This window comes from Lathyrus oleraceus, chromosome 3, assembly GCF_024323335.1.
Source record: "Lathyrus oleraceus cultivar Zhongwan6 chromosome 3, CAAS_Psat_ZW6_1.0, whole genome shotgun sequence".
In the NCBI taxonomy this organism is placed as follows: Eukaryota; Viridiplantae; Streptophyta; class Magnoliopsida; order Fabales; family Fabaceae; genus Lathyrus; species Lathyrus oleraceus.
Genome location: NC_066581.1, coordinates 499,439,192 through 499,511,280, shown reverse-complemented (window position 1 = coordinate 499,511,280; position 72,089 = coordinate 499,439,192).

Below are 72,089 nucleotides of genomic sequence, written 5' to 3'. Positions count from 1 at the left end.
CATGATCCTCAAAATTCAACTCCATGTATCTTTTCATATACTTGGAATTGGACAAAATTGAGGCCAAATTCGAGCTCCTGAGCATTTTTTCTTTAAATCCATGTCTTGCTTTTTCATTTTGTTGATGGTTGAAGGTGGACCGCTCCAGTGAGGTCCACCAGAGAGAAGACCGGAGCTCTGGCTCCGACGATGTGTTGGAAGCATATTAACCATAAGATCCATTTAACTTGTTTTAATCTTGAGCGTTGCTTCTAATTGCCATGCGTGCATCTCAGTTGACTCAGACCTTTGTGGAACGCGCGCTCTGGTCCAACTGATCTTCCACCTCAATTAATGAGGGAGATCAGATGGTCCACGTATTTTTGAATTTTTGAAAATCCTTTTAATTGCTTTATTTCTAATTAATTCATATTAATTTCATTATCAATCCAAAAAATATGGGACTTTCACCAAAAAAATTCAAATATTTTTATCTTTCATTTTCTGAATTAAAATTATTTTTTGGATTAATATAGATATTTTTCATGATTTAATTATTTTTGTGCATATTTTTAATTGTTTAAAAATACTTCTGACTATTCAAAAATAGTGAATTTTTTTCTCCAAGGTCCTTTGACCTTGTTCGACATATGATAAATCTCTTGGCCATTTATTTGGTGTTTTGAAGAGGTTTTAGATTTTTGATAAAACATAATTTAATTTAATGCATTTTAATTTGATTTTTAATTTGTTTTATTGTGAATAAATTGTGTTGAGCCATTTTTATTGACTTGTGAAGTTTTACTATGTCGTTGGGCCTTGGTCAAGGTTGATTTGACTTTTGTTAGATTAGAATCATTGGATTTAGGGGATTGATGAAATGTATATTTCATCTCCCAAAATGAATGAATGATTTTAATTTGATAAAACTCCTCCCATGACCAATTTGTGTTTGTCTCATTCGCCCCCCCCCCCCCCCCCCCCCCCTCTTCATCTTCAATCCATTTCTATCCCATTCCTCTCATTGGCCAATGAAGTCTCCATATCCTAAGGCTAATTGGTTCATCAATAACTTTGTGTTAGATGAACCAATACAAGTATGGATGAGATTAGGTCCACCCTTTTGTCATTTTCTTTTTGTGTGTGGTATGTTTTAGGAGTATGGTTCATTATACCATATCTCTAACATGCATTTACACCAAAAAATTTATTGCCCGACCTCAGATAGTTGTGACTTCTACATAAGTCCAATTACGATTGCTTAACATAGCGCTGACTTTTGACCCAAGGGCATAGCATTCTAGTAAGCGAGATTGTAATTCTCCCTCCTTTCATGGTATTGTATGGAAACTTGACCTTTTTTCCTTCCTTTGGAAGATGTATTGGTTCAAGGATCCATGCTTGTGAATAGAGGGTTGAGTGTTCTCCAAAGAATGACTTAAATAATTGAAAAGCAAAACTCCACTAACTTCTAATCAACTAACATTTGACTAACTTTTAATTTCAAAGTCATTTACTTTTATGCACTTTAAATTCAAGCCATTTATCATTTGTCATTATACATATGATTTAACTTATTTCTTTTAATGCCATTTTCATTTTTCTCACTTGAACCATATATTGTGATTGTATATATTTGTTTGTGTACCTTGTTTGTGTTTGTGGTCTTAGGACCTTAAAATACTTAATAAACAACAAAAACTATCAAAAAATGTTTGTGTGGACTGTTGGATTTGATCTGAGTTTTGGACTTAGAATTAGGCAACATTCCCTATGCAAAAGGACTTCGCCAATGTCAACATTTCTGAAACCTAGTCATTGTGATGTGATCCTTCATCTGATGCAAATATTGGGATCCACTTCAGTTCATCTGCTACATAGTCTTGATGCAAATGTTACTTTGAACCTGTGTCTAATGCCTTATTTTGAGCCATTCAAGGAGTATGTCATCTGATACATGGAAGATGGAAGAAGACTATGAAGTTGCTAGCTTGGATGTGACTATCTTTATTTTATGCCTTACTATTCATCTTGCTTATTTATTGGTATTTTCTTGATCCTAAAGTCAAAAGGAAAAATGGGTTTCTATATGACATTCTTGTCTATTGGATTGCATCCCATTGGTCAGATCTTTTCAACTCTTAACTTTTAATTTTTGCTTAGGATTAGTCTCTTAATCTCCTCCGACTTCTTATATTTAAAATCTCCTCATCTTTTTAAAACCTTCTTTGCTTGTGATTTCTAAACTTAGACTTTATTACAAATTATAAACTTTGGCCTTATGCCATTGCATTTTGAACTCTCTTCTTAAATCAAACTTGTAAATGAACTTAACAGTATTGACTTAAAATTTCAAAAGACAAAAAGAACTAACACTCATTCAAACTATTTTGGGACCTTTTGTGCGTCTTTTAAAATTTAAATTTTTGTTAAAAGTAATTCACTCACTTTGAAATTGATACCACGAACTACGAGGTTTTGATCCCTCATTTTTATGTTGGTACGTAGGCACAAGTCTGGAGGTCTTGTCAAACACAAAAATATAATCAATGAATTCTTTTCTCATCCCCACACTCTATTTATTGCAAACATATTTTATACCAAAACACATACACACATAAAAAGGGATCCCTAGGAGTACCTAAGACACTTTGGATGCTAACACCTTCCCTCTGTGTAACCAACCCCCTTACCTGTAATCTCTGGCATTTTATTAGTTTTGATTTGAAAACTTCTTATCTTTGGGTTTTATTCGTACTTTTCCCTTTTCCTTTGGAAAAAATAAAAGTACGGCGGCGACTCTGGTTGTATTGACGTTAAGTTTATAAATAGCTTAATAGTCATGAATTTACCGCTACATATTGCATCATTGGTTAGGCCTAATTCAATTTCCATGCACCCATGCACAACATTACTATTTTTGGTCAATTTTCAAATGGTGCAAAATGAAATTCCATAGCCTTTAAATTCAAGTTCATTGCTTCAGAAATGACACACACACATTGCCCAAGCCTTGCCAAGCCAACTCAGATCCCTACTCCATAGAATTCCTTGAAGATTTCTTTGAAATCTAGTTTGAATTCCTGCTTCTATTTTGGGAATCAAACTCCAAGGATTTATTGCCATTTTCATCTCAATTGATCTCTGCAAGCAAGAGGAGGAAGAACCAAGTCGGTTGACATTGAGATCCTGCCAAACCACTGCTACCCGAAAGTGATTTTTCCAAAACATCAAGCCTTCGATTCTCTCACAATTCTCCATTATTCTCTTTGTTTATTGGTTGTCTGAAGACCTACCAATGTAGGTAACAAGATTGAGTTGCTTCGAGGTCAAATCAAAGCAACTTAGATTGTGTACCTTAAAATTCAGTCCCTCATATCACTCAATATATTTGGAATTGGACAAAATTGAGGCCAGATTCGAGCTCCTAAGCTTTTTCTCTTTAAAATAGTGTCCTTAATTTTCATTTTCTTGATGGTTGAGGGAGGACCAATCCGGTGAGGTCCACTAGAGAAGACAACCGAAGTTAGGGCTCTGGTGATGTGTTGGCGTGTCTCTAACCATCTAATCATCTTAGAACGTTTTAATCTCAGCCTTTGTTTTGTTTGACCCTACATGCGGCGCATTGACTCAGGCACAGGGTGGAAAGCACGTGCTTGGCCATCAAATTTACCACCTCAATTAATGAGGGAGATCTGATGGCCCTCGTTTTTTCTATTTTCTTTTTTAATTCTGATTTTACTTTTAATCCATTTATTTTGTTTAATTCATATTAATTTCATTTTTAATCCAAAAAATATGTGACTTTGGATATTTTTCATGAATTAAATGATTTTTGACTTGTTTTAAATATTTTAAAAATACTTCTGACTTTCCAAAAATTGTGAAATCTTTTGTCTAAGGTCCTTTGACCTTGTTTAACCTAGGATAAATCCCTTGGCCATTTATTTGGTTTTTGAAGGGATTTAAGGTTTTGTCCATTTAAAAATACATTTTAATTCATTTTTAATTTGATTTTTAATTGATTAAATGTTTAAAAATTATGTTGAGCCATTTTTTATGGTTGTGATGTTTGACTTTCTTGTTGGGCCTTGGTCATGGTTGATTTGACTTTTGTTGGATCAATACCATTGGATTTAGGGGATTGATGAAATGTACATTTCATCTCCCAAAATGAATGAATGATATTGATTAGATGAAATTCCTCTCATGCTTAATTTGGGTCTCTATTTGCCTTTCCCTCTTCATCTTCATCCTTATTCTTCCCCAATCCATCATGGACCAATGATTTCTCTAATGTCTAAATGCTAGTTGATTCATCAATGACCTTGTGTCAGATGAATCAACATAAGTATGACGAAGATAGGTCTTTCCCATTTCTTTTAGTGTGTGGTATGTGTAAGACCCCAATTTTGTCCCTAAGATCCCTCATAGCATCATATCATTTCATTGCATTGCCTCAAGGATCATTGAACACCTTGCTTCCTTCCCTGTGGGTGGGGATCCCTTTGAGAGTGGTTCTTGATCACCAAGCATTGCTTGCATTTGTATGTCATTGCTTTTCTTTTTATCACTAACCAAAATGTACAAAAATATGTCATTAACCTTTGTTATTTGCAGCTTAAGCAATCAACAGTCAAGGCAATTCAAGTGAATCTTGGGTACAAGAGATAAAGTTTCCATTGAGATGTGGATCATGTGATCATTTTATTGAGCTTATTTGAACTATGGGTTCATTTTGGAGCAAGTTCCCAAGTGGCAAAGGCCCCAAATTCATCAGAACAATTTCAGGTCATCTAAGGGCCAATGCAGTCAACTGAAAAGTCAACTGTGGATTTTGAGTGTGGAAATTGAGTGTCTTCATTCCATTCATGTCCAAATCATGCTTATTCATCATTTCAAAGATCAAGGTTGAATAATTTGAAGTCAAGTCAAAAGTTTCCAAAAATGGAAAGTGACCTATAATTTCAACTTTCCAAAAATGGCAAGTTTTTGATCCAACTTCAACTCAACTTTCCATTATCAAAGAAGCTTCAAATGAAATTTTGTCCAACATGAAAGTTGAAGATCTCTCTCTCCTATTTCCAAAAAGTCCAATATCATGAGCATCTGATGAATGGTTGAGGAGATATGATCCAATCATTGCCAAGTGTGCATGGAACTTCAAATGAGCATATCTTTTGATCCAAGGCTCCAAATTGAGTGGTTCTTTTTGCAATATTCTTCTCTTGACCTCTATTTTCCAAATCATGCATCACATTACATAAAATCTCATCACATGATCATTTGTTAATCCATGCCTTTTTTGGAGGGAAATTGCAAAATTCAAAAATGGTGCATTGTATGGACTTTCTACCATTGCCATTGAGTTTAAAAGATAATTTTAAGTGAAAATGATCAGGCCAAGGGTACTGTTCACGTGTAATTAGCCCATGCACCATGCATTTTTTGAATTTGCAAAAACACCTTATTTCACTTAACCAAACTAAACATGGATTAGCAAGGTGATTAGGAAAGGATATAAATACTCTAATCATAACAGAATTGAAGGAGGTTAATCACAATTCACATTTCTAGATCCAAAATTCTCTCTCCCTCCAAAATTTTCTTCCATTCATAATACAAATTTTCTTCAAATAGCATTGCAATTTTACTTCATATTCTTGTTCCCTAGCTTTGATTTAGTGCAGATCAAGTGTTGGTTTGTTGGATTCGTGCAGGAATCAAGCGGTTGAAGCTCATAAAGTTGAAAATGGAAATTCAAGATTGAGCTAGATCTACACGTGTTCAAGCTTCCTTTTCTTCATCAGACATCATTGCAAGCATTGTGGAGTGAATTTGGATCATTACAAGCTGTGGAACGTGCAAAACAAGAACCTGCTCTTCAAGAGGTATGATTTTCGACCTGCATAATTCTTCAATTCATGAGTATATTCGTGTAGATCTTTGTTTGTTGAGAATTCTGAGCCAAAAATCGTGTGAAATGGAGCATTATTGACTGAGTTATGTGCATTTGAAGTTTTGCATCCAAAAATGTTCATGCTCGATTCACACTTGTTATGATGTTTTAGAATGAATTGTTAGTTGATCTATGATGTACATGGAATAAGGATTTGAATGATGTGCTTTTTGTGGATTTCTGGAAGTTTCTGGAATTTCTGGAAATTTGAGGATGAACATTCATCATCTTCATCATGAAGAAGATAAAGATGCATGCATTGTGACGGTTTCTGGAAAAATTGCGTCGGTTTTGGCAAATAGCGTCGGTTTGAACCGTCCAAATCTACGCAGGCTTAGGGTTTTAGGGAATGATGTCGTTTTGTGTATTGGCGCGCACTCACTTTTGAATTTGGACATGCTTCGATTCCTGCCGAGTGCAATTTTCAAATATTCATCATATTTTCATGTTTTCCCTCCATATTCCATGTACATGTTCATGTTTGATTTCATTTTTTTATGCTAACTTGTAAAATCCATATCTAATTGAAAAATGCATCAATTCACTCCCAATTTTTTGCAAAATGATCCTTAGAATGTCTAGTTTTTTATGATCATGATTTCAAAAGTTGTGCATGGCTGGAATTTTATTGGCTCTAGGTTGATTGATCATGTGTGCATTTATGACCTTGCCTTACTCTTTCTATTGTGAAATGCTTGATTTTAATCCAATGAACATGAAATTTTACATGATGATTCTAGACATGTTAATGGATGTTTTAGGATTGGGTTGGTATTTTTCCCATTTACCATTTCTGTTTTATGCATGTGTTTGCATTGGTGTGACTATTTGTGTCACACATTTGGTTGTTCAACTTGTACCATTTAATTTCCATGCCAAATGATCTTGGATGCTTCTGATTTTTTGTATGATGATCATGTTGGAGGTGTTGAGTGCTCATGAATTTTTTCCAGAATTAGTTGAATCATTTCTGTTTTGATTTGGAATTTTCATTCTCAATGTCCAAATATGAGCTTTGAAATTGCCTTTGGCTTCTCTTGCTTGATACATGGCCTTGCTTGATGATTTTGCTTTGATCCTTTTTAGGACATGCTAATATGTGTTTGAAGTTGCATTATGTTGAATTTCAGCTCCTGTTTTGAATTTTTTCTTCACCTTTGACCCTAGGCTTTGACCTAGTGGTTTGTTGCTTACATGTGAGCTTTGATTTCAGGTTTAAGCATGCAAATGCCATGGTTGATGATGCTTCATCATTTTAATGTTGATATTTTCTTTTGATTGCTAACATTTGTTGTTTTATATGTTGATGATAACTCACTTGAGTTTGCCTTATGGCTTATGTTTTGTACATTGGGATTGTCTGTTGGTTATTAACTGTTGTCTGTTTGTCTGAGTTGTACTGATTTGTTTAGTGGTTTACACAGGTACCTAAGTCGCTTTAAGTTCATTTGAACTTTGCTTTGCTTTGCTTGCGGTTGACATACCACTTAGGTATAACCTCTAATCTTCATGTAGTCTGGAAGACCTACTATTATTGGTAGGCACCTGTCTGAAGCCCTCCTTAAGAGGCCATGTTCTTGTTTGTTTATCTTTGTGCTAAGCAGGTTAAGTCCTCTTAAGAGGCAATTGGCTGATAAAAGGGATGTGAAATCCATCCCCTGCTATTCAGATGTGTCATTCACTTTGCTCACACCATGTGTTGATGCATTGTGAATAAGAACCCAAGATCTTATAGAGTCAACCATATGTGGAGAAGAGTTCCCTCATTCTGGAGTCCCACACTTTCTATTGATTAAAGCTCTCCCAGGCCAGGGATAAGAGCTATGAGGCATAACCCTCATCTCCATTTCATCTTCTTCACCCTAACTCTCAATGTTAGGGTTAAGAGCTCAAAACACCCCATTCCAGTTGGCTTGTTTCTAAAGCCTAACCTTGCTTGAGCCTCTTGATTGTGTATAGTGTGTGCTAATTGGTTGATTGTTGTTGTTTGCCCTATGTACATAATTGTTTGTGTGTGCCTCTATGCATTGTTTTCAATCTTTGAGCATTAATTGTATGTCATTTCACGATCATTGTTCATACTTTGTGACATTTTGTTTTGTCCATTGAGGAGTCAATTGTAAGTCCATTTATTGGCAGTTGTTTCCTATGATCTGGTAGGAGTTGGGACTAAGACCGTTGATTGGCATTCCATTTCCTTGGAGTCGAGTGTAAGACCATTTATTGGCAACTTGTTTCCTCTTGCTTATTGCATTTGTTATTTGTTTCTTGTGAGGAGTCAATTGTAAGTCCAGTTATTGGCAGTGGTTTCCTATGATCATTCCTTGGAGACTAGTGTAAGTCCATTGATTGGCATCTGGTATCCATGTTCTCTTTGTTTTATGAGACTAGTGTAAGTCCATTGATTGGCATCTGGTATCCATGTTCTCTTTGTTTTGTGAGATTGGTGTAAGTCCATTGATTGGCATCCGGTATCCATTTTGGTTTTGTGAGATTGGTGTAAGTCCATTGATTGGCATCCGGTATCCATTTTGGTTTTGTGAGATTGGTGTAAGTCCATTGATTGGCATCCGGTATCCATTTTGGTTTTGTGAGATTGGTGTAAGTCCATTGATTGGCATCCGGTATCCATTTATGTTGTTTATTTGTCATCACTTGTTTCCTTTTCCAAAGGAATCACTTGGATCATCTACATATGATCTCAAGAGGTGAACACCTAAGAAGTTTTACATCCCTTAACCTCTCACCTTTTTGTTCTTTAAACCTCCATTTGCATGTTAACTCAAACCAGAAAATTTTGTGCAAACATTTTCATTTCTTTTCAAACTAGAAACCTAGGCCTTAAGCCTTTGATTTTCAAAACTTCATTTTCATAAAACTTCTTTTGAATTGAATTCTAATCATACTTTGACCATCATTTTGTGAATAATCCTAATTGACTAATTCCACTCATTCAATTGTTTTGTGGCTTTAGTCCACTTCTTGATAAGTTTTCATACATTAGCCATAGATCTCAGTTATCTTAGTGGTTGATGTAAATCTCACCTTTGTCCTTAGTGATTGAATTGTAAGACTTCCTTACTTATTATAGGGCATGGTCCCTCACTAGCAAGTTGAAGCTTTTCTCACATGGTGGACTTGTGGTTGTATAGGTTGAGTTTTCTCCCGTGGATAATGAAAGACCTTAGGGCTTTTGTTTAAAATCAATCCATTTATTCTTTTTTGGAAATCTTTTAGCCGAACTACGAGGTTTTGATCCTGTAAAGGTACGTAGGCAATGGTTATCCATCCAAACACAAAAATACTAAAAATTGTATATTCTTTTCTCATCCTCCCAATCAATGTTTGTGCAATAAATATTTTCATAAACAATATCTTTTGCAACAATTTGTGAAAAGGGTTCCCTAGGAGTACCTAGGATGCATTGGGTGCCTAACACCTTCCCTTTGCATAATTACCCCCTTACCTAGATCTCTGACCTTTCATTAGTTTTCTATGCGTAAAACTTCTTAGGCTTTTGTTCGCTTTTTAGCCATTCCTTTGGATAAATAAAAGTGCGGTGGTGACTCTATCTTTGTATGCTTTGCTTTTGATTTAGTCAATAAATCATAAAGTGACGAATACACCGCTACAGTATGTTTTAGGAGTTTGGTTCTTTGTACCAAATCTCTAGCATTCATTAACACCTATATTTTTATTGCCCGACCTCAGATAGTTGAGTTCTACATATATCTAATTACGATTGCTCAACACAGAGATAAATTTTTCCCACAACGCATAACATTCTAGCAAGTGAGATTGTAAGTTTCCCATTCTTCATGGCATTGTGTGAAAACTTGACCATTTTTCCATTCATGAGAGCTAATGTAATACTTATTAATTTATCCAAGTTGGAGCCCTTCTCATGGATGATGTCTTGGTAAGAGTTCATACTTGTGAATTAATGGTTGAGTGTTCTACAAAGAATGACTTAATCAATTAAAACTCTTCATTAACATTTAACTAACCATTTGACTAACTGCTTGATTAATGTTGTTTTACTTTCAAGTCATTTACTTAATGCAATTTAAATTTTAGTGCCTTTATCATTCATTGCCATTTACATTTTCATGCAACTTGGTTATGTTTTAAGTCCTTTTCACTTTTCTCATTTGAGCCATATCTTGTGATTATGTATATATTGTTTGTTTCTCTTTGTTTTGTTTGTGGTCTTATGACCTTAAAACACCTAATAACAACAAAAACCCTAAAAGATATCATGGTGGACTGTTGGATTTGATCTGAACTATTGGACTTAGAATTAGGTAACATTCCCTATGCTAAAGGACCTTGCCAATGCCAATATTTTAGACTGAGCCATCTTTGACAACGTCTTTCATCTAATGCAAGACCTTGGATACCCTTGATTCATCTGTCACTCTATCTCTGTGCTTAATTGTTATATTATTATCATTGTTTATGTATGATGATTATTCTAAGTTGATCAAGGAATATTTCATCTGATATATTGGAAGATATTGAAGACTACCAACTATTGGATTGCTTGCTTGGATGTTATGGCTATCTTTATTTGATGCCTTGGTCTTTATTTTATTTGCTTGGATGTTGTTTATTGCCTATTGCTTGTCAAAGTCCAAAGGAAAATGGGTTTCGATATGACATTCTTGTCTGTTGGATTGTATCCCATTGGTCAGATCTTTTTAACTATTAACTTTTAATTTTTGTCTAGGGTAGTCTCTTCATCTCCTCCCACTTCTTAAATTTCCAAATCTCTCCCTCTTTTCAAAAACTTTATTTGCTTGTGATTTCAAACTTAGACATGTTTTAATGATTAGAAACTCTGGCCTTATGCCACTGAATTTTCAAACCTTTTGTCTATTCAAACTTGTAAATGAACTTAACCATATTGACTTTAATTTCAAAAATACAAAAATAACTAACAACCCCATTCAAATCTTTGGCATTTTGTTCCTTTTCTTGTTAAACTTTTGCTAAAATCAATTCACCAACTTTCTTTGAAATTTTTACCACGAACTACGGGGTATCGATCCCTCATTTTTATGTTGGTACATAGGTATAAGACCGAAGGTCTTGTCAAACACAAAAATATAATCAATGAATTATTTTCTCATCCCCTCACCCTATATTTTATCAAACATCATTTAGACCAAAAACATATGCACAGAAAAAAGGGCTTCCTAGGAGTACCTAGGGCACTTTGGGTGCTAACACCTTCCCTCTGTGTAACCAACCCCCTTACCTATAATCTCTGGCATTTTATTAGTTTTGATTTGAAAACTTCTTATCTTTGGGTTTTGTTCGTACTTTTTCCCTTTTCCCTTGGAAAGAATAAAAGCGTGGTGGCGACTCTGGTTTTATTGATGTCAAGTTTATCCATAGAATGATGGTCATGAACTTACTGCTATAGAAATTAAGTGGCGCCTCTACTGGGGAGTAGTCCATAGTGGGTTTAGCCTACTTTTTATGTGTATATATTTGTATATTTGATGTTTGTTTGTATATATTGTTTGTGTGATATACTCTATCTATTATGCTTTGTGATCTCTGTATGATGAGATAGTTATAACCTGAACTTTAGTGTAATTAAGATAGGAAGATGGTATAGTCATGTTTGACGTTTCTGGAGTAGTCATTAACGAGTTGGCTTGAGACCCATCTACTCAGTGGAGACCCACTTGGAATTATTGATGTCACACGAGTTAATCATGGATATGCTTTACTTTTTCTAACCTGGGAGTCCGAGAAGATGAGGATCATAGAACATTTAACCTAACTTGGACTATTTAGGACGTAGTGCGGATACTGTTCAAGTGTAGACTTGATAACGGTTTTTACGCGATACTACACTCAGATGAGTTTCTCTTGAGAATATTATGGGTTGATGAGTCATTCATCCAAACCTATAATATATGATAGATGGGATCACGACTCTAGGAACTTTCTAGAACATGATCTACAGGTTTTTATTCTTATGTAAGACCCCAATTTTGACCCTAAGATCCCTCATGCAAATTTCCTCATATGCATCAGCATTGGGATCACACCTTAGCATTCACCTTACCCCTCTTTCATTGGGTTTGTTTTGGGAGAGATTACCAAGCACTATGTGATTGTATCATACATGTATATTATCATTTTACTAACCAAAATGCCAAAAATATGTCTTTTCATTTTCCTAACTTTTTTATAGGTAGGGCAATGTCCCCATTGATCTAGCAAGCTCATATCTAGGGTTTAAGACCCTCATGGCTAAAAGTATAATCAAGGATTGATCCAAAATGTCTCAAAGAGTCATATATGAGTCCCAATGATCTCTACATGTTATATTGATCAAGCATTCTTCAAGAGTTTGGAGGTGATTTGCCTTGGAAACCCTAGTTTGACTAGGTATCTTAAGTAACTTCTCCAACAAGCTATCTCACCAATTGATAAAATTTCTAAAGGGACACTTATAAATTCATCATCTTATGCATATATGATCTACCATGGGCCTAAAAAGTCAAGAGAATTAGGAGTTAGCAAGTTGGTTGATGGTGGTTGGCCAGATGAGTTCATCTAAGCAAAATTGGGTCTCCCTAGACCTTATCTCCTACATTTTTCACCATATGAAAATGATTCCAAGCGAAAAGTTACTATAAATGACATTCCAAACAACTTACATGTTGATACCTAGAGCTAGTTTTTCTTGGAAAATCATTTTCTATGTTGAAACATTATAGGTCATTTTGTCTAAACCCTAATTTGAAAGTCAACTTCCCAAGGCCATAACTTGCTCAATTTTTATGAGATGAAAGATTTGTAAGTTACACAATCTAATTCAAGGTGTTTACTTCAACTTTGATGTTTGGAGTGAGAGCTAATTCAACTTTAATGAGCATGTGATATGAGGATACATTATAGGTCATTTTTGACCTATACCATTGAACAAGTGATTTTCCTCAACTTCAAAAATGAATAACTCTATCATTCTAAATCCAAATGACATGAAATTGGTGACCATTTTTATGGTCTTTGAAAGAGATACAACTTTTATGAAGACACTTTTCTCATTTGAAGCTCACATAAAAAGTTAAGCAAGGTGGAATATTGAGATATATGACTGAACACTTAGAAAAAATTTCAACATGTTGAAATTTCCAAAATTCCACCTCAAAATTCCCCATGATCCAAGTTCCAATAGGAAAAGTGTCGAACATCAAAGTTGTTCCCCATGATCTAAGCTTTCCAAAGAACTCTATGTCATGCATTTTGGATGACGTTTGCTAGGGCTGCGCATGGTCTTAACATGTCTGTATCATTGGAGAAAATAAAATGTCCAAAACTCCATTTCACTTTGCCTTGCCATTCAAGCATGATTTGAACTTCAGTACAGTTGCAATTGGATCATAATGGATTGCTTCATGGGCCTGTACACGCCCATGCAAGCTTGTGCATCACATTGCCAAATTTAGCAATTTTTCAAGTGTGCAATTATCAATCCCAAATGCTATAAATACAAGGCCTATGAGCTCATTTCAAAGACACCTTGCGCGCCAGCTTTGCCCCCCAATTGAAACCCTCACCATTCAAAGGAAAACCTGAGAATTTTCAACTTAAAAATTCAGTTTGAATCTCACTATTTGGAGATTCAAAAACTCCAGGATCCAAAGCTTTGTACCATTGCCAAACCACTTCTGCAAACTCCTCGAGTGTGATCAAGTCAAGTTTGAAGCAAGCAAGATCCATTTCTGCACATCATTGAAGGTAATTTTCAAAAATCTTCTTCTCTTCGATTCTCACTCAATTCTCATCAATTCTCTTGGATCTTTGGTTGTTTGAAGTCCTACTAATGTAGGCAAGAAGATTGAGTTGCTTTGAGGTCAAACCGAAGCAACTCAGCTGACACACCTCAAAATTCAACTCCTCATATCTTTCTATATATTTAGAGTTGGTTGAAATTGAGGCCAGATTCGTGCTCTACGCCATTTTTTCTTTCAGATTATGTCCTCTTTTTTCATTTTCTTGATGGTGATGAGTGGACCAGTCCGGTGGACCTCGCCTGAGAAGGTGACCGGAGGTCTAGCGCCGGTGGTGTGTTGGACAGGTTCTGAGCCATTGATCTTGTTTAAATTGTTTTAATCTTGAGCGTTGCTTTTGAATACCAATTGTGTGGCACGCTAACTCGTGTGTTTGGTGGAACGTGCGTTTTAGACCACTTGATCTGCCACCTCAATTAATGAGGGAGATCAAGTTGTCCACGTTTATTTTATTTTCTGATTTTCATTTTATTTCATTTAATTTTCATTAAATCATATTAATTTTAATATTGATCCAAAAAATATGAGAGTTTCACCAAAAAATTTAATTAAATTCTTCTTTCATATTCTGAATTAAAATTATTTTTGGGATCATTATTAATATTTTTCATGATTTAATTGATTTTGTGAATATTTTTAATTGTTTAAAAATACTTTTAAGTCTCCAAAAATTCTAAAAAAATTCTCCAAGGTCCTTTGACCTTGTTTGACCTATGATAAACCTCATGGCCATTTCTTTGGTGTTTTGATGAGACTTTAGGAATTTGACAAACCATATTTAATTTAATGCATTATTTTTAGTATTTTTAAATTGAATAAATGTCAAATAATTGTGTTGACCTATCTTGATGATTTGTATAAGTTTGACTTGTGTTGTTGGGCCATGGTCAAGGTTGATTTGACTTTGCTAGGTTAAGATCATTGGGTTTAGGGGATTGATGGAATGTACATTCCATCTCCCAAAATGAATGAATGATCTTAATTTGGTAAAAGTCCTCCTTTGACCAATTTGAGTTGTGATCTATTCCCCTCCATCTTCATCTGATTCCCCTTCTTTATGCATCCATTTCATTTGGCCTATGATATCTCAAAGTCTTAAGGCTAGTTGATTGAAAATTCAACATAAGTATGGATGAGATTAGGCCACCTCTTTTGCATACTCTTTTTGTGCGTGGTATGTTTCATGAGAATAATCCATTATACTATGTCTCTAACATGCATTAACACCAAAATTCTATTGCTCGACCTCAAATAATTGTGACTTCTACATAAGTCCAATTACGATTGCTTAACATAGAGCTAAATTTTTGACACAAAAGGCATAACATTCTAGTTAGTGAGATTGTAAATCTCCCCTCTTTCATGGTATTGTGTGGAAACTTGGCCTTTTCCCTTCCTTTGGAAGATGTCTTGGTTCAAGGATCCATGCTTGTGATAAGTGGGTTGAGTGTTCTCCAAAGAATGACTTAAAATGAAAAACAAAATAAAAAACAATACTAACTTCTAATTCATTAACGACTAACATTTAATTTCAAGCCATTTACTATTAATGCACTTTAATTTTTAAGCTCTATTCATTTGCCATTATTCATACCATTCTAATTGTTTATATTAATACCTTTTCACTTTGTCCACTTGGACCATATTGTGTGATATATCTTGTTTGTGTATATTTTGTTTGTTTGTATGGTCCTTGACCATTAATGTACATATAAGAAACAAAAAACTTAAAAAAAAAAACTATTGTATGGACTGTTGGTTTGATCTTGGACAATTGGACTTAGAATTTAGGCAACATCCCTATGCAAAAGGACTTTGCCAAGGCCAACTTTTATGTAACCAAGTGTTTGCAATTTGAAACATCATCTGATACATCATTGAAGATACATTTGAGTTCATCTGCAACATGATCATTGTGAAGCTGTTATTTTGAATTTATGACCTATGGAAATCATATGTTACATGGGAAAATTTGAAGAAGATTATAGAGTGGCTGAAGCTTGGATGTGGCTATCTTTATTTGATGCGTTTCTCTTCAAGTTAATATTGTATGCATTATTTGTTGCTTGATTCTAATATCCAAGGGAATTTGGGGTTTCTATATGGCATTCTTACCTATTGGATTACAGCCCATTGGTCAGATCTTTTCAACTCTTAACTTTTAAATTTATGCTTAGGATTAGTCTCTTCATCTCCTACCCATCTCTTTAATTTCAAAATCTCTCCCTCCTTTTAAAAACTCTTTTGTTTATACTTGTTATTTTCTAAACTTAGACCCTTTGTAAATTAGAAACTTTGGCCTTATGCCATTGTATTTTCAAACTTCTTTTCTTAAATCAAACTTGTAAATAAACTTAACTATATTTGACTTAAAACTTTCAATAGCCAAAAAGAACTAACTCATTCAAACCATTTTTTAGGCCCTTGTGCCTTTCAAACTTAAATTTTGATTAAAAGTAATGCATCCACTTTGAAATTTGTATCACGAGCTACGAGGTTTTGATCCCTCATTTTTATGTTGGTACGTAAGCACAAGTCCAAAGGTCTTGTCAAACACAAAAATGCAATCAATGAATTCTTTTCTCATCCCCCCATTTTATTTGTTTGTAAACATCACTTTGTACAAAATACACATGCACACAAGAAAGGGCTCCCTAGGAGTACCTAGGACACTTTGGGTGCTAACACCTTCCCTCTGTGTAAGCAACCCCCTTACCTGTAATCTCTGGAATTTTATTAGTTTTGATTTGAAAACTTCTTACTTTTGGGTTTTGTTCGTACTTTTTCCTTTTCCCTTGGAAACAATAAAAGCACGGTGGAGACTCTTGTTATTTGATGTCTAGCTTATCCATAACTTGATGATCATGAATTTATCGCTACAGAAATTAAGTGGAGACTCTGCTGGGGAGTAGTCTCAGTGGGTTTAGCCTACTTTGTTGTGTGTATATAATTGTATATATGTGATGTATGTATATTTGTGTGATATAATCTGCTTATTGTGCTTGGTGATCTCTGAGTGGTGAGATAAGTTCTAACCCGAACTTGAGTGCAATTAAGATAGGAGGATGGTATAGTCATGTTCGACTTGTGTGGAGTAGTCCTTAACAAGTTGGCTTGAGATCCATTTGCTCAGTGGAGACTCTTTTGGATTTGGAAATGTCACATAAGTATTTATGGTTAGGCATTACTATCTCTAATTTGGGTCAGAGAAGCTGAGGACCGTAGAATATTTACCCCCTTCTTGGCCTATTTAGGACGTAGTGCGGAGACTGTTCAAGTGTAGACTTGATAACAGTTGCTACGCGATACTACACTCAGACGAGTTTCTCTTGAGAATATTATGGGTCGATGAGTCAGTCATCTTAACCTGTAATATCCGATAGATGGAATTAAGAGTCTGGGAACTTTTTAGAACATGATCTATAGGTTTTTATCCTTAGTTCACTCCTTTGGGATGGTTCTTACCCAGACTCCATGCTCGTGACTCACAACAAACCCTTGATTCTTAGTTGATCCAATCAAGTCTTGTCAATATCAATGGAACTTGGCTATTGATAAGGTGTAAACCATAATCCACCAAAATGGATGATTGATCTTGACAATGACTTGATTCATCCCTTGACCGTTGTTTGCTTGCCTTGTCTGTGATCCCTTATTTATGATTGTTACATTCATGCATTCATGAGCATCACAACATTCATCACACGAAAATTTCAAGGAACTAAGGTATTATTTGCGAATATTTTTAGCATGGATTGTGGACGAATGAACACTAAGAAGTACAGTTTCAGATGTCCTGACTTGAAATAGTTAAGGAAGCTAGCATCTTTTGTATTAGATCCCTTGGACTTCAAACAACTCCATGGGAAGCTTCTGTCTATCTTGTCTGCTAATGTGGTTGAAGGACTTCTGAGTGTGTTGGTTCAGTTTTATGATCCTCTCTACCGTTGCTTCACTTTTCCGGATTATCAGCTCACGCCTATGTTGGAGGAGTATTCTCATCTCTTGGGGATACCCATTTCTAGTAGAGTGCCTTTTAGTGGATTGGAGGAGATTCCCAGATCTCATCTTATTGCTGAAGCTCTTCACTTGAAGAAGTCTGAGATAGAGGCTCATTGGGTGAAGAAAGGAGGATTGTTTGGGTTGCCATCTGATTTCCTCATCAAGGAAGCTACCGCTTTTGCTCAAGCAGGTAGTGTGGACGCTTTTGAAGCTATCTTTGTATTTCTCATTTATGGATTAACTTTGTTTCCTAACATTGACGGTTTTGTTGATGTTAACGCCATTAGACTTTTCTTGATTGGGAATACTGTGCCTACATTGTTCGGTGATATTTATTTCTCTTTGCATCTAAGGAACTCTAAAGGTGGTGGAACTATTGTCTATTGCATTCTTCTTCTGTACAAGTGGTTTATTTCGCACTTGCCTCAGACACCTGCTTTTGTGGAGAACAAACAATGTCTACGGTGGTCCCAGAGACTTATGTCTCTCATTAATGATGATATAGTTTGGTATGATCCTTCTTTGAGCAGTTTGGAGATTATTGACTATTGTGGTGAATTCTCTAATGTGCCTCTCATTGGTACACAAGGAGGAATTAACTACAATCCTGCTTTGGCTCGTCATCAACTTGGATTCCCCTTGAGAGACAAACCTAATAACACTTTGTCTAGAGTAAAAATTTTAATTTAAAATTTTAATTTTAAAATAATCATAATAAAATTTAAAACTATTGGCTAGAGTAAAAATAAGAGTAGAAACAATTGGATAAAAGCTCAACTATATTTAATAGGATGGTAGTCTGTAAATGACAAGACTCCATAGATTTTTACAAAGTTGAAAATGGTAATTTACATGGAAAAGGGCTATATTGAATACAAATGATCCTTAATCCTTCTGCCAAATTTTGATATCCATTGTGCTCTTGGCCGCTGTTGGGAATGAATTTAGGTCAACCCTTGTGCTCGAACAAGTCTTCAAAAAGAACTGAATATCAGCAGGATGCAGTTACTTATCATAATCCCTAATTTTTGCATAAGTTTCCCCAAGGTGACGTACTCAACTTATCGGGAAATTTATTTTCTGTTTTTATGTCTCTAATTTTTGCCTGGATCGCCCTTTTGGGTTTTCAATCCACCGAGACGCTCCTTCTTACCTAAGCCGCCCTTTCGGGTTTTCAACTTAGCGAGCTGTTCTTTTATTTTTAGGCGAAGTATTTCTTGACTACATATGCGTTCACAGGACGAGTGAACTCTTCACCATCCATAGTTGTAAGAATTAATGCACCGCCTGAAAAGGCTCTCTTGACAACATATAGGCCTTCATAATTGAGAGCCCATTTTCTTCTGGAATCTGGTTTGAACGATAAAATCTTCTTGAGCACAAGGTCACCTTCTCTAAACACACGAGGTTTAACCTTCTTATCAAAAGCTTTCTTCATTCTTTGCTGATACAACTGACCATGACACATGGCAGTCAACCTCTTCTCTTTAATCAAATTCAATTGATCAAACCTGGTCTGGCACCATTCAACTTTAGTCAACTTGGCTTCCATGAGCACACACAATGAAGGAATCTCAACCTCTACGAGGAGTACTGCTTCCATACCATAAACAAGAGAGAAGGGGTTGCCCCTGTTGAAGTATGGACGGATGTACGATATCCATGTAAAGTAAATGGAAGCATCTCATGCCAATCCTTATACGTGACAACCATCTACTGAATAATCTTCTCGATGTTCTTGTTCACGGCTTCAACAGTCCCATTCATCTTGGATCTGTAGGGAGAAGAATTATGATGTGCAATCTTGAAGTCTTTCCAAAGAGCTTCCACCATATTGTTATTCAAGTTCGATCCATTATCAGTAATGATCTTACTTGGCACATCATAACGGCATATGATCTGATTCTTGATAAACCTTACAATAACTTGCTTGGTCACATTTGCATACGATGCCGCTTCAACCCATTTTGTGAAGTAGTCAATTGCCACCAAAGTGAAACGATGTCCATTCGAAGCCTTGGGTTCAATCATCCCAATCATATTAATTCCCCATATGGAGAAGGGCCATGGGGAAGAGATAACATTCAAAACTGTCGGAGGAAACTGAATCTTATCGGTATAAATTTGACACTTATGGCACTTCTTCGTATATTTGCAACAGTCAAATTCCATTGTCAGCCAATAGTAACCTGCTCGCAACATCTTCTTCGCCATTGCATGTCCATTCGAATGAGTACCAAAGGAACCTTCATGCACTTTGGTCATCAACAAGTCTGCTTCGTGTCTATCCACGCATCTGAGCAAAACCATGTTGAAGTTTCTCTTGTACAATACATCACCATTCAAGTAGAAATTACCGGCTAATCTTCTCAAAGTCTTCTTATCTTTAAAAGATGCCCTAGGCGGGTAAATTTGACTTTAGAGGAAACATTTGATGTCGTAATACCATGGTTTCTCATCTCTGATCTCTTCAACAGCAAACACATGAGCTGGCCTATCAAGACGCATCACAGATAAGTTGGGAACTTCATTCCAATACTTCACTACAATCATTGATGCCAACGTTGCAAAAGCGTCTGCCATCTGATTCTCATCTCGAGGGATATGATGAAACTCAACCTTTGTAAAGAAAGTTGAAATCCTCCTCGCATAATCTCTATATGGTATTAAACCGGGTTGATTTGTCTCTCATTCCCCTTTGATTTGATTCACAACCAAAGCCGAATCACCGAAGACATCCAAATACTTGATTCTGAGATTCATGGCCTCTTCAAGCCCCATGATGCAAGCTTCATATTCTGCCATGTTGTTTGTACACTTGAAAGTCAATCTGGCTATAAATGGTAGATGTGTGCCTTGAGGAGTAATAATCACTACCCCAATGCCATTTCCATATTGATTAACAGCTCCATCAAATACCATGCCCCAACTGTAGCGGGGTATTCGTTACCATTAGAGATATTGACTAAATCCAAGGTAAATCATACAAGTCAAGGCGCCACCACACTTCTATTTATCCAAAGGAATGGTTAGAAAGCGAACAAAAACCTAAAAGTTTTTAACAAAAAAAACTAGTAAAAAGAGTCAGAGATCTGGGTAAGGGGGTTGGTTATGCAATGGGAAGGTGTTAGACACCCAAAACATCCTAGGTACTCCTAGGGAGCCCTTTTCATACTTGTTATAAGGTTGTTGTTTTATGAAAAATTTGTTGTGCAAACATGATTGAAGAGATGAGAAGAGAATATACAAGTTTATTTACATTTTGTGTTTGGATGGATAAACCCATTGCCTACGTACCATCTTAAAAGATTAGGATCAAAACCTCGTAGTTCGGGGTAAAAATCTCAAAAATGAGTTGGTGAATTGATTGGTCCAAAAGCCTTAAGGTCTTTTGTTATCAAAGGGAGAAAACTCAACCTAAAACCATAAATCCACCATGTGAGGATAACTTCAACATGCTAGTGAGGGGTTAACCCTATAATAAGCATGGAAGACTCATTGTCCATCACTAAGGATATAGGTGAGTATTACATCTACCACAAAGATAACTCAAACCTAATAGCTAAAGGTTATGAAAAAGTTTTGATTAGAAAGTGGTCATTGAAACCATAAAAAGACATTTGAATGGGTTATATTTACCAATTAGAAGTATACACAAAATGGTCAAAGTTGACTTAAAGATTCAATTCAAAATAAGTATTAGGAAAAGAAAGTTTGAAAATCAAAAGCATAAGGCTTAGGTTTCTAATGTTTGAAAACAAGTGTTAAGTGTTTGCACAAAAGTTTTGGCTTGGGTTAGAGTGGAGAAAAGAGGAAGAAGGGCTAAAGTCCTAAGCATGCAAGAGGTAAGGAATAAGAAATGAAACCACAATGGAGTTCCTCTCTTGAGATCATATTGATGATCCAAGTAGCTCTCATCCTCTGGAATAAGCAATCACATAAGCAATAACTCAAGCAATCAACAATCAATGAATTCTTGGACAAAGCTCATCAAGGTCTCTTGGATCTCTCTCTCTTAGAAGCTCATGGTAATGGTCCCTCAATTAGGCTTAAGTTGGAATCCCTAGCACAAAGAAGCGCACACATCAAAAGGTTCTATTTACAAATCAAAGAATGGACAAGAGGAAGTTTAGAATATGGTCCTTTCAATGTTCATCTTCAAGCTTAAGCATTCTAAAGGCCCAATGTCTAGTTGCTCTTTGACTTTTTATAGCACTCTAAAGGCACAATGCCTAGTTGCTCTTTGACTCCAAATTTGCATAGGTAAAGTCCTAAAGTCTAAGTCCATTTTGTCCAATTCTTTACATTTAGTTCACAACAAACAGACAAACACAAGCACAAAAGATATATACACAATTATGTGCTCAAGTGAGCAAAAGGCAAATGGCATTAACATAAACATGTGCTCAAGTGAGCAAAGGGAAAAGCAAATGGATAATATGTACAAGAATAGTAAATTGCATTAAAATTAAAGAGCAAAAAGTAAATGTTAATTGTTAATGATTAGTGTTAGTAGTTAGGATGCCATAAGGCAAATTTAGCGCTATGTTAAGCAATCGTAATTGGACTTATGTAGAAGTCACAACTATCTGAGGCCGATCAATAATAATGTAGGCAACAACACAAGTTAGAAGTCTTGATTAGTGAACCAAGTTCCAACAACTTGCCATGCCAAAAAGAAGAAGAGAATTGATCTTGTATTGGTTTAAGCCTTTTGCATGTTTAGGAAACAACCTATCCTTAATGCAAAGCCATTCACTTGATCAATTGATCAAGATGAATTAGATTTGTATCAAGGAAGATTAAGTCTCTTTAATCAATGCTAACTTATCAACCTTCAACTCATTGATCAAAAAGAAAAAGAAAAAGAAGAAGAAAGAGATGAATAATGGATAATGGAAAAGGAAAGAATAAAGTGCATAAGGTGAAATAAAATGTACCAATCCATGTGTGTTGACCAAATGACATTGAAAGTCAAAGTCAAACAATGAGAAACCAGAAATGGGATGAAGATTGGAGGTCAAATAATAATCAAAATATTTTTGGCATTTTTAATATAAAAATAAACTTGAATTAAAAATAAAAGAAAGGTCAAACTTCAAAATCACTTCAAATCAACCTTGAAAGGTCCAAGTGATTTATCCCAAGTTCAACAAGGTCAAACAAAGTTTGACAAAAAATTTCAGCATTTTTAAAAGTCAGAAACTATTTTTAATTAATTAAAAATGAATAAAAATAACCTAATTGAACTAAAATCTCAAATAAATCTCAAATCAATTAAAAAATTGATGAGAATATTTTTCATGGATTCATCATCATTCAAATAGGTTAGGAAAATATTTTTGTATTTTTTGAATATCAAAAACTATTTAAAATGAATTAAAAATAACCAGTAAAGAGAAAATTCATAAAAAATATCAAATGACAAAATAAAAAAAATAAAAAATCAAAATTAGAAACTAGAAATTATTTGGAGAAGAATGCAATTGGTCCCATATTTTTTGGAATTAAAATGAAGAGGATATGAATTTTTGAAAATAATGGAAATAAAAGAAATAAAATCAGAAAATAAGAAATTCAAAAAAACAAGGAGCGTTTGATCAAGCCTCATTAATTGACGTGGCTGATCAAACGCTCCAGAAGCGCGCGCTCATGGTAGGCTTCAGTCCACGCGTAACACCAACAATTATCAAAAGTCATAAGAAGCGAGGGCCAGGATTAGATCTGGAAATAAGAATGCACGGCCACGATTGGATTTGGAGACCAGACGGTGGCCAGCGCCACCGTCTTCTCCGGCTAGCTCCGGTGAGAGCTCAAATTTGCAGAAGAGCAAATGTGCGCCAAAACACGCGATCCAGGCATCAATCGAAAGAGGAAGTGATGTACATCACTCCTATACCACTCACTTCCACTCTAGATTCCTATAAATAGAGAAATCAGAGATGGAAGCATGATGGTGTTCATCATGAACTTGATTAATTTCAAAAATTAAATGCACAGTGATGATGCCTCTATTGAGAGGACTTCAGCCAACACAAAATCCAAGCAAATAGATCAATAAATGGTGAGTTTCGAAGAGAAAACCAGTTGAAGAACAACCTTGAGTTCTTGAGATTTGAGCTTGCTTCCTTGCTTTCTTTGACCAAACAGAAGATCAATGGAGTATGAGAGAGAGGTCTAGGAACTTTAGATCTAGAAATTCAACCTGATTTAGTTGAATTTCAGATCTGAGAAATTGAAGAAAATTGAAAGAGTTCCTTTAGGTATGGCTCGGTTTTGATTTTTGCAGCACTTCAGGTTGATTCATGGATGAAATTTGAATGGGGTGAGGCTCTTATTTATAGATGGAAAGGCAAGGCAAGTGTGATCAAAGTCGTGTGCATGGAATTGGATATTCATTGCATGGGCTTGCATGATCATTCAAAAGGCCCAAATTCAATGCCAAATGCACTCTGAAGCATAATTGAGCTGAAATGGTCGTGGAATTGGCAATGCACAAGCTTGTATAATGAGTTTCAACATGTTATGCATAATCATGCCTAAAACTTCTCCTCTTCGAAAATGCCATTTGCCAAATCCAAACATGAGAATGTGAGTAATGGTTGGAAAGGTTTTGATGTAAGGAACAATTGTTATGTTGGGCAAAAATTCATTTGAAGTGTGGAAATTGGTGAAATATGAGTCTAAAGTGCAAGGTGCAAAACATGAAAAGGCAAAGTTTCTAAATTTGGCCAATGTTCAAGCCCTTCTGTTTTGATGATGCAAGCCCCAAATGAAAACACCTCCAACATCAAAGTTGTAGATCTCTTCAAGAGAATCAAAATGGACTTAAATTTTGCATCATTTGGATTTTTTGTGAAAGCGTTATGGGCACTTGAAGTTGGACTTTTTTGCCTTTCAATGCATTTGGTCCAAAGGGACCTATAATGTTTTGCATTATCACATGTATTTCTTTTGAGATTTTGAAATTTTGTTCAACATAACATTTGAAGCAGACATCTTAATCTTTCCAATTAATTTAATCCCACCTCAAAATCATAAAAAATGAATGAGTTATGTCCTTGGGAAATTGACCCAAAATTAGGGTTTCAGTCAAAATGACCTATAATGTCTTGGAATGGATGATGACCTTCCAAGCTTCAAATCAATTTTGGATGAACATGAAAGTTGTTCATATTGTCCTTAAGAACTTTGTTTCTTTTGGGATCATCTCCATTTGACCAACACATAAAAAGTTAGGTCTCAGTGCATTTCAAAATAATCAGATGAATTGACTGATCAACTTCTCAAGTCCACAACTCATATCCTGATGAATTGATGATTTAGGACACTCAAATAAGTTCATAGATGCATGAAATTATGAATTAAAGAACTTCCCTTGATTGTATTTTATCATGGGCTGAGGTTGCTTCAAGAGCAAGGCATTGTGGTGCATAGATGAATTAGGGTTTCCTTGGGGAACAAACCTCAAACCCTTTGACTTGCTATGATCAAAATGATGAATTGATATGCTAGGAAGGCATATTTGATGGAGGAGAGCTTTTGGAACCATTACCATGCTTGATTTCATCTCCTCTTGATCATATCTTTGTACCAATGATCTCCTTGAAGCTTTTGACCTTGTGATTGCTCAAGCTACAAACAAAAGATGTTAGTGACATATTTTTTGTGCTTTTGGTTAGTAAACAAAGTAAGAAAAGCAATAATATATAATTCAAGCATGCTTGGTGATCTCAAACCACTCACAAGAGGTCCTACCTGTAGCACCTCAAATTTGCACCTATCATTGTACATACATTCTCATATTAGGTCATAACATAACATGGTCCACTGCATAGCATTGCATTGTCCCTTTTGCCCAAGTGCAAGATCATCAGAGGAATTAGGTCAAACTGATCAGGAGATCAGTCAACCAAGCAAGCAAGTGTGTTTCTCAAGGAGCCAAGGCCCTAGGGTTGGTCCAACATGTTCACATGACTTGGGGGTCCATTTGAAGTGTTCAGGTCAAAGATTGGATGCTCAGAGGTCATCAGTCAATGCACAATCAGTCAGAAACCCTAAAAAGTCAAACTTGGTCAACTGGGCTTGATTTTATGGTTTTGATGGATGGATTTGGTTTGAGAGAGCTTATTCATGTCCAAATAGGCCTCATATGTCATGGCAAACATCATCATTGAAGAATTTGAAGCCAAATCAGAAATTTCCAAAAATAGAAACTGGACCTGTAATTTTAACTGCCAAAAATGGAAACTTCTTGATCCCAAACGTACATCATGATACAAGCTTCGAATGAATTTTTGCCCAACATGAAAGTTGAAGATCTTGTTCTCCCATTTCCAAAAAGTCCAAGAACTCTCAATTCCCATGTATGGTTGGCAAGATATGATCAATTCATTTTCAAAAATTCTTGAACTTCAAAAGGCCATATCTCTCAAACCATTTGGCCAAATTTGGTGAGGTTTTTTCCAACAAGCCATATTTAATCCCCTCTTTCCAAAAATGTAACTTTCATGCACCAAAACCTTATGGATCAAAATGGCCTCTTTTGAACCTACATGAATTGATTTTAAGTGTGGTGAAAAAATGAACTTTTGAATTAACCCTTTTCAATCCATTTTGCCAATTGAGACAGGTCTGAAATGATGTTTTGGATTTGTTTAGGCCCAAATTCGTAACACAGCTCATGCACATGCACCATTTGAGTGGAATTGCATAATTAGTCAAAACACCTCCATAAACAAAATTCTGTTTTACCACTTGGATTAATGAAGTTTAGTTCCACTAATCACCACATATATACCTCATATTTACTCTGAACACAACCCTAGCAAGCAACAGCCATCAATTGAAATCAGAATATCTCATTCTCTCTCAAAGACGATTTTTCTCATTTTTGCATTTTTCTGCTCAAACCTCCAAAGGACTCGAGTTTGGCTTGGTTTTATCATCACATTCCATCACTTTGGAAGCACTGTTGAGCCTCAAATCCCAACTGTAACGCCATTTTTATCAGCTGCTACTTCAATACACTTCCATGGCAATGTTCGATTTAAGCATTTTCAAGCCTTGCTGAGCCAAAGCATCTCGACCATTCACCTTTTGGAGCTTGGAACCTCATCTGTTTTGAACCAGAACCACCAAATAACATCCAAATCACCACTGTGCATCAGTTTTGGTAAGTTTTCGAATACCCTCATTTGCTAAACCATGCTATGCTTATTGTAGATCTTAATGTGCTGATTTTAATGAGCTTTACATCACGTAAAATAGTTGAGTAAGGAGTGAGATATTTAGAAATGAAATTTGATGTTCATTGTTATTTCTGCTCGATTCATGCTGGATAACTTGATTCCATGAAAATGATGCTTGGATTCTTGATGTGTGTGGTTTGCTGATTCTATTGGTGTGCTCAATTCCATTTTCTGGGAGATTTGTTCATCATCATGTTTGAACACCACTGTAGCAAACCCTAGAAAACCCAGAAAATTCCATTTAATCGTGTTTTCTGCGTTTGGACTTTTGTTTGCATGAAATGTTACTGTGCTATTGCCATGCACCTGTCCCAGCGTGCCACCTCTCCACATGCTGCGCACCGTTTCACTTAAAAGCCTCCACAATTACCATAATGCCATCCGGTCTTTATTTAATTCAATTAAAATCATTTCATTTCAATTTTTATTTCACTTTGTTACACAATCTTAAAAAAAATCATAACTCATTCATATTAAATCCAAAATTCATGGGACTTGTTGCATTGTGTTCATATGGATCCTTAGTTTTTTATCATGATTTTTGCTGTTTTTTTTGGATGAGTAGATTTTAAATGGCATTAGGGTTTTGTTCATGTGCCCAATTTTTGTACATCTTGCCAAATCCTTTGTGAAATTGTGATGCATTATCCTATGGCCCTGAAATTTTTTGTGCTCAAACTAGACTCATTCATGTTTATTTTGATGTAAAGATCATGAATTTCTCATTTCTGGATTGTGAGTTGTGAATTTTTGAAGTAAGGTGTGACAATTTGTGTCACACCATTGATGTGCAACTTGTTGATTTTTATAGCCATGCCTATTGACCTCCAAATGGATTGATTTTTTGCATGAACCTACTCTTATATGTCCAATTTGTATGTGATTTTTTATGGAATTGTTCATGGCATTTTCCATTTGTTTGAGATTTTCTCCCCTGTTTGACCAAAATGTTGACCTTATGTGATGCATGTGCCCATTTGTTTTGTGAAATGCTCATACTTTATTAGATGGACATGAAATTTTACATGAGATAACTAGACATCCTAAGCTTTGCCATGGTTTTAGTCCCATTCATTTCTCATATGCTATCACTGATTTATGATTTTTTCAAGTTGATGCATGTTTGGTTGACTTCTTTGAGCATGTTTAAATTTGCCTTGCCTTTCTGATTTTCATTGACTACCTTCTACTTGTCCAAATGAGATGAAATTTGACATGCTTACCATGCTGTGGGTTGTGATTGATCATGATTTATTTGGTGATTTGTGAAAATGTTTGAGATTGCTTTTGATTCAAGTCTTGTTGTTGACTCCTATGAGCTTCTGTTTGCTATACTTTGACCTGAATTGTTCATGAAATGATGATGATGATTGATATGAATGTGCACCTAATTGGTATTGTTTCTTAACTGTTTGAACATGATCTTGGATGCTTGCCACTTTCTGTTTGAACTTTTTCATTCTCTTTTGACCCTAGGCTTGCCCTAGTGGTCCTGTTACTCACATTTGAGTTCATGTTTTCAGGTTGACCAACAATTATCCAATGAGACCAATTCTTTTTGATTGAACTTGCTTGAATATCATTGATTAACTTGTTTGTTTTGTAGGTGGCTTGGCTCACATGCCTTGAGCCTTGTGCCTTGCACATTCACTTGCTTATGATTAACTGTTGATGTCTGTTTCCTTTTGCTTTGTTTTGAAGTTGCATACTAATGTCTGCTTGACTATTTCAGGTGCTTTTAGTTGCTCAGTTCCTTGTGAACTTTTGCTTTGCTTTGCTTGTATAAGCAATTTGCATTGAGGTATAACTTCCTAACTTCATGTAGTCTGGAAGACCTGGCCTGTTACTTGGCCAGGCAACTGTCTGAAGTCCTCCTTAAGAGGCAATGTTTGTGTATGTTTACAATTTGTCCTTGTACATAGTCAAAGACCTCCTAAGTGAAGAGGCAATTGGCAGAACCCAAGGGATATGCAACCTATCCCCTGCTATTCTGTGTGTCATCTGCTTTGCTCACACCACTGTGTTGATGCATTGCAAATACAAGCCCAAGATCTTGTACAATTGTACAGTTGAGTCAGTATCAAATGTGTAGAAGGGTTCCCACTTTCTGAACCCACACATTTTTGTCTTAAGCTCTCCCAGGCCAGGGATAAGAGCTGTGAAGTCTTATCTTCACTCACCTTTCATCTGCTTCACCTTAGCCCCTCAATGGCAAGGTTAAGAGCTAACACTACCCAGTTCCAGTGGTTTGTTTGTTGAGGTTGATATGACCCCTCGACTAAAACCTAGCCTTGATGTTTGAGCCCCTTGTTGGTGTGTTTATTTCATGTTGTATGTGCTTGTGTGGTGTGATTGTATCTCCTAGGTTTGCTAGACTTCGCGTAGTCTCGTTTGCATGTCAATTAAGGTAGCACGGTTCCTTCGTATAGGACTTCCTTTCTTGCTTGAGCTTTCCTAAAACACAAACAAACATTATCCCCTCTTAAGGATACGTTAACTCCTTCTACTACAGGTGAGTAAGTCCCCAAAGGTCGAGCATCAGGTAGATTGCGCAGTGACGTTGTCCACTTAAAAAACACAAACCAACGAGAATAGTTTAGCCGAACTACGGCAACTCTGATTCTCATGTCCAGATGAGATACGTAGGCACGAGATGCGATGTCTTGTCGAGTTTGACTAACAACTAACACTAATTCTTTTCTCTCGCCCTCGTTGCGATTGATACCTCCCCTTTCTCTTGCCCTAGTTGCAATCGAGACCCTTGCTTCCTGTGCAAGTTAGGTTAGGTGTGGCTTGCTTCCTGTGCAAGTCATGTTTAGGATAGGCTTGCTTCCTGTGCAAGTTAGCTAGAAACCTTAACTTAGGGACGACTTTGCATGACAACATCTAGGCTCGAGTCGTAGTCTCCCTAGTGTTGTGTCTCCCTCTGTTATCTGGTTAGGCTAGTCCTTTTTCCCTGCGTAGGGGAACTACGTCGCCCTGATCCTCATACCAGATGAGGTACGTAGGCAGGAGATGAGCTGATCTCTCCGGGCGCCTTTTTTTCTTTTTCAACCTTTGTGTCTCCACACCCTTTGTGTGTGTTCGGTTCGGATGCTGATATAAGTCCAGTGATTGGCATTCGGGCTCCACGTTTGCCTTTGTCTGTGTTTGTTTTGTGTGTGTGTCAGCCGAGCTACGAATGCTCTGATTCTCCTTTGTCCAAAGGAGATACGTATGCATAGGATGTGATATCCTAGCGAGCATGTGTCTTTTCCCAGTCCGAACTACTTCGACTCTGATGTCTATGCCTGATAGACTAAGTAGGCCCAGGATGCGGTATCCTGCCGAGTCAGTTTCAGTCTGTTTTCTTGTGTCTCTTTCAGCCAGTGTGTGTGTGTGTTTGAGCAGTGTTTTAGCAACCATTTTCCTTCCTATTGTGCGTGGATCCCGTCGAGTACGACGGATGCGTAGGGGTGCTAATACCTTCCCTTCGCATAACCGACTCCCGATCCCATTCTCTTTGGTCGCGAGACCATGTCTTTTCTTAGGTTTACTTCGAGCGTTTCCTTTCCCTCTTTTGGGATAAATAACGCACGGTGGCGGCTCTGTTGTTCTGGTTTTCCCGCCGGTTTTTCGCATAATGCGACAGCTGGCGACTCTGCTGGGGATTTCTAGAGAAGTTGACCTATGCTGGTCCATCTTCCCTAAGCGAGTCTCTCCTAGCGCTCTCTAGGTTAGGGCTTTGGTTGCTTTTTGCTGTTATTTATTGCATTCATTGTATATATGTGCATTTATTATTTGCATTTATTGTTTGCATCAATGTTTGCATTCATTCATTATCATCTGCTGTGCTGTCTGTGTTTCTCTATTTGGGGGTGGGAGTCACTTGAGGTAAAAGGTCCAATACCCAGACCATGAGTGAAATCTAGGATGCTTAGGAATAGAGTGATTCGTGGGAAGCGGGTGGTATTGCGCCACTCAGCGGAACATTGATATCACGAACAGTTCAGACCCTGGTGGGATATTGTCGTTGCATACTTTAGGTGTGTATATGATGGTATTCTGCGAAAGGTTATTTATGCTGTGTTTCTCTCGACCTTACCCTGGCCTAGACGACACCTGTGAGTGGGGAAGGGTTGATCATTACAGGTACCGTTGGTGACTTGTGGTTCTGTTGGTGACTTTGGGTTCAGACAACAGTGTATTCAGTTGACCTTGGGTTTTCAAGTTGGATTTGGGTTCTGAATTTAGACCGAAACTTCGACCTTGTGATCAGAATTGCACAACCAGCCAGTCCAGTCTGCATCATTTGCATCATAGCATATTTATTTTCAAAAGAAACGCAATATAAATAAAAAAAAATGAAAAAGAAAGAAGGAAAAAGAAGGAAAACTAATCTCTGCATGCATATCATTTCTCAGGTACATTCCCGAGCTTGTCCACTGATAGAGATGGCAACAGTCCCAGAGCCAAAACGGAAGACCTGTTCCTACAGTTTTTATCGTGAGCCGTTGACTTCATTGATAGAGCTGGGTAGCCTTGTGACTGATGATCGTCTGAAGGGTTTTGTTCGGCAGTATGGAGACATCCTGACAGTGTTGAAGACAGTAGTTGATCCAGTGCCGCTGCAGACACTTCTTCAGTTCTATGACCCGGAGCTCAGATGTTTTACTTTCCAAGATTACCAGTTGGCGCCTACTCTCGAGGAGTATTCTATCCTATTGGGTGTCCCTATTCAGCATCAGGTTCCTTTTTTGGACGTCCCAAAAGAGGTTGACTTTAGAGTTATTGCCAGAGCTCTCTGGTTGAGTGTCAAGGAAGTTGGTGATAATTGGAAGCCCTGTGGGGAAGTTATGGGTCTGCCGTTGAAGTTCCTTCTGAGGGTTGCTAGAGATGAAGCCGAGAAGGGGAATTGGGAAGTTTTTCATGCCCAGCTTGCTGCTATGATATATGGGATCGTCCTATTCCCGAGCATGCCCAATTTCATTGACCATGCTGCCATCAGTATTTTTATGGGAAAGAATCCAGTTCCCACTCTTTTAGCTGACACTTACTATGCCATTCACAGTAGGCATGGTAAGGGTGGAGCCATCAGGTGTTGTTTACCTCTCCTGTTCAGATGGTTTATGTCACTCCTGCCTGTCAGTGGACCCTTTGTGGATACCCAGAGCACTCTTAAGTGGACTCAGAGGGTCATGTCGCTTACCTCCTATGACATCGGATGGCAGTCTTACCGGATGGACGTACGGAATATTATTATGAGCTGTGGGGAATTCCGGAACGTGCCACTCGTGGGGACCAAGGGTTGTATCAATTATAATCCAGTTCTTTCTCTTCGTCAGTTAGGGTTCGTATTGAAAGGAAAACCACTTGAGGCTGAAGTAGCCGAAAGTGTGTATTTTGAGAAGAAGGATGACCCTGCTAGATTGGAGCAGATAGGAAGAGCCTGGAGGTCTGTTGGGGTGAAGGATGGATCTGTCTTAGGGAAGAAGTTCACCATTGCAATGCCTGATTACACTGATTGGGTAAAGAAGAGAGTGGAAACTTTGTTGCTACCCTACGATAGGATGGAGCCGTTGCAGGAGCAACCACCCTTGATCCTTGCTGAGAGTGTGCCTGTTGAGCACTATAAGCAAGCTCTGATGGAGAATCGCCGTTTGAGGGAGAAGGAGCAAGACACCCAAATGGAACTGTACAAAGCTAAAGCTGATAAGTTGCACCTGGCCCATCAACTCAGGGAAGTGCAAGGAGAGGATGCTAGCAGAGCAAGGAGCAAGAAGAGATCATATGAGGAGATGGAATCCATGTTGGATGCAGAGCATAGGGAATGTTTGAGGCTGCAGAGAGCAGAAGCCAACTACCAGAAGAAAATCAGAGACCTAGAGAAGCAACTCAAAGACAAAGATGCCCAGTTGAAGAAAGAGCATGATTTGAGACAGACATCAGAAGATTATCTTACAGGAGAAGTCTTGGAGCTTAGAAGACAATTGAAGGAGAAGATTACCCCTCTACCAGAATGTTCATAATGCACACTGTTGATAGACCAGTGCCATTACCTGAAGACCCTCATTCCGGAAGACCGGCTGTCTTAATTTGTATCTTTGTTGAATTTGTTGAGAATCACCTCCAGACTTGTTGGATGGGATTCATTTGTTTGTACTCCATCTTTTGGATCTTTGTTTTTGAGAATCACCTCCAGGCTTGTTGGATAGGATTCATTTGTTTGTACTCTGTTTCGGATATTCTGTTGACCTGGTTGTTTGACCTTTTTACCCTTATTTATAGATAAGGTTGTCAGTATTTCCCTGTTGTTCTCATTCTTCCCTGTATTTTGTTGTTCTCTTGTTGCTGCAGGTTGCCATCTTTTGAGGATGGATCAGGCTCTTTGAATGCCTGAGAAATGAGCATATTATGTGCATCATACGCATCATTTAACATCATACTCATCTCATTTGCATAACAGGTGTTCTTGTGCCGTCTTCTCACTTTGATTCCTGTGTCCAGGCAGGATAGCTGATCAGAGACCGCACCGCTACTCAACGCGACTCAACCATCAACGGAATATGGATCAAGTACAAGCTGAATTGGCCGAGATGAGGGCAAACATGGCCCAGTTCATTCACATGATGCAAGGGGTTGCGCAAGGACAAGAAGAACTCCGAGCTCTAGTCCAAAGGCAAGAAGCTGTAATTCCACCGCCCAACCAGGCTTTGCCAGAAGGAAATCCAGTTCCTGACACTCCTGCTGCTGCTATTCCCGTCAACAACTATGCTGAAGGTGAAGAGTTGAGGGGTATTCGAGTTAATGGTCAACCAATTGCTCCAGATGCTGCTAATTCCAGAGTCATCCATGCTCCGGCCCGTAATAGAATTCTGATTGTTGACAGACAAGAGGATATGTTTACTCTACTCAGCGAAGACGAAGACATTTTGGGCAGAAATGATGCGAGAGATCGTAAAGTTGAGGCCCTTGCTGAGAAGATCCGGGCTATGGAATGTCAAAACTCCCTCGGTTTTGATGTTACAAACATGGGATTAGTTGAAGGACTGAGAATCCCGCACAAATTCAAGGCACCGTCATTTGACAAATACAACGGTACCTCCTGCCCTCGCACCCATGTGCAGGCATACTACAGAAAAATCTCCGCATACACTGACGATGAGAAGATGTGGATGTATTTTTTCCAAGACAGCCTATCTGGGGCGTCTTTGGATTGGTATATGGAGTTGAAGCGGGATTCAATCAGATGCTGGAGGGACTTGGGTGAAGCGTTCCTCAGACAGTACAAGCATAATATGGACATGGCTCCGACCCGGACTCAGCTGCAGAGTCTGTGTCAGAAAAACAACGAAAGCTTTAAAGAGTACGCCCAGAGATGGCGCGAGCTTGCTGCGAGAGTTCAACCCCCTATGCTGGAAAGGGAGTTGACAGATATGTTTATCAGCACTCTTCAAGGTGTGTATATGGACCGAATGGGAAGCTGCCCATTCGGAAGTTTTTCTGATGTTGTCATCTGTGGCGAGAGAACCGAAAGTTTGATCAAGGCCGGTAGGATTCAAGATGTGGGTTCTTCTTCGTCATCGAAGAAACCTTTCTCTGGGGCACCTCGCCGTAGAGAAGGAGAGACCAATGCTGTCCACCGAGGGAATGGGTACCGAGCAAATGCAAACAGAGATCAATATCGTCCAGTGGCTGCAGTGACTATTCCTGCACCTCAACCTCGTCAACAACAACAAAGGGTTCAACAACCACAACAACCACAACAACCACAACAACAACAACATCAACGTCCCTATCAGCCGAGACAGAATTTGCAGCCTAATAGAAGATTTGACCCGTTACCCATGACGTATGCTGAGCTTCTGCCTGAGTTGCTCAGATTGGGTTTCGTGGAGTTGCGTACCATGGCTCCACCAACAGTATTGCCGCTTGGGTATGATGTGAACGTCCGCTGTGACTTTCATTCTGGGGCGCCAGGCCACCATACTGAGAGATGTCGGGCTCTCCAGCACAAGGTACAAGACTTGATTGATGCTAAGGCGATCAACTTTGCTCCGGTTCCAAATGTAGTGAACAATCCTATGCCTCAGCATGGTGGGCATAGGGTTAACAATGTTGAGGGAGGAGAAGCTGAAGACTTAGTTGTTAATATTGAAGATGTTCAGACTTCTTTATCAGTTGTGAAGGACCGTCTGTTGAAGGGGGGTGTTTACCCGGGTTGTGTTGAAGGATGTTTGGGCTGTGATGAAGCTACCAATGGGTGTGACCAGTTGAAGACTGGTATTCAGAGATTGATTGATGAAGGCTGTCTCCAGTTCAGTCGGGCTGTCAAAGACAACGGGTCAGTGTCTACTGTCACCATTTACTTCAAGTCGTCTGAAGGACGAGGACAGAGGGTTGTTGGTACATCAGTAGCAAGCAGTGCTCCAGTTACCATTCCTGCTCCGGTAACCATCAGTGCTCCGACTACTATCAGTGTGTCTGGTAGAAGACCAGTTGAAAATAGTAGGGCCGTGCCTTAGAGGTATGACAACGCCTATCGCAGTAATAGGAGGGCTGACAATCAGACGAGGCCAGCAGTTCAAGCGCCCGTAACAATCAGTGCACCGGTAAGAACTCCTGTGGTTGCAAGTCCTGTGGTGGACAATGTCGGTGGACTAGGAGGTTTTACCAGGAGTGGACGACTGTTTGCTCCTCAGCCGCTGAGAGATGCTAATGCTGAGGCATCTGCTAGGGCTAAGGGTAAACAAGTTGTGGTTGACAAAGAACCGGCTCAGAAGGAGGCTGAGGGTTCTTTTGAAAAGGACGTCGAGGAGTTTATGAAGATAATCAAGAAGAGTGACTACAAGATAGTAGATCAGCTCAACCAAACTCCGTCAAAGATTTCAATACTCTCTTTGCTATTGTGCTCTGAGGCACACCGGGACGCTTTGTTGAAGATGCTGAACATGGCTTACGTCCCGCAAGAGATCTCCGTCAACCAGTTGGAGGGTGTACTAGCCAACGTGAGCACCAGGCATGGTGTATGTTTCACTGACCTAGACTTGACACCTGAGGGTCGTAACCATAACAAAGCCTTGCACATCACTATGGAGTGCAAGGGTGCTGTTCTGTCTCACGTGTTGGTAGACACCGGGTCGTCCCTGAATGTCCTGCCAAAGCAAATTCTGAAGAAGATTGATGTTGAGGGAGTTGTGCTCACTCCCAGTGACCTTATTGTGCGTGCTTTTGATGGATCCAAACGTTCTGTGTTTGGTGAAGTTACCTTGCCGGTAAAGATAGGTCCTGAGGTTTTCGACATCATATTCTATGTTATGGACATTCAGCCTGCCTATAGCTGTCTGTTGGGGCGTCCATGGATACACGCAGCTGGGGCAGTCTCGTCGACTCTCCACCAAAAGCTCAAGTATGTCTGGAACGGTCAGATTGTGACCATATGTGGCGAAGAAGAGATTCTGGTGAGTCATCTCTCCTCATTCAAGTATGTTGAGGTAGATGGCGAGATCCATGAAACTTTGTGCCAGGCATTTGAGACCGTGGCACTTGAGGGGGTAGCTTGCGCTGAGCAGAGGAAGCCAGGTGCTTCGATTGCGTCCTACAAGCAGGCTAAGGAGGTGGTTAACTCCGGTAAAGCTGAAGGCTGGGGCAAGATGGTTGACTTGCCAGTTAAAGAAGACAAGTTTGGTATCGGTTATGAGCCTCTCCAAGCAGAGCAGAGTGTGGGTCCGAGCACCTTTACCAGCGCTGGGCTGATGAACCATGGAGATGTCTTTGCTACTGATGGTGAAGACTGTGACTGCAATGTAGACGTCTGGGTCCGCCCGTGTGCACCAGGGGAGTCTATCAACAATTGGACAGCTGAAGAAGTGGTCCAAGTTACTCTTCTGACAGAGTAATTTTCCTTTGTTTTTTCATTTTGCATGAAAACCCTACGTTCTGCCCAAGACGTAGTTGGTTCATTGTAGGGCCTCATCATGTTTAAAATGATTATCATAAATAAAGGACGTTTTGCAATCAAATTTTGAGATCTTTGTCTTTCTATTTTTTGTTTTTTCACTTTTTTCAAAACAATAAAAATGGCAATGTTTTTGTTTTTTGTGACTTTATTGAAATCTTTTTCTAAAAACAAAACATTAAACATGCAGAAGTGATATTTTGGCATCCACTGTGAGCGACTCTGTTATGGCTCCATATGATTTTGATAATCCCATCTACCAAGCTGAAGGGGAGAGTGAGGAAGACTGTGAACTCCCTGCAGAATTGGTCAGATTACTGAAGCAAGAGGAAAGGGTTATCCAACCTCATCAGGAGGAGTTGGAGATTGTTAATCTGGGTACTGAGGACGCCAGAAGAGAGATCAAGATTGGGGCTGCTTTAGAAGACTCTGTCAAGAGAAGGCTGATTGAGATGCTAAGAGAATATGTGGAAATATTCGCCTGGACATATCAAGACATGCCCGGGCTGGATACAGACATTGTGGTGCATCGATTGCCTCTTAGAGAAGAGTGTCCGTCGGTCAAACAGAAGCTTCGCAGAACAAGTCCTGATATGGCTGTCAAGATCAAGGAAGAGGTTCAGAAGCAGTGGGATGCAGGTTTCCTGGCTGTTACCAGATATCCACCGTGGGTGGCTAACATTGTTCCTGTGCCGAAGAAGGATGGCAAAGTCAGGATGTGTGTCGATTACCGAGATTTGAACAGAGCGAGTCCGAAAGATGATTTCCCATTACCTCACATCGATGTATTGGTGGATAATACGGCTCAATCCTCGGTATTCTCGTTCATGGACGGTTTCTCAGGCTATAACCAGATCAAGATGGCGCCAGAGGACATGGAAAAGACGACATTCATTACACCTTGGGGCACGTTCTGCTACAAAGTGATGCCATTTGGGCTGAAGAATGCCGGTGCTACCTATCAGAGGGCAATGACGACTCTCTTTCATGACATGATGCACAAAGAAATTGAAGTGTACGTGGATGATATGATTGCGAAGTCGCAGACAGAAGAGGAGCACCTGGTTAATTTGCAGAAGCTGTTTGACAGGTTGGTCAAGTTCAAACTGAGGCTGAATCCGAACAAGTGTACGTTTGGGGTGAGATCAGGGAAACTTTTAGGCTTCATTGTCAGTGAGAAAGGGATTGAGGTTGATCCAGCGAAAGTCAAAGCTATTCAAGAGATGCCTGAACCGAAAACGGAGAAGCAAGTCCGTGGGTTTTTAGGGAGATTGAACTACATTGCAAGGTTCATATCTCATCTAACTGCCACGTGCGAACCAATTTTCAAACTACTCAGAAAGAATCAGGCGATCAAGTGGAATGATGACTGTCAGAAAGCTTTTGACAAAATCAAAGAATATTTACAGAACCCTCCAATCCTGATTCCTCCAGTTCCAGGGAGGCCACTGATAATGTACCTGTCGGTTACCGAGACTTCGATGGGGTGTGTATTGGGTCAGCATGACGAGTCTGGTCGAAAAGAGCATGCCATATACTACCTAAGCAAAAAGTTTACCGACTGTGAAACAAGATATTCACTGCTCGAGAAAACTTGCTGTGCTTTGGCCTGGGATGCTCGCCGACTAAGGCAGTATATGTTGAACCATACTACTCTGTTGATTTCTAAGATGGATCCTGTAAAGTACATCTTTGAGAAGCCGGCTCTCACCGGACGTGTTGCCCGTTGGCAGATGATCTTAACAGAGTATGACATTCAGTACACGTCACAGAAGGCCATCAAAGGTAGTATTCTGTCAGACTACCTTGCCGAGCAACCGATCAACGACTATCAGCCTATGATGTTTGAGTTCCCTGATGAAGACATCATGTATCTGAAGATGAAAGACTGTGAAGAGCCGCTTGTCAAGGAAGGACCGGATCCTGATGACAAGTGGACACTGATGTTCGATGGGGCTGTGAATATGAATGGTAATGGTGTTGGGGCAGTGTTGATCAATCCCAAAGGTGCTCATATACCTTTCTCTGCCAGATTGACTTTTGATGTCACCAACAATGAAGCTGAGTACGAGGCTTGTATCATGGGGATAGAAGAAGCCATTGATCTGAGGATCAAAACACTTGACATATTTGGAGATTCAGCTCTAGTGATCAATCAGGTCAATGGAGATTGGAATACGAACCAACCGCACTTGATTCCGTATAGAGATTACACCAGAAGAATACTGACGTTCTTCAAGAAGGTGAAGTTGTATCATGTCCCTCGGGATGAAAATCAAATGGCGGATGCCTTGGCTACTTTATCCTCCATGATAAAGGTTCATTGGTGGAATCATGTGCCACATGTTGCGGTGAATCGACTCGAGAGGCCTGCGTATGTGTTTGCAGCCGAGTCTGTTGCGATTGATGAAAAACCGTGGTATTATGACATCAAGAACTTCCTCAAGACTCAAGAATATCCTGAGGGTGCGTCGAAGAATGATAAGAAGACCCTGAGAAGGCTAGCTGGAAGCTTTTACTTGAATCAGGATGATGTGTTGTATAAACGGAACTTTGACATGGTCTTGCTCAGATGCGTGGACAGACACGAAGCAGACATGTTAATGCAAGAAGTGCACGAGGGTTCGTTTGGTACCCATGCTGGTGGACATGCAATGTCAAAGAAACTGTTGAGAGCCGGATACTACTGGATGACTATGGAATCCGATTGCTTCAAGTATGCTCGGAAGTGCCATAAGTGTCAAATCTATGCTGATAAGGTGCATGTACCACCAAGCCTGTTGAATGTCATGAACTCGCCTTGGCCGTTCGCCATGTGGGGCATTGACATGATTGGGAAGATTGAGCCTACTGCTTCGAATGGACATCGCTTCATCTTGGTTGCGATTGATTACTTCACCAAATGGGTGGAAGCAGCTTCTTTTGCTAGTGTCACCAAACAAGTGGTTGCCCGGTTCATCAAGAAAGAAATCATCTGTCGTTATGGAGTCCCTGAGAGGATCATCACTGATAATGGTTCGAATCTCAACAACAAGATGATGAAAGAGCTTTGCAAAGATTTCAAGATCGAACATCACAATTCTTCTCCTTACAGACCAAAGATGAATGGTGCTGTAGAGGCAGCTAACAAGAATATCAAGAAGATTGTGCAGAAGATGGTCGTTACGTACAAGGATTGGCACGAGATGTTGCCTTTTGCTTTACATGGGTACCGTACCTCAGTACGTACGTCGACCGGGGCAACCCCCTACTCCCTTGTGTATGGTATGGAAGCAGTCCTGCCTGTTGAAGTGGAGATCCCTTCTCTGAGGGTATTATTGGATGTCAAGTTGGACGAAGCCGAGTGGATTCGTACAAGGTTTAATGAGTTAAGCCTTATCGAAGAAAGACGGTTGGCAGCTGTGTGCCATGGGCAGTTATACCAGAGAAGGATGAAGCGAGCCTTTGATCAGAAAGTGCGTCCTCGGACATTTCAAACTGGTGATCTAGTTTTGAAGAGGATCCTTCCTCCCGGTACAGATAACAGGGGCAAGTGGACTCCTAATTATGAAGGTCCATATGTTGTGAAGAAGGTCTTCTCCGGTGGAGCTTTGTTGCTTACAACTATGGATGGTGAAGATTTTCCTTCCCCTGTTAACTCAGACGTAGTCAAAAAATACTTCGCATAAATTGACCCGCTGGACAAAAAGAATAAAAGAGTCCAGGCAAAAATGGGCATCCCGGCGAACCAAAAAACAGAAAGAAAAGGTTCGGGCAAAAGTTAGGGATAAAAATGAAAAAAATTGTACACCCGGTAAGTCGAAAACCCGCAAGGGCGGCTTAGGCAAAAATGGGTATCCCGGTGGATTGAAAACCCGAAAGGGCGATCCAGCCAAAAGAGGGATTAAAGCGAAGACTACAGTCTGAGTTATCTGTACTTCGTCACGCTTCGTCAGCTACCATCTCGAAAGATGTGATCGGTCCAGTCAGGCTTCTCAGAAAGCAAGGAATGGGGAGGAAATTGATAATCTATGAGCTATAACAGAGTTGGGAAACAGTGGATGCTGTGTTCACATTGCCATTAGGATAGTTTATTTTCCTTTTGTGCGCAATTACCTCTTCCTAGGAATTGCTTCCCAGTGTATTTTGCCTTTTCAGGCACATTTTCAATCAATAAAAGTCGTTATTCAGATAAATTGCTCTCCTATTTTTACTTTTACTGTTTTGTTTGCAAAAACGTCCGAATTTTTGATAAACATTGCATCTAAAAACATGAAGGCTAAACAATAACGTGCAGGAAGACTAAAACATTTGAAAATCATTTTGAATGTTGAGGACACTTGAGCGTATCTTGTCCACGTATCCCCTGGGGCATATGTTGTTCCGTTGTACAGGTCGTCACCTGTGAGCATTCCCCAGCAGCTATTTCCCAGAACGAAGTTTTTCTCCTAGCTATGGATTGGTCGAGTCTTCCCCAGCGAAGCAATCACTCCTCCAGCAGAGTTCATCCTACCAGTGGATTGGACGAGTTTCCGTAGCAGACCGACATCTGCATCCCCAGCTGAGTTGATCCTACCTGTGGATTGCATGGGTCGCCCCCAGCGGAGCAGATATTCCCCGAAGCAGAGTTTATCATATCTGAGGTTTGTATGAGCCTTATCCCCAAAGAGTTTCCTGGTTTATCTTCCCCAGCGGAGCAATTATTTCCCCAAGCGGAGTTCTTGTGAATTGATTGGGATATCCTCAGCAATTTTACTTTTGCCCAGCGAAGCAATTATCTCCCCAGCGAGTTGCCTTGTCGTCCCCTAGCGGAGTTGTATTGTTTGGTTCCCCGACAGTTGCCTTGTTTTTCCCCCAGCGGAATTGTATTGAAGGTTTCTCAGCACAGTCGTCCTGTGTATTTCCCCAGCGGAGTTTTCATCATTTTGCATTTTGCATATAGTAATCATCGCATCCTCAAAACTGCGTAGCATTTCAATCCCATATGGAGCATTACGCCATAGAAAAATTCAAACATATGAATTCATGTGTTCGAAACCCCATCAAACCGTATCCCCTGCAGCGACGGATTTTTGTTCAACCTGTACAACACATTTGCTACAGTTGCTCCAGTCAACATTTGGTGTTGATAATCCCCACAGAGGTTTATTTCCTCATCCGTTGGTGAAAGGAAAGCCTGCTTCTCCCCAGTGAGACCCCCTGCAAGTGTTCGGCCTTGCCCTGTCATCTTGTGGATGTCAGTATCCCGTCAGCACCCGCGTGTGTTGTTTCTTTGGTGTCGGTAAACACCATCCGTCGGTGATTTCCAGTCATGCGTAAGTGTCTGGTCTTCTTTGGTGTCGGTAAACACCATCCTTCGGTGATTTCCAGTCATACGTAAGTGTCTGGTCTTCTTTGGTGTCGGTAAACACCATCCGTCGGTGATTTCCAGTCATGCGTAAGTGTCTGGTCTTCTTTGGTGTCGGTAAACACCATCCTTCGGTGATTTCCAGTCATGCGTAAGTGTCTGGTCTTCTTTGGTGTCGGTAAACACCATCCTTCGGTGATTTCCAGTCATGCGTAAGTGTCTGGTCTTCTTTGGTGTCGGTAAACACCATCCTTCGGTGACTTCCAGTCATGCGTAAGTGTCTGGTCTTCTTTGGTGTCGGTAAACACCATCCTTCGGTGATTTCCAGTCATGCGTAAGTGTCTGGTCTTCTTTGGTGTCGGTAAACACCATCCTTCGGTGATTTCCAGTCATGCGTAAGTGTCTGGTCTTCTTTGGTGTCGGTAAACACCATCCTTCGGTGATTTCCAGTCATGCGTAAGTGTCTGGTCTTCTTTGGTGTCGGTAAACACCATCCTTCGGTGATTTCCAGTCATGCGTAAGTGTTTGGTCTTCTTTGGTGTCGGTAAACACCATCCTTCGGTGATTTCCAGTCATGCGTAAGTGTCTGGTCTTCTTTGGTGTCGGTAAACACCATCCGTCGGTGATTTCCAGTCATGCGTAAGTGTCTGGTTTTCTTTTGATGTCGGTAAACATCCTCTTTCGATGTTCATAACGTCGTTATCCCTTCCCTAGTGAAGATTACTCCTCTCCGTTGGTGTCGATAAACGTCGAGTTTTTCCCGATCATCCGTTGATGATTTGGTTGTGTTCACTCTCCCCAGTAGAGTTTCCTCCTCTCCGTTGGTGTCGATAAACGTCGAGTTTTTCCTAGTCATCCGATGATGTCTAGTTGTACCCCTCTCCATGCAGAGTTACCTCTCCGTTGGTTTCGATAAACGTCGAGTTTTTCCCGATCATCCGTTGATGATTTGGTTGTGTCCTTCTTCCCTGGTGAAGTATTCCTCCTCTCCGTTGGTGTCGATAAACGTCGAGTTTTCCCTATGCGTCCGTTGGCGTATAGTTGATATCTTTCCCCGCAGGGTCGTCCCCAGTTAATCCTCCTCTCCGTTGGTGTCGATAAACGTCGAGTTTTCCCCAATCATCCGTTGATGATTTGGTTGTGTTCTGTCTCCCCAGCAGTAATCCTCCTCTCCGTTGGTGTCGATAAACGTCGAGTTTTTCCTGGTCGTCCCCAGTTGGTTACCTCTCCGTTGGTCTTGGTAAACGTTGAGTTTTTCCCATTTCGTCCGTTGACGTATGGTTGCATCTCTTCCAGTCATTCATTAATGTCTGGTTACCTCTCCGTTGGTCTTGGTAAACGTTGAGTTTTTCCTAGTTGTCCGTTGGCATCTAGTTGTGTTTTCTTTTCCCATTCATCGTCGTTGCGATGTCTGGATGTGGCCGTACCCTTTGAAAAAAAAAACCAAAAAAAAAAAAACCAGTAATAAGTATCAGATCCCAGTGGACGTTTCCATTATTGGATCCCTGCATTGTGCAAATTCTACGGTTCTTTGGTATTCAATCCCTGTTTACCCTGAAAGTCTGACAGCCATTGCTATCATCCGTTCGGGTTCCCAGCTGATTGAATAGGGGCAGCTGTAGCACCTCAAATTTGAACCTATCATTGTACATACATTCTCATATTAGGTCATAACATAACATGGTCCACTGCATAGCATTGCATTGTCCCTTTTGCCCAAGTGCAAGATCATCAGAGGAATTAGGTCAAACTGATCAGGAGATCAGTCAACCAAGCAAGCAAGTGTGTTTCTCAAGGAGCCAAGGCCCTAGGGTTGGTCCAACATGTTCACATGACTTGGGGGTCCATTTGAAGTGTTCAGGTCAAAGATTGGATGCTCAGAGGTCATCAGTCAATGCACAATCAGTCAGAAACCCTAAAAAGTCAAACTTGGTCAACTGGGCTTGATTTTATGGTTTTGATGGATGGATTTGGTTTGAGAGAGCTTATTCATGTCCAAATAGGCCTCATATGTCATGGCAAACATCATCATTGAAGAATTTGAAGCCAAATCAGAAATTTCCAAAAATAGAAACTGGACCTGTAATTTTAATTGCCAAAAATGGAAACTTCTTGATCCCAAACGTACATCATGATACAAGCTTCGAATGAATTTTTGCCCAACATGAAAGTTGAAGATCTTGTTCTCCCATTTCCAAAAAGTCCAAGAACTCTCAATTCCCATGTATGGTTGGCAAGATATGATCAATTCATTTTCAAAAATTCTTGAACTTCAAAAGGCCATATCTCTCAAACCATTTGGCCAAATTTGGTGAGGTTTTTTCCAACAAGCCATATTTAATCCCCTCTTTCCAAAAATGTAACTTTCATGCACCAAAACCTTATGGATCAAAATGGCCTCTTTTGAACCTACATGAATTGATTTTAAGTGTGGTGAAAAAATGAACTTTTGAATTAACCCTTTTCAATCCATTTTGCCAATTGAGACAGGTCTGAAATGATGTTTTGGATTTGTTTAGGCCCAAATTCGCAGCACAGCTCATGCACATGCACCATTTGAGTGGAATTGCATAATTAGTCAAAACACCTCCATAAACAAAATTCTGTTTTACCACTTGGATTAATGAAGTTTAGTTCCACTAATCACCACATATATACCTCATATTTACTCTGAACACAACCCTAGCAAGCAGCAGCCATCAATTGAAATCAGAATATCTCATTCTCTCTCAAAGACGATTTTTCTCATTTTTGCATTTTCTGCTCAAACCTCCAAAGGACTCGAGTTTGGCTTGGTTTTATCATCATATTCCATCACTTTGGAAGCACTGTTGAGCCTCATATCCCAACTGTAACGCCATTTTTATCAGCTGCTACTTCAATACACTTCCATGGCAATGTTCGATTTAAGCATTTTCAAGCCTTGCTGAGCCAAAGCATCTCGACCATTCACCTTTTGGAGCTTGGAACCTCATCTGTTTTGAACCAGAACCACCAAATAACATCCAAATCACCACTGTGCATCAGTTTTGGTAAGTTTTCGAATACCCTCATTTGCTAAACCATGTTATGCTTATTGTAGATCTTAATGTGTTGATTTTAATGAGCTTTACATCACGTAAAATAGTTGAGTAAGGAGTGAGATATTTAGAAATGAAATTTGATGTTCATTGTTATTTCTGCTCGATTCATGCTGGATAACTTGATTCCATGAAAATGATGCTTGGATTCTTGATGTGTGTGGTTTGCTGATTCTATTGGTGTGCTCAATTCCATTTTCTGGGAGATTTGTTCATCATCATGTTTGAACACCACTGTAGCAAACCCTAGAAAACCCAGAAAATTCCATTTAATCGTGTTTTCTGCGTTTGGACTTTTGTTTGCATGAAATGTTATTGTGCTATTGCCATGCACCTGTCCCAGCGTGCCACCTCTCCACATGCTGCGCACCGTTTCACTTAAAAGCCTCCACAATTACCATAATGCCATCCGGTCTTTATTTAATTCAATTAAAATCATTTCATTTCAATTTTTATTTCACTTTGTTACACAATCTTAAAAAAAATCATAACTCATTCATATTAAATCCAAAATTCATGGGACTTGTTGCATTGTGTTCATATGGATCCCTAGTTTTTTATCATGATTTTTGCTGTTTTTTTTGGATGAGTAGATTTTAAATGGCATTAGGGTTTTGTTCATGTGCCCAATTTTTGTACATCTTGCCAAATCCTTTGTGAAATTGTGATGCATTATCCTATGGCCCTGAAATTTTTTGTGCTCAAACTAGACTCGTTCATGTTTATTTTGATGTAAAGATCATGAATTTCTCATTTCTGGATTGTGAGTTGTGAATTTTTGAAGTAAGGTGTGACAATTTGTGTCACACCATTGATGTGCAACTTGTTGATTTTTATAGCCATGCCTATTGACCTCCAAATGGATTGATTTTTTGCATGAACCTACTCTTATATGTCCAGTTTGTATGTGATATTTTGTGGAATTGTTCATGGCATTTTCCATTTGTTTGAGATTTTCTCCCCTGTTTGACCAAAATGTTGACCTTATGTGATGCATGTGCCCATTTGTTTTGTGAAATGCTCATACTTTATTAGATGGACATGAAATTTTACATGAGATAACTAGACATCCTAAGCTTTGCCATGGTTTTAGTCCCATTCATTTCTCATATGCTATCACTGATTTATGATTTTTTCAAGTTGATGCATGTTTGGTTGACTTCTTTGAGCATGTTTAAATTTGCCTTGCCTTTCTGATTTTCATTGACTACCTTCTACTTGTCCAAATGAGATGAAATTTGACATGCTTACCATGCTGTGGGTTGTGATTGATCATGATTTATTTGGTGATTTGTGAAAATGTTTGAGATTGCTTTTGATTCAAGTCTTGTTGTTGACTCCTATGAGCTTCTGTTTGCTATACTTTGACCTGAATTGTTCATGAAATGATGATGATGATTGATATGAATGTGCACCTAATTGGTATTGTTTCTTAACTGTTTGAACATGATCTTGGATGCTTGCCACTTGCTGTTTGAACTTTTTCATTCTCTTTTGACCCTAGGCTTGCCCTAGTGGTCCTGTTACTCACATTTGAGTTCATGTTTTCAGGTTGACCAACAATTATCCAATGAGACCAATTCTTTTTGATTGAACTTGCTTGAATATCATTGATTAACTTGTTTGTTTTGTAGGTGGCTTGGCTCACATGCCTTGAGCCTTGTGCCTTGCACATTCACTTGCTTATGATTAACTGTTGATGTCTGTTTCCTTTTGCTTTGTTTTGAAGTTGCATACTAATGTCTGCTTGACTATTTCAGGTGCTTCTAGTTGCTCAGTTCCTTGTGAACTTTTGCTTTGCTTTGCTTGTATAAGCAATTTGCATTGAGGTATAACTTCCTAACTTCATGTAGTCTGGAAGACCTGGCCTGTTACTTGGCCAGGCAACTGTCTGAAGTCCTCCTTAAGAGGCAATGTTTGTGTATGTTTACAATTTGTCCTTGTACATAGTCAAAGACCTCTTAAGTGAAGAGGCAATTGGCAGAACCCAAGGGATATGCAACCTATCCCCTGCTATTCTGTGTGTCATCTGCTTTGCTCACACCACTGTGTTGATGCATTGTAAATACAAGCCCAAGATCTTGTACAATTGTACAGTTGAGTCAGTATCAAATGTGTAGAAGGGTTCCCACTTTCTGAACCCACACATTCTTGTCTTAAGCTCTCCCAGGCCAGGGATAAGAGCTGTGAAGTCTTATCTTCACTCACCTTTCATCTGCTTCACCTTAGCCCCTCAATGGCAAGGTTAAGAGCTAACACTACCCAGTTCCAGTGGTTTGTTTGTTGAGGTTGATATGACCCCTCGACTAAAACCTAGCCTTGATGTTTGAGCCCCTTGTTGGTGTGTTTATTTCATGCTGTATGTGCTTGTGTTGTGTGATTGTATCTCCTAGGTTTGCTAGACTCCGCGTAGTCTCGTTTGCATGTCAATTAAGGTAGCACGGTTCCTTCGTATAGGACTTCCTTTCTTGCTTGAGCTTTCCTAAAACACAAACAAACATTATCCCCTCTTAAGGATACGTTAACTCCTTCTACTACAGGTGAGTAAGTCCCCAAAGGTCGAGCATCAGGTAGATTGCGCAGTGACGTTGTCCACTTAAAAAACACAAACCAACGAGAATAGTTTAGCCGAACTACGGCAACTCTGATTCTCATGTCCAGATGAGATACGTAGGCACGAGATGCGATGTCTTGTCGAGTTTGACTAACAACTAACACTAATTCTTTTCTCTCGCCCTCGTTGCGATTGAGACCTCCCCTTTCTCTTGCCCTAGTTGCAATCGAGACCCTTGCTTCCTGTGCAAGTTAGGTTAGGTGTGGCTTGCTTCCTGTGCAAGTCATGTTTAGGATAGGCTTGCTTCCTGTGCAAGTTAGCTAGAAACCTTAACTTAGGGACGACTTTGCATGACAACATCTAGGCTCGAGTCGTAGTCTCCCTAGTGTTGTGTCTCCCTCTGTTATCTGGTTAGGCTAGTCCTTTTTCCCTGCGTAGGGGAACTACGTCGCCCTGATCCTCATACCAGATGAGGTACGTAGGCAGGAGATGAGCTGATCTCTCCGGGCGCCTTTTTTTCTTTTTCAACCTTTGTGTCTCCACACCCTTTGTGTGTGTTCGGTTCGGATGCTGATATAAGTCCAGTGATTGGCATTCGGGCTCCACGTTTGCCTTTGTCTGTGTTTGTTTTGTGTGTGTGTCAGTCGAGCTACGAATGCTCTGATTCTCCTTTGTCCAAAGGAGATACGTATGCATAGGATGTGATATCCTAGCGAGCATGTGTCTTTTCCCAGTCCGAACTACTTCGACTCTGATGTCTATGCCTGATAGACTAAGTAGGCCCAGGATGCGGTATCCTGCCGAGTCAGTTTCAGTCTGTTTTCTTGTGTCTCTTTCAGCCAGTGTGTGTGTGTGTTTGAGCAGTGTTTTAGAAACCATTTTCCTTCCTATTGTGCATGGATCCCGTCGAGTACGACGGATGCGTAGGGGTGCTAATACCTTCCCTTCGCATAACCGACTCCCGATCCCATTCTCTTTGGTCGCGAGACCATGTCTTTTCTTAGGTTTACTTCGAGCGTTTCCTTTCCCTCTTTTGGGATAAATAACGCACGGTGGCGGCTCTGTTGTTCTTGTTTTCCCGCCGGTTTTTCGCGTAATGCGACACTACCCAAAGGTAAAGGGAACCAAAATGCTTATGATCCTTGAGGCTTTGCAAATGCAATGTTATGATGCCATGAGGGATCTTAGGGACAAAATTAGGGTCTTACACCAACGGGAACCAAGTTTTGGCCCTTCTTCTAGCAATGGTTCATCACAATCTTTCATTTTTCAAGTATAAAATCTCTTCATATGGAAAATCATACTGCACTAACTGGTAATCTTCAATTGGTTGGTGAGCCAAATGGTCAGCCAAGATACTACCTTTGATCGCTTTCTGAGATCGGTATTCGATATCATACTATGATAACAACATCCGCCAACGGGAAATTCTCTCAGTTAAAGCATGCTTCTCAAATATATACTTGATTGGATCCATTTTGGATATCAACCAAATGGTATGATTCAACATATACTGACGCAGACACTTAGCAGCCCAAGCCAATGCGCAACAAGTCTTCTCAAGCATTGAATACCGAGTCTCATAGTCGGTGAATTTCTTACTGAGGTAGTAAATTGCAAATTCTTTCTTTCCAGTCTCATCTTGCTGACCAAGAACACAACCCATACTATCTTCTAGCACAATTAAATACATGATCAACGGTCTTCCTTCAACAGGTGGAGACAAAATCGGAGGTTCAAGCAAATACTCCTTGATACTATCAAATGCTTTTTGGAAATCTTCGATCCAATCACAAGACTGATCTTTCCGAAGAAGCTTGAACATAGGCGCACATGTGGCAGTCATGTGGGAAAAGAATCTGGAAATATAATTTAAGCGGCCGAGAAAACCTCTGACTTGCTTCTCAGTTTTGGGTGCATGCATATCTTGTATTGCTTTGACCTTAGCATGATCAACTTCAATACCCTTCTCGCTGACGATAAAGCCTAACAACTTACTAGAACGAACACCAAAAGTACACTTATTGGGATTCAAGCGGAGTTTATACTTCCTCAAACGCTGGAATAGCTTCAACAAATGCTCAACATGTTCCTCTTCATGAATTGATTTAGCAATCATGTCATCGACATATACTTCAATCTCTTTATGCATCATATCATGAAAAAGAGTAGTCATTGCTCTCTAGTAAGTTGCACCAGCATTCTTTAGACCGAAAGGCGTCACTTTATAACAGAATGCTCCCCAGGGTGTAATGAATGTGGTCTTCTCCATATCTTCGGGTGCCATCTTAATCTGATTATATCCGGAAAATCCGTCCATAAACGAAAAGACTTTGAATTTAGCAGTATTGCCTACCAACATATCAATGTGTCGCAGAGGGAAATCATCTTTCGGACTGGCTTTATTCAAATCTCTGTAGTCAACACACATGCGGACTTTTCCATCTTTCTTCGGCACAGGCACAATATTGGCCACCCATTGCGAATACTCAGCAGTTACAAGGAAACCAACATCAATCTGCTTCTGAACTTCCTCCTCGATCTTCACAGCCATATATGGATGCGTTCTACTCAACTTTTGCTTGACTGGCGAGCATTCTGGCTTCAATGGCAATCTATGCTCCACAATATCAGAATCCAAATCAGGCATGTCTTGATAGGACCAAGCAAACACATCTGAATACTCTCGAAGCAGATCAAGCAATCCCTTCTTCGCATCTGGACACAAACGAGACCCAATCTTGACTTCCTTCACATCATCTTCGAAACCCAAGTTGACAAGCGAAATCTGCTCTTCAAACGGCTGAATAATCTTCTCATCTTGCTCAAGAAGACGAGACAATTCATTACTCACTTCTTCATCACTTTCCTCCTCAGCTTCAAACACAGGGAATTCAAAATTTGGAGAAGGAGAAGGATCATTGTATTCAATGGGGTTAGGAACCAACCTGCATAATGATTTGATATTTTGATTTTAGAGAAGTGAATTTGTGACCAAATATTATGCAGATGGACAATTATATTATTTATTTATGTTTTTTTGTGATTACCATTTTCGGAAATAAGCAAAAAGTAAAAACAAACATCAAAGATGTGGATGAATAGAATTAATTTTTATTGATGATCGATTTAAAATGTCCAACAATGTTCACTTCTCCCTTAGGCATATGAGAAGGATTTTAAAATATAAAAGCAATTACTTAGATCGATGCAAAGTAACCGGAATATCAACAGCAATCCAATTGTTGCATGTCTTTCCATGCGTTACAAAGTTGGTGCAGTCTTCCTCTTTATTGTCCTCTAGCACAGCAACTAAGTGTTGTTCATTCCCATGAATGAACCCTCCGCTATGGAAATTGAGTTGCATCTCTTATGATCTGACGATTGACGAGCCCTTCTGGAACCCTAAACCAGTTCTTCCCTTATTATCGGCAACCTCCACCACGCGCCCCCACTGCTCAACAGGACCTTCTTCGACAATCTTCTGTGCATCTTTCAGAGAGGACATAGGTGCCCTAACTCTCTTCTCAGCAGCAATAGATAAGGCTTGGAACGGTGTTCCAACCTCATCCTCAGATTCCACATATGAGAAAGATGGAAGATGGCTAACCAACAATGCTTTCTCACCTCCCACAATCACCAACTTGCCATTCTTGACAAACTTGAGCTTCTGGTGCAGAGTGGAAGTAACAGCTCCTGCTTCGTGAATCCATGGCCTTCCCAACAAACAACTATAGGCCGGGTGAATATCCATTACCTGGAAAGTAATATGAAAATCACTCGGACCTATCTTGACTGGAAGGTCCACTTCTCCAATGACGGTCTTGCGAGAGCCATCGAAGGCTTTGACAATTACTCCACTATTCCTCATGGGAGCTCCTTGATAAGATAACTTTGACAATGTTGACTTTGGAAGCACATTGAGTGACGACCCAGTGTCAACTAGCACGTTTGACAAAGCATCTTCTTTGCAATTCATCGAGATATGCAAAGCCAAATTGTGATTTTTTCCCTCCTTAGGGAGTTCTTCGCCGCAAAAGCTTAAATTGTTGCATGAAGTGATATTGGCTACAATATGATCAAATTGAGCCACAATAACATCTTGCTCCACGTATGCCTGTTTAACAACTCTCTGGAGTGCTTCTCTGTGCGCTTCAGAATTTAAAAGCAGGGACAGCACGAAAAATTTTGAGGGAGTCTGGAGCAACTGCTCAACCACGTTGTATTCACTCCTCTTGATTAGTCGGAGTACCTCATCATCATCACTATTGGCTTTCAAATTGCTGGATTCACCAGACTTACCTCTTGAATAACCGACAGGATCTACGCTAGGCACCTCCGCCTTCTTACCAACAACCAATCCTTCCTTATTCTCCGGGGTCACCGGTTCAAAAACTCGACCATTGTGGGTCACCTTTGTAACATCTGCAATGCTTACCACTGAACTGGTCGTAGGCAACAGGACCTCTTGATCATTCTTCATCATCGTAGCATTGTATTGATACGGTACAACCTTATTAGATGCATATGTGACTGGGCCTACCAACCATATTACTAACGGTGAAACTGATCTATTGTTGACATTCTGGCTACTACTGCTATCATACTGAATCACCAATCGCTCTGGTTGCTTGAAAACGGGAACAATGATATTAACATCGTCATCTTCATGACGAGATTGACAAATCTGGATCATGCCTTCATCCATCAAGCGTTGGATGTCCCTTTTCACAACAACACGCCCTCTTGGGTTCTCACTACAAATATCACAACCTTCGTGATCATGTTCACAGTCACTCACCATACAGATGTCCTTGTGTATTTGCACCAAGGATCCACGAATAAAACGTACATCAAAAAATTTGTACTCGCCAGGACAACCGTCCACCATATTCACTGAGGTATTCCCATGAGCGGGCAAAGGATTAGCTTTCACATTAGGTGCACGGTATTCAAAAGACACCATGCCACTCTTCATAAGATTTTGCACCTCATACTTCAGCGGATAACAGTTCTCAATATCGTGCCCAGGTGCACCCTGGTGAAAAGCACAGTGAAGTTCAGGTTTATACCACCAAGGAAGTGGTTCTGGTATTTATGGTGGATTCCTCTATTGAATCAAATTCTTGAGGATTAAAGATGGGTACAACTCTGCATATGACATAGGAATCAGGTCGAAAGAGACCTTCTTCCTCTCAAAATTCTGTTGCTGGTGATGATTGTTATTGGAATTATTGTTGTTGTAGGTGTTTGTTCTTTGTTGTGGTTGTTGTTGACGTTGATTTTGATACTGATTTTGTTGTTATTGTTGAATTGGTGTTGTTTGCTGGTTGGAGAATACTGGAATGACGGAAGATACTTGATGATGATGATGTTGACGGGGTGGTGGATTTCTTCTTTCTTGAGGCCTCCTCTGCCTCCCACTTGAAATAGCATTGGTCTCATTATCCTTCATCTTGCTGAAATTGCTCCCATATTTCTTGCTAGTTGACGCCTCCGCTTTCGACAATCGTCCTTCATGGACCCCCTCTTCAAGTCTCATCCTCATGTTTACCATTTCGATAAAATCACTGGAGGCACTGGCAATCATACGTTCATAGTAAAATGAACTCAGGGTTTTGAGAAAGATTTTCGTCATCTCCTTCTCCTCCAAAGGAGGAGTGATCTGGGCAGCCAACTCCCTCCAACGCTGGGCGTACTCCTTGAATGTCTCCTTGTCTTTCTGAGACATGGACCTCATCTGGTCCCTATCTGGCGCCATATCCATGTTGTATTTATATTGTTTCACGAAAGCCTCTCCTAAATCATTAAAAGTGAGGATGCTTGCACTATCTAACCCCATGTACCAACGGAGTGCAGCACCTATCAGGCTATCCTGGAAATAATGAATCAGCAGTTGATCATTATCTGTTTGGGTTGACATCTTGCGGGCATACATCACAAGATGACTGAGTGGACAGGAGTTCCTTTTATACTTCTCAAAGTCAGGCACTTTGAATTTCACAGGGATTTTCACATTGGGCACCAAGCACAGTTCAATAGCACTTTTTCCAAACAGATCTTTGCCTCTCAGCATTTTCAATTCCTTGGGCAGCTCAAGAAATTGGTCTTTCATCTCATCCATCTTCTCATAGACGTCCGGGCCCTCAGATGGCTCGGAGTGATAAATGGTGTCTTCTACATGTGACAAAGTGTGCAAAACGGGAGATGACACAGACATGACCGGGCTAGATGCCGGCATGGAAGCAAAAATGGGAGCGAAACCCTCTGGCACAAAATTAGGTGGCATTCCCCAAGGGAATCCAGCAGGCAGATTCAGAGCGAAGTGGGCAGTGGAAGCAAGCACTATAGAGGTAACCACTTCAGAGATGACAGTCCTCGCGGGAGGAGTTGCAGGAGTCGAAGAAGCTTGGCTTTGGGCTGCAAGAACTGACTCCATCATGGAAGCCAGTCGAGAAATCTCCTCTTTCATGTCTCGATTCTCTTGCTCAAGGTGTTCCATGATCTTTGAATGATTAGCTCTGGTGTTGTACCGGTGAGTCAGCTTGGCTAAAGCACAGAAGAACACCAATCATACACCTGGCAAAAACCTGCTTATGCAAATGATGCATGGAAGGCGATGCTTGATTATTTTTATTTTCAAGGAACTTATTTATATCATTTGCGAATATATAAAAATTGAAAAGGCACTTGCAATAATTTTGATATGACCAAAAAATCTCTTTTTATTTATATAAATTTGGAAGGATTACACTGAGTACAGTTTCAGAAACCAAATGAAAAATACAAGAGAAAAGGAGACTAGTCATCCTAAGGATCCCGAACAATAGTGTTAGAAGATCTGGCTGAAGGCGCGTACTTCCTTTGAATGCGACGAATCTCGGTCTCAAAAGAAGCCTTCATTTGAGTCTTCTCGAGGACAAGCTGGTCAATAATCTTCTTCCAAGCAACGGAAGGCTGAGGCGTGCTAGAAGATAAAACCTTTGGCTCTCTCTGTCTCTTCGCCACTCGGTCTTCAAGTAGCTCAATTAGTGCATCTTTGTCCTTAGACTCTAGCTGCAACTCTTCATGCTTCTTGCTCAAAGCACGGAAACGCTCTTCCCACATGTCCTTTTCTTGCTTCATCTTGATGAGCGCGTCTTCCAACTCCTCTACATCCTGGTTAGGGAGAGTTAATGGCTCAACCACAACCATAGACATAGGTCTTTCGCATGGATAAGGCATCTTCAACTCCAAAGCTCTCTTCTTCACCCAAAGAGTGTAAGCTTCCAAAGCTACACAATTTCGCGAACCAAGCTCGGATCTTCCTTTCCTATGTACATTATGCCAAGCATGCACAATCTTCTGCTTCAAATGTTGGGGATCTTTACCCTCTTGATAGAAAAGACCTTCTAACAAAGTGTTATTAGGTTTGTCTCTCAAGGAGAACCCAAGTTGACGATGAGCCAGAGCAGAGTTGTAGCTAATTCCTCCTTGTGTACCAAGGAGAGGCACATTTGAGAATTCACCACAACTATCAATAATCTCCACACTGCTTAAAGATGGGTCATACCAAACTATATCATCATTAGTGTGAGACATAAGTCTCTGAGACCACCTTAGACATTGTTTGTTCTCCACAAAAGCGGGCGTCTGAGGCAAGGGTGACATAAACCACTTGTATAGAAGAGGAATGCAACAGACAATCGTTCCACCACCTTTAGAATTCCTTAGATGCAAAGAGAAATACATATCACCCAACAAAGTAGGCACATGATTCCCAATCAAGAAAAGTCTAATGGCGTTAACATCAACAAAACCGTCAATGTTAGGGAACAAAGATAATCCATAGATGAGCAACATAAAGATAGCTTCAAAAGCGTCCACACTACCAGCTTGAGCAAAAGTGGTAGCTTCCTTGATGAGGAAAGCAGATGGCAACCCAAATAACCCTCCTTCCTTCACCCAATGAGCCTCTATCTCAGACTTTTTCAAGTGAAGAGCTTCAGCAATAATACTAGATCGGGGAATCTCCTCCAATCCATTAAAAGGCACTCTACTAGAAACAGGTATCTCCAAAAGATAAGAATACTCCTCCAAGGTAGGCACAAGCTGAAAATCTGGGAAAGTGAAACAATGGTAGAGAGGGTCATAGAACTGCACCAACACACTCAAGAGTCCTTCAACTACATCAGCAGATAAGATAGACAGAAGCTTCCCATGAAGTTGTTTGAAGTCCAAGGGATCTAATACAAAAGATGCTAGCTTCCTTAACTCTTTCAAGTCGGGACATCTGAAACTGTACTTTTTAGTTTTCCTTCGTCCATAATCCATGGTCTGAAAATATTTTCAAATGATACCTTAGTTCCTTGAAATTTTGTGCGATGAATGTTATGATGCGCATGAAATGCATGAATGCAACAATCACAAGTAAGGGATCACACACAAGGCAAATAAAGGTCAATGGATGAATCAAGTCATTTGTCAAGATCAATCATCCATTTTGGTGGATTATGGTTTACACCTTATCAACACCCAAGTTCCATAGATATTGACAAGACTTGATTGGATCAACCAAGAATCAAGGGTTTGTTGCAAGTCACGAGCATGGAGTCTGAGTAAGAACCATCACAAAGGAGTGAACTAAGGATAAAACCTGTAGATCATGTTCTTAAAAGTTCCTAGAGTCTCAATTCCATCTATCGGATATTATAGGTTAAGATGACTGACTCATCGACCCATAATATTCTCAAGAGAAACTCGTCTGAGTGTAGTATCGCGTAACAATTGTTATCAAGTTTACACTTGAACAGTTTCCGCACTACGTCCTAAATAGGCCAATATGGGTTAAAGGTTCTAAGGTCCCCAGCTTCTCATACCCAATTAGAAATAGCAATGCCTAACCACACATACTTGTGTGACATTTCCAAATCCAAAGGAGTCTCCACTGAGCAGATGGATATCAAGCCAACTTGTTAAGGACTACTCCACACAAGTCGAACATGACTATACCATCCTCCTATCTTAATTACACTCAAGTCCGGGTTAGAACTTATCTATCCACTCAGAGATCACCAAGCACAACAAGCAAATTATATCACACATACATATATACAAAAATCACATATATACAAATATATTCACCCAAGAAGTAGGCTAAACCCACTGGAGACTACTCCCCAGCAGAGTCGCCACTTAATTTGTGTAGCGGAAAATTCATGATCATCCAGCCATTGACAAGCTAGAGATCAATTAACAAGAGTCGCCACCGCGCTTTTATTGTTTCCAAGGGAAAAGGGAAAAAGTACGAACAAAACCCAAATAGTAAGAAGTTTTCAAATAAAAACTAATAAAAGTCAGAGATCACAGGTAAGGGGGTTGGTTACACGGAGGGAAGGTGTTAGCACCCAAAGTGTCTTAGGTACTCCTAGGGAGCCCTTTTTGTGTGCATATGTATTTGGTATAAAGTGATGTTTACAAATAAATAGCATGTAGAGATGAGAAAAGAATTGATTAATTATATTTTTGTGTTTGACAAGACCTTCGATCTTGTGCCTACGTACCAACATAAAAACGAGGGATCAAAACCTCGTAGTTCGTGCTATAAATTTAAAAATGAGTGTGTTGGTTTTAACAAAAGTTTAAGTTTTGAAGGCACAAAGGCCTAAAATGATTTGAATGAGTTAGTTCTTTTTGGCTTTTTGAAAGTTTAAGTCAAGTATAGTTAAGTTCATTTACAAGTTTGATTTAAGAAAATAAGTTTGAAAATGCAATGGCATAAGGCCAAAGTGTCTACCTTTTGCAAAAGTGGTCAAAGTTTAGAATAAAAATAGTTCACACAAAGAAGATTTTGAAAATAGAGGGAGAGATTTTAAAATTAAATAAATGGGGAGAAGGTGAAGAGACTACCCTATATACAAGAATTTAAAAGTTTAAAGTTGAAAAGATCTGACCAAATGGGAGCAATCCAATAGACAAGTATGTCGATAGAAACCCATAATTCCATTTGGACTTTTTTAGAATCAAACAACACACAAATGCATAATTATATTGATCTTGAAGGGCCAAGGCATCAAATAAAGACGTCCTCATCCAAGCTTATCCACTTCATGATCTTCTTCAAAATAGCCCATGTAGTAGATGAATCCCACAAGTCATAGGTTCAATATAACAACTTAATAATGATCAATGTTGCAGATGAATCTAGAGAGATCTAGAATGATGTATCAGATGAATTCAAACATGCAAGTTCTTGGTTCTTCAACAAATTGGCATTGGCCAAGTCCAATAGCAAAGGAATGTTGCCTAGATTCTAAGTCCAATTGGGGGATCAAACAACAGTCCACTCAAATGTCTTTTAGGGTTTTTGTTATTATTATGTGCATTAATGGTCAAAGACGAACCAAACAAACAAAGAAACAAAGTATATCACACAATATGGTCCAAGTGGATAAAGTGAAGATTGCATAAACATAAACAGTTAGAATGATATGTATAATGACAAATGATAATAGAACAATAAAAGTAAATTGCATTAAAAGTAAAAGCTTGAAAGTAAAGGTTAATGGTTAGTAAGTTAGTAGTTAGTTTTGTTTTGCTTTTTGATTTCAAGACATTCTTTGGAGAACACTCAACCCACTTTCCACAAGCATGGATCCTTGAACCAAAACATCTTCCAAAGGAAGGAAAGATGGCCAAGTTTCCACACAATACCATGGAAGAGGGGAGACTTACAATCTCACTAACTAGAATGCTTATGCCTTTTATATCACAAATTTAGCGCTATGTTAAGCAATCGTAATTGGACTTATATAGAAGTCACAACTATTTGAGGCCGGGCAATGAACTTTTGGTGTTAATGCATGTTCAAGACATAGTATTAAGAACTATGCTCATTAAACATACCACACACAAAAAATATGCAAAGGTGTGGCCTAATCTCATCCATACTCATGTTAATCTTTCAATCAACTAGCATTAGAACTTTGAGATGTCATTGGCCAATTGAAATGAATGGATGAATAAGGGGAATTAGATGAAGAGGGAAAGGGATGAATGAGATCACAAATTGGTCAAAGGAGGACTTTTATCAAATTAATATTATTCATCCATTTTGGGAGATGGAATGTATATTCCATCAATCCCCTAAATCCAATAATATTAACTTGACAAAGTCAAATCAACCTTGACCAAGGCCCAACAACAAATAAGAAGCTCAAATAAGTCAATCCAAATGGTCAACATAATTAAAATGGCATTTATTCAATTAAAATATTAAAATAATGCATTAAATTCAAATATGTTTTGTCCAAATCCTAAAATCACATCAAAACACCAAATAAATTTCCATGTGATTTATCATAGGTCAAACAAGGTCAAAGGACCTTGGATAAAAAATTTCATAATTTTTGGACACTTAAAAATATTTTTAAACAATAAAAAACAAATGAAAAATCAATTAATTCATGAAAAATATTAATAATGATCCAAAAAATAATTTTAATTCTGAATATGAAAGAGAAAAATATTTGAAAATTTTCAGTGAAAGTCCCATATTTTTTGGATCAATATTAAATTTATTATGAATTATTGAAGAAAATGGAATTAAATGGAAAATCAGAAAATGTAAAAATACGTGGACCATCAGATCTCCCTCATTAATTGAGGTGGCAGATCTGATGATCCACAGCGCGCATTCCACCAACACGTGAGTAAACTGCGCTGCAAACATGTTAATCAAAAGGAATGGCTGAGATTATAACATGAGAAATGGATCACACAGTTTAGACCAAAGACAACTCATCGCCGGAGCCATAGCTCTGGTTGTCTTCCCCGACGAGCTACGTCGGACTGGTCATCATGAACCATCACCAAAATTTCAAACAGGGACATGATTTTAAAGAGAAAACATCACTGAGCACGAATATCACCTCCATTTCTTCCAATTCCAACTATATTGAGAGATATGTGGAATTGAAAAATGAGGTTCATGATCTGAGTTGCTTCGATTTGGCCTCAAAGTAACTCAAACACCTTGCCTACATTGGTAGGACTTTAGCCAACATAATAATCATAAAAATTGAACAAGAAATAAGGAGAATCGAAGAGTTCAAATTTTCTGCAAATTACCTTCAATGGAGGTCTGAGCTTGCTAGATCTTGATCTGAATCGTACTTTGCTTCACTTCAATTGCTTGTAGAAGAGGAATGGAAAGGCTTAGAATCATGGACTCCTGGAGAATTTAATTCCAAAACAATGGAGATTCAAGCTCAAATTCAACTGAATTTTTCAGGTTTATCCTCTCAATGTGAAGGGGGTTTTGTGGGGATTCAAAGTTGGCGCAAGGTGTCCGTGATTTCTGAGCATGAGGGCTTCAATTTATAGAGAATTCAAATGATATTTGCACACTCTCTCAACTTTCTAAATTTGGAAAAATGATGCAAGCATGGCTGCATGGGCGCGTATAGGCCCATGAAATGATTGTTTGAAAGTCCAAAATGAAGTTCAAATGCATTGGAGATGGATTGGATTGCAAGGCAATTGAGCATTGTCATTTGAAGTTTGATCTATGCCACATGATACCAGTCTGTTTAAGCCATGTGCAACCTATGCATTTCTCATCCAAAATGCATGAATTTTAGCTCTTTGGAAAGGGGAGATCAAGAGGAACAAGTTTTATGTTGGACACTTTTTCATTTGGAGCTTGGAACTTGGATATATTTGAGGTGGAAGTTTGGAAACAATTTACATATTAAAAAATTTCTAAGTGTCAAGCCATATGTCTCAATATTCCACCTTGCTTAACTTTTTATGGGAGCTTCAAATGAGAAAAGTGTCTTCATAAAAATTGTATCTCTCTCAAATACCTTCAAAATGGTAACCAATTTCATGTCATTTGGATTTGAAATGATAGAGTTATGCATTTTTGAAGTTTGGAAAAATCACTTGATCAATGGTATAGGTCAAAAGTGACCTATAATGTAGCCTCATATCACATGTTCAACGAAGTTGAATTAGCTCTCACTCCAAACATCAAAGTTGAAGTAGACACATTGAATTTGGTGTTTTACCTAGGATAAATCCCTTGGCCATTTATTTGGTGTTTTGAAGGGATTTGAGGTTTTGTCCATTTAAAATTGCATTTTAAATCACTTTTAATTTGATTTTTAATTGACTAAATATTTAAAAATTATGTTGAGCCATTTTTATGGTCTTGTGATGTTTGAATTTATGTTTGGGCCTTGGTCATGGTTGATTTGACTTTTGTGTGATCAATACCATTGGATTTAGAGGATTGATGAAATGTACATTTCATCTCCCAAAATGAATGGATGGTATTGATTAGATGAAATTCCTCTCATGATCAATTTGTGTTTCTACTTCCCCTTCCATCTTCATCTTCATCCTTATTCATTTCCTAATCCATCATTGACCAATGATTTCTCTAATGTCTAAATGCTAGTTGATTCATCAATGACCTTGTGTCAGATGAATCAACACAAGTCTGACTGTGATAAGTCTCCCCCATTTTCTTTTAGTGTGTGGTATGTTTTAGTAGTTCGGTTCTTTGCACCAAATCTCTATCATACATTAACACATATATTTTTATTATACGGTCTTAGATAGTTGTGACTTCTACATAAGTCCAATTTTGATTGCTTAACATAGAGCTAGATTTGTCCCTCAAGGCATAACATTCTAGTAAGTGAGATTGTAAGTCTCGCATTCTTCTTGGTATTGTGTGGGAACTTGACCTTTTTCCATTCATGAGAGCTAGTGGCATACTTGTTGATTTATCCAAGTTGGAGCCCTTCTCATGGATGATGTCTTGGTTCAAGGATTCATACTTGTGAATAAATGGTTGAGTGTACTCCAAAGAATGACTTAATCAATTAAAATTCATCACTAACATTTGACTAACCATTGACTAACTTCTCAATTAATGTTGTTTTATTTTCAAGTCATTTACTTTATGCACTTTATATTTCAAGCACCTTTATCATCCATTTCCATTTACATTTCATGTAACTTGTTTATGATTTAAGTCCTTTTCACTTTGCTCATTTGAGTCATATCCTGTAATTGTATTTATTGTTTGCTTGCTTATTATTTTGTTTATGGTCTTAGGACCTTAAAACATCTAATAACAACAAAAACCCTAAAAAATATTTGGTGGACTTTTGGACTTGATCCGACCTTTTGGACATAGAATTACACAGTATTCCATGTGCTAAAGGACTTGGTCAATGCCAACATTTGAGACTGAGCTATCTTTTATTATACCTTCATCTGATGCAAGACCTTGAATGCCTTTGATTCATATGATACTCTGTCTCTGTACTTAATTGTTATGTTATTATTATTTTCCATGTCTGATGTTTGTTCTGAGTTGATCAAGGAATATTTCATCTGGTGCATTGGAAGATATTGAAGACTGCTAGCTATTGGACTGTTTGCTTGGATATTATGGCTATCTTTATTTGATGGCTTGGTCTTCATATGATGCTTGGCTATTGGCTATTGCTTATTGCTTGTTGCTTGCTAAAGTCCAAAGGAAAATGGGTTTTTATATGAAATTCTTGTCTGTTGGATTGCATCCCATTGATCAGATCTTTTCAACTCTTAACTTTTAATTTTTGTCTAGGACAGTCTCTTCATCTCCTCCCACTTCTTAAATTTCAAAATATCTCCCTCTTTTCAAAAACATTACTTTACGTGTGATTTCAAACTTAGCCATGTTTTAACGATTAGAAACTTTGGCCTTATGCCATTGAAATTTTAAACTTTTCCTTAAATCAAACTTGTAAATAAACTTAACCATATTGACTTTAATTTCAAAATGACAAAAAGAACTAACAATCCCATTAAAATCTTTAGCCTTTTATGCCTTTTCTTGTTAAAACTTTTGTTAAAATTAATTCATCAATTTCTTTGAAATTTTTGCCACGAACTACGGGGTTTTGATCCCTCGTTTTTATGTTGGTACGTAGGCATAAGAGTGAAGGTCTTGTTAAACACAAAAAAATATAATCAATGAATTCTTTTCTCAACCCTTCACTCTATTTTATCAAACATCATTTACACCAAAAAAAACATACGCACACAAAAAGGGCTCCCTAGGAGTACCTAGGATACTTTGGGTGCTAACACCTTACTTGTGTGTAACCAACCCCCTTACCTATAATCTCTGACATTTTATTAGTTTTGATTTGAAAACTTCTTATCTTTGGGTTTTTTTCGTACTTTTCCATGTTCCTTTGGAAACAATAAAAGCGTGGTGGAGACTCTAGTTTTATTGACGTCATGTTTATCCATAGCTTGATAGTCATGAATTTACCGCTACAGTGTCCACTCATACTTCTCATCTGTATCAAACTTTTGTTAAGAAAAATCAAAAGGAGAATGATGAAATTGAAAACTTGAAATCATTGCATGTACGCTTTTGAATAGAACCTTGTTGATGATGTAAGGCATTGTTTCAAATCCCAAACACCAGAGATATAGGAATATAATCCCTAGTCAATCCCTTCGAGCCAAGGAGTAGGAGTTTCTATTTGAACATAAAACCCTCAATTTTAAACCATGGCGGGGTAGTCGTCAGCTAATTTGACCATACATTCAAATTCCAAAGAAAAAATGGAGTGTACTATTTGAGGATCAACCACATTTTACCCCTCACAAGAGATCGGAAATCATAAGTCCGCAATGGTTGTCCCTCTCCCACAAAGGTATGAGGCAGTCACAACCCCTTCAAATCAATCGAACAAATGTCACACGATTTGTTCCAAAAAAAATCAAAAATCAAAGAAGAAAGAAAGCTCGCTAAGTCAAAAACTTGAGAACAAGTGACTTAGGCAAAAATTAGGGCATCCCTATGGATTACAAATCTGAGTCGATCCAGCAAAAGTAGGGAAATCAAAAAGCAACAAAGACGAATCAATAGAAAATCCTCAATAAGAACAAAATCGTGTGGATACAAACCAAACAGAAGGGTGACTGCCACACTAAAAAACCTCGTGGGTTCATTTTCACTCCCAAACCCCTTTTGGAAGACGAGCACTTGTAGCGAACTAGCTGAATGTAGGACTGGAGAACATCATGAAGAGTGGGTGGGTTAGAATAGGTTTCTAGCCACAAATCCTTTCTTTCTGAAAACCGTGAACTAGGCTATGTTACAACCCTCAAAAGACCTAATTGGAGTAGGGTTTAGTTCGAAAGCATAATATAGTCAGTACAATCGTGTTAAAACTGACCCTTTAATGATTTGCTTATCGTTTGTGTTGGTATCAATATGAAATTCTCATTAGCGATCTATTCACTATATGTCATAATTCCAGTGAACACAATGGGATTTCAAAACTAGCATACACATGACATTTGCATTATCATTTCCAAAATGAATTTGTCTTACTCGTGAGTAAGCATCTGACATCAAGAAATCTTCCACAATGAACATGAATTGAAGAGCTTGATCATTCAAAAGTGAGGAACTCCTGAGACCTACATTGAGCAGGGGCAAGCCACTTCATTTGATCACACCAGAGTAGAATGCCTTAGTCCTCCGTTGAGCAGGGGCAAATCACTTCAAGATCCAGTCGATCAGAGGTAGTCATGTCGAGAAAATCTCTACAAGATTCAGTAAATCTGAAGTAGTCATGTCGAGATTCGATAAATCTCTCCGAAGATCAGTTAGTCAGGGGCACTCCCTCAAATATCAGCCAGCTAGAGGCAAAGTTACTTCAAGGCTCATACTAGGGAAGGCCATTAAGGAGAATGGCGATCCAAAACGCAGCGGAAATTAAAATTTTCTCCTTTAGTGATCCTTGCGAATGGTCATGATCAGTGATAGAATATTTACCTCTTGTGACGGTTGAAACCTTTGGCGCAGATCTCTTGTGACGATTAAAACCTTTGATGCAGATCTACGGAGCGATCACGAACGTTGAACGATGACAACGGCTCTACTCAGTCCACACGAACGGATTCCTTCAATCTCAGTGCTAGCTGGTATGAATGAAGGCTTTGAGTGAGAGAGAGAGAGAGAAAGAGAGAAAACGAAAATGCAACCGCAATGAATGCTTCTGCACAAGGGTTCTAGAACCCTTGTGTGGGCTTCAAGCTAAAAAGCCCTCTTAAGTGTATGTGGCCCATATCTTATAATATGCCCAAAATCACTTAAGCCCATGGTACCTTACCATATTTTGTATTCTACTTAAGTACATCGTACCTTACGATGTTCCATAATTCACTTAAGGGCACCATACCTTACGGTATTCCTTAGTTATTCTATCTCTCATCAATTCGTCCTTTGTGTGTGACCCTGTAGGTTTTCGCGATGTTGGCAATTATATTAAATCACGTATTTAACATAATAAACAGTGAGCGGTATCTAGCAACACATCACTGCTACCCAAGACACGAAAATGTCATGTGATCTGACAAATCCTTCTGTGATAATACTTATGTGTAGAATTACCCTTTTTCCCTTTTGTCTATATTGAACACAAGGCATAGACCGTGTCATCCTTGTCCAATTCAATATTGGGCCCATAGACATTTATCCTGTTATGCAGGATGGGCAAATTCCATCTAGGTCACTCATATCCCTCAGTATGCTTCGTGGAGTACCTATCCACTGTCTTTATGGTTATCCAGTTACGGACAACGTTTGATCAGCAATAAAGCACTCGACTCTACATCTAGGGTCCATAGTGGTTTCAGGTCGAAGGGTGGTATACACCATTATCACCATGAGAATAACTTATGACACTTTGCATAACATTCTATGTAGTATTCTCATAGCGGGTCAATCCGGTATAAATATTACTCTTAATATTCTTACTTATGTTTAAGACTTGATAACTCATTATCCATGATCCATGAGATGTGATCATCAGTCTATATACATAATAGTCTTAATGCTTTAGTGTTATCCCACTTCACAATAAAGCTCGACTACGGATACTTTAAGAACAGTGTCCTTATGTTTAATGTGATCTCATGATCAAGTCACACTTGATACATTAAACGGACTAGCTATTCTAGGGACTTTATTAAACAAACGTAATAAAGAAAAAGCCTTTTATTATTAATAAATAATTCGATACAAGTACCAAAAGTATTGGCCTCTAGGGCTTACACCAATAGGCCACCCCAAGAGGACAAGAAGTCAATCTCCCCGAGACGGTTAATCAGAGGAATGCAATTCCAAGACACTTAGGCAGGCCAGATTTAGATAATCCACGACAAAGTTGCTTCATAACTAGTGATTGGGGAAATCCGTGCAGATACCCAACAGATTGGGGTAAAACCATCCAAAGAGGGGAAGGTCCTCTCCATGCTTGCAAAGGTTTTTTCAGATCAAGCCTAGGGCATCAGAAGATCCAGCTCAAATTCATTCTCCAGCAGTATACGAATGTCAGAAGTCATGTTATCCCACACCCCATAAATCAGAAGCCTTGCAACCCAAGCAAAATTTTCTCAATATTCATTACACCATGCCCGGACTTGGGGCATTCGCAGAACCCCATACCATTGCATAAACCTGTCATGCATAATTCATATCATCCCATTCATACATATCATCCAGAATAATATGGATCCCTCTAACAATAAATAAGCAAGCCCAAAACTCTCTTGGGACTATTCAATAGCTCATTTCCATTGGCACCTTCCTTGAATCCAACCCAATGGATAAACCATTTTTCAATACCCTCTCAGTGCTCAGTTCCAGTTGGGAAAACCATTTGTAAGTCCAGTTCCGTTGGCCAAACCATCCCCAGAGTCCCGTTCTGTTGGCAACCTTCCATTATAAATCAGCTTCATCCCCAAACTTTGTGTTGGCATCTCTTACCATTTCCATAGCAGTGTCAAATATACATACTATTAGACATTCATGTGTGTTTTTGCAATTTGAATATGTTTGACCAATCCTTCCATCCGCTTTAGAATGAGTCATGTGACTATAACCCTTTCTTTTCCTGTTCCAAGAAGGTTAAATTTGGAACAACATCCCCAATGGTGACGCCATTTCTTCTCTTTCCGATAAGGTTAACTAGGAAACCCATTTCCATCTCTTCTCTTCCTGATAAGGTTAATTTAAAGATCCTTTTCTTCTCTTTCCGATAATGTTAGCTTCGGAACCCTTTTTTCATCTCTTCTCTTCCTGATAAGGTTAACTTCAGGATCCTTTTCTTCTCTTTCTGATAAGGTTAACTTTGGAACCCTTTTTTCGTGTCTTCTCTTCCCGATAAGGTTAACTTCAGGATCCTTTTCTTCTCTCCCCGATAAGGTTAACTTCAGGATCCATTCCTTCTCTTTCCGATAAGGTTAACTTCAGAAACCCATTTTCATCTCTTCTCTTCCTGATAAAGTTAACTTCAGGATCCTTTTCTTCTCTTTCCGATAAGGTTAACTTCGGAAACCCTTTTTCATGTCTTCTCTTCCTGATAAGGTTAACTTCAGGATTATTTTCTTCTCTTTCCAATAAGGTTAACTTCGAAACCCTTTTTTGTGTCTTCTCTTCCTGATAAGGTTAAATTCAAGATCCATTTCTTCTCTTTTTGATAAGGTTAAATTTGGAAACCCGTTTTCATCTCTTCTCTTCCTGATAAGGTTAACTTCACGATCCTTTTCTTCTCTTTCCAATAAGGTTAACTTCAGAAACCCGATTTCATCTCTTCTCTTCCTGATAGGGTTAACTTCAGGATCCTTTTCTTCTCTTTCTGATAAGGTTAACTTCGGAACCCCTTTTTCGTGTCTTCTCTTCCCGATAAGGTTAACTTAGGGACCACCCCCTTTTCTTCTCCTGTTCCAATTAGGTTAACTTTGGAATGTTTCCCCAGAGATTTTGTGTCTTCTCTTTCTGATAAGGTTAACTTCGGAGCCTCACCATATATCCATCCATTCTCTTCCTGATTAGGTTAACTTCAGGACCCCTTTCTTCTCTTTCCAATAAGGTTAACTTCGGAGCCCCACCTTTTATCCATCCATTCTCTTCCTGATAAGGTTAACTTCAGGACCCCTTTCTTCCTTTTTCGCTAAGGTGAACTTAGGAAACCCTTGTTCCATTTCCTCCCCCTGATAAGGTTAACTTCAGGATCTATTTCTTCTCTTTCCAATAAGGTTAACTTTTGAGCCTCACTCTTTACCTTTTCTTCTCTCTCTGATAAGGTCAACTTCGAAACCCATCCCTCAACAGAGTTGAATAGTGTTTGGCCTCCCTCCCCCTTTCCTTTCCAGTTATACATAAACAAGAAATATAAATCCCCTCCGAGAACTCAGTGCATGATGGGTCAATCAACATCCTTTCTTCCCCCAGCCGTCACATCAAAGTCTAGGTTCCACTTGGCAATCCATTTTTCAAACATCTTTCACCTTTTCTCCCCAATGGAAATTTTTCTCAAGTGCTTGCCAGAGAGTTTTGAAAAAAAAAAGAGAAAAAATAAAAAGCTTATTCATAAAAATACATAGAGCTTGTTGAAAAAAGAGTCAATCATATTGCATCAGCATCCAGTATACGTCATGCATCTCTAACCTTTCATGACTATCCATTTTCATAAATAATATTTCAATCCCCAGCAGTTGCCCTGCATAAAAACTAGTTTGTTCATTCTATACCTCAGTGAAGAATTTCTTCGTGACCTATCTTCACATTTAATTTGTTCTTGGTGGGCAAATTTTTCGATATTTTTAGTATTTAATCCCCTCCTACCTTGAATGTTGGAAGTTGTTACTATCCATACATTTAGGTTTGAGAAGATTAAATAGGAGCAACTGTCATACCCCAAAATTCACCATACCCTTCACAAAGTTCATATAGGTCACAAACCCTAATCATATGCATATCCTTGTGATCATTCATTTCACCTGCATAGTCATTGTTCCATTACAAAAGGACATGTATCATAGATTCAAAGCTTTGTGCTTGCACCTAATGGAGGCTACATTTTCTCTACAACTAAAGGTGGCTCAATCAATCAAACCCTGATTGGAGGTAGCTCCTGAGGCTTGTGTATTTGTTCCCATTATTGGTGATTCAACTGTGACTTCTTGGTGAAGAAAAATCCTAATTTGGGATCCTCACTTGATCATGGTGTCCCCAAACCCTAATTCATGGCCACCACTCCTTGGGTGGGACCCTAACCCCATTTCATTGGTTCATCATCATTCCATGGTGTGTGTGTTTGACTTTCTTGTTTAAGATCCACTCAAGAAGACTTGTTCATGGTCCATTTGGGAGATTTATTGGGTTTTTCTTAGCCTTCACCTCATGGCCCTACATGTTCATCTTTTGCTTGATGGTTTTTATCGGTTTAAGTCCATTTCCATGGCATCACAGCTTCTATTTGGATTAAGTTTATTCCCATGGCATATCATCTGATCATTTTCTTATTCATAGCACATAGCTTCTTCATGGGTTGTTTATGTTCATTTCATCTGGTCATTTATAGTGCATGGTTTGTTCATGGTATGCCCATTGCTTCATGCAATCTCATTGCCCATTGGTCCATACTAAGGCCTAAGGTGATTCATCTAAGTCTTGTATCATCCATATATATTTCAAAAGCCATACATTATCTAGGTCATGGTTGTTGTCCATTGGTCCATACTAAGGCCTAAGTACATCCGTGTTTGGTACCATCCATCACTATCATTGATTTGGCTTTGGTCCACCCATAATTCATTCATGTCTGAGGATTCAGGTTAGTGGTTCATTCCAGTTTTGTCATGGGCCATTCTCTTATGTTTCGTTCATTGGACCTTTTGCTTTGTTTTCTAAGCCCATTATAATTCATGGTCATAATTGATTCAAGCCACACATGTTCAAGTTTATCATGGCAAATTCAATTCATGTCAATATCACTCATTTCAAATATCAAATTCAATTCAAAAACCAATCCAATTTCATTTAGATAGTCAATTATGATTATTACAATGTTCATTACATGAGAAAATACAAGAAAAGTGAACTTTGACCAAATGTTGACTTTGGTCAACACTTGACTTTTTTGTCAACTTTGACCAAAGTCAACCAAATCCTAAAACCATAAGTCCAAATCCTAATTCTAATATTCCATATCCCATTTTGATCTTTGATTGACCAATTGTACATGATGCTTCATGATCCAATATTATTGTAATCTTGGTTGTTCAACCATAAAAGTCATGACCAAGTGCACCAAGATGCCACAAAGGAATTGAACCATGACCTACACTAGCTGTAAAAGAAACCATGAAATGCAACTTGTTCTAAGTCAAAAATGTATATGTGAACCAAGACCACTTGAATCAATACATACATGAGCCATATGGTACATATGTTGGAGGAAACAACCCATGCTATGAGGCACATAAGCTCGAGGCAAAACCAAACCTCAAAGCAGAACCATCCAATAGGACATTCTGCAACTGAGAAAACATACCGGAAATACAGACCTGCTACCACCTGACCCTTGACCAAACAAACCTTGCATTAGTGTAATGTATTAACCACATAAACCAATTGCATAACCAACATGCCAAACCTAGCAAAACAATGCGAACATCAGTCCAATACAGCAAATCCTGTTGCAGCGCAACCATAACCAAATACCCTGCATTCAACCTAACCAAGACAGGAACAGTCAACCAGGCCTGCAACCATCAAACCTGGAAGATCAAGGGCTTATCATGCAACGTACTATGGCAGATACATCTTGCAACAGACAAACTAACCATTGTAAATTAAATACACACTCTGCCAAAATCATTTGCATACCTTCATCCAACCTACTTGCAATGCATCATGGACAAGCCCTACCATTAACCATTGCCTCGAGTTAACCTTGACATCAAACCTGCACCATAAACATCATGGACAAATGAAGATCTACTACCAAACACCAAGTCAATATGGATACACATGCCTAAACCAAAGTCAGAATGGGAAGTGAAACTATGGGACCAAATGACCAACCTGCTATCAAGCCAATGCAATATCATAAACACCTGCAATCAAACACATATTCAGTGGGGCAAACCTTCCAAATGAAGGCAATGTAATCACTTCACAGCAAAATAATTAACAATTAATGTAAATTTATCCAAGTCAGCAGCCATGTTCAATCAACCAAGTGCCATAAACCTTATCCCTGCAACTAGGGCCAACATGCTACCTACCAACCAGAACATGGAGAAGTAAATTCTCTGCATCAAACCAGTTTGCAGCAGACCAATCTACAACAGCATGGGCATGACCATTTCACTGCATACTAGGCCTGCAAAAGGGATCATGAAGAGCAAAACAAAATTAAGCAAGCTGGAACAAAGTCACAATGTTGCAGCACTATAAATAAGCCATTAATAATCCTGCAATAGAACCCAAACATTATCCTACGATAAATCATTGTAGCAAAATACAAAACCTGCAGCAATGTTCATAAAACTTTTCCAACATCTGGAAGAACCTGACCAAATCCACACCTTGCCAAAACCTGCCAATCCATGCAACAAGAACTTGTAGCAAATCATGAATCTACAACCTGCAATCATACCAACTAAATCGAAAACATCAAGCATCATGAACATGTTACAAATAATCAACTACCATTCATTCAAACTAACTAACATAAACCTCCATAACCTAACTAACTAATTGAAACTGGTGCCACATCATCACTCATCCATTCAGAACCTAACTGAAAAGTGCCACCTCAGCTAACCAACTTAACTACACTAACTACCATGTCAGCTATCTAACTAACTTCCTAGGGATCCACCAAAGTCCAAAACAGAATTTGTAACTAAATAACAGAACTTGGCATTGAATTCCACAAACTCTAACAAACTCCAACAGAATTACCATCAAATCTTAATACAACTAACCACCTATAAATAAATAACTCTACTCATTGATCAAGGGCTTCACTTCCAATCATTCATCATTCAAGTCTCCCCCATTTTCTCACTCTCAATCCTCATCTTCTTCTCCAATCCAACACCACTGATAACAGAGTCCATTCCTCAATCTCCATTCATCTCACCTTTACCCTTCACCCAAAAAAAGCTCCTGTTTTTCAACCGAACCAACATCATCATCATCATTCAATAGAGTGCAATGTCAATAACTCAGTAGGCAGAGAAAAATGAAGAAGAAGAAGAAGAAGAAGGAGAGAAAGCGGAGAAGAACAAGGAAAAGCATTTAGGATCACCTAGGGTTCCAGTG